This window comes from Trachinotus anak, unplaced genomic scaffold, assembly GCF_046630095.1.
Source record: "Trachinotus anak isolate AG129_WGS33_773 ecotype Australia unplaced genomic scaffold, CSIRO_AGI_Tana_v1 ptg000009l, whole genome shotgun sequence".
NCBI classification, from domain to species: domain Eukaryota; kingdom Metazoa; phylum Chordata; class Actinopteri; order Carangiformes; family Carangidae; genus Trachinotus; species Trachinotus anak.
The window spans coordinates 4259012-4312500 of record NW_027273860.1 but is presented as its reverse complement, the minus strand read 5'-3'; the positions used below and the strand labels follow the sequence as shown (position 1 = coordinate 4312500).

Sequence of the window (53489 nt, the reverse complement as noted above, 5' to 3'; positions counted from 1 at the left end):
TACAGTATATCCACATGTGAATGAGATCAAGGTGTAAGCACCCACACTAACAGAGCGTAGCTGTCACCTCAGCTAACTGCGATCCAAAGAGAGTGAAATAGTCACACACTATTCACATCGTAAATTTCAATCAACTGAGTCAAGAGGCCTGCGGGGGCTCACTCCTGGTTCGGATGTTCTCCGATTACAGGGACGCGTGGGTGCTCACACTCCAGCACACGTAAATGGACGTCCCGTCCAGTACTTGATGACATCGGCAGGGAGTCGCCCACTTGGTGTTTCTCTACTCATGTTCCATCACCTGGAATTTCAGTGTTTGACAAACAAAGCATCCAGTTTATCTGGTGGATTAAAACATCTTATCTGCAGCATTTTAACTTCCTGTTCCCCAGATTCCACATAACTGCTTCCTGGAGAGGGCAAAGCGGTCAACTTTTTGACTGTTCTGTCATTCTTTGTTTTAAATATGGCATTACATGTGGGACTCACAAATCTGTTAGCTCTTCTCCATCAGCAACATTTCCCTAGTTTTCCCCGGTCTGGACTGAACATTGAGAAGAAAAGAGGCCTTCAAGCTTCTCATATCGTCATGAAAATTGCATTTCATGGGAATAGTCAGCTGAAGATCTGCTCAAAGGCATATTGGAACATTGTTCCAGAGTTTTTTTGTTGGTTATTACAACCAGATATGAGGTGTGTAATTTTGCAAAATGTTTGATTTCAAGGTGGCTCAAAAAATAAAGCCAATGTTAAATAATGTTTGGTCTGCAAATCAGTGAGAAAATAGGGAGGAAATTTAAACAGAACAAAGATGATGTGATGATGTGGCGCATCATGTCCACTGAACTACAAACTCTCTAAAAACTCCTAATCTCTAATGGAGATCATAAACCACTGTGGGATCTGTTTTTTGAAGTACTGCAGCAACCCAACACTGTGCATGTGTGGTAGCTTGTCCCTGATGGCTGCTTCCTTTCAGAGGCCTGCTCTGCAGAAACGCTGGAGTAGACAAACCTCCCATTTTAAACGCCAAGATCCACAGAGAGAGGCCAGGCTGAGGAACATCCTCCCTGCCCTCCAGGCCAATATCCTGATATAGTAGTGCTTCCGCTAAATGTTGCTCTTGGGAGCTAGGGAGGCCTCTGGAATGATATTTAGACACTTATGACTGTGAAACCCTCCACTAAAATAAAATGAATAAATTAATTATACCTATGTCACATACTAAGGGAGAGTGTTTCAGCAGCACATCTGTGCTTAGTCAGTAAAAAAGTAACTTTAAAGGAGCTGTTTTGCTATTGCTACATAGCCATCATTAATATCAACAGCTGTTGGCTTAGTTTACCAAGAGCTTCGGCCATCGTTGTAATACAGCCTCTGAGCAGCACTACTTCAGAGAAGACCGGATGTTACAATGTTATCAGAAAGTGCAAAATTATGGGCCTGCATTAGCATTAGGTAACACAAAGACACTGTGAAAGAAAAGTGCTTTTGTCAATGTCTGTGTACAGATACAAAGCAGAAACAACTGCATAAACTGCAGCAGAAGTGAAGGTAAACTGCAATTAAAAGCAACAGCAGCACTCACAACATTATAAACATACAGTTCATTCATTTGAAAGCAATTTTCACTAAGTAAAAGGCTTAAATGTCACGTGTTATTCCTTTGCCCATGTCTGTATTATCTGTCCTATGTAACTGTATGCCATTAATAAATCAATTAAATGCCATAAGTGACAAATGAAAATGCGGAATGCAGGAAATGCATTACTCTTTTTCATTGACACACATTTTAAGGTTCTCTGTCCTGGGTCACAGGAATAAGCAATGTGAATTCTTAAAAAGGGCTGAATTCTTCTTTAAATGCATAACCCGTGATGATTATATAATGATTCCATCCTCAGAGCATCTGGTGCAGGAAAATAAGGCTAAAATTTGAAATGTTAAAGTCCTTATAGAAGCCTGTGATCATATAAACTTGATGGCATCTTCATTTTTCACAAACGTACGTGTTCTATGATTGTACTGGACATGAGACTTAATGAATATAAGTGAAGTAGTCAGCAGGTTCCATGTATAGTGTATAATCTTTTGCATGCAGTGAGGTGTGAGTGGTCACAGTTGAGTGGTTATATTTCTACAAATGAAAGGAAGCATGGACGCAGGTCACATTCTATCATATTATTTTGAATAAAGCAAAATCAGTACAACAACACATTCTCACTTTAAATAGATAATAATGGGAAAACAAAGGAGACTAGATTAACTACTTAATAACAAAATAAACATGACTTGTGGAAACGCAACAAAATAAATTACTCACTCAACACCCTCAGGAACAAAGGTGAAATGATGGAGGGAGGCAGCACAACTGAAGGGCAAACAGAGAATGAGCTCAGGACACAGAACAAAGGCACAAGGCACCTGTGTGAGCTGCCCAGTTCTACACACCTGTTCTTCATCCAAGCGGTCATGTGACCCCACTTCACACGGTATGTGATATTTGCGTAAAAAATAAAAATAAAATGCAGTAATCCAAGTTGCATTTTCATGCTCACATACTCATTTGGGTGTTCAATGATCATATCAAAATGAAACCTGAGAAGAACATAGGGCTGGGATCTAAGGACTTACTGACAAATGAGTGAGTAATGCACCATAAAATTACCCAATTAACAGTTAATTAAGTATTTCAGTGTCCCACTGGCTTTGGTGCACATGCTGTAATAAGCTAAGTCTTTCACCTCATTGCTTAATCTCAGTGAAAGTTCGAGTGAAGTTAAAGTAATTTCTCAGCATTTTGTAACAGTGAATGTGCGCCGCAGCCTTATAATTGCACCATGTGAACAGTGGATGATGCAAACTGTGAACATAACAAGACTAAACTATTTCAATGTGCAGCCTGAGCTTAATTACAGAAAGTGGCATCAAACAAGCTGTTCCGTGCTGCTTCATGCTCTCCCTTCCTGTCTCTCTTTCGCCTTCTCCTCGCCTCTTCCCTGCCTCTTCTCGAAGGGGAAAACAACAACTCTGATGTGAAGTTCTTCATTACATATCATCCTGTGCTCCAGCAGTGATTTCAAAACAGCCCCTGGTTTGAATTGGGTTATTTATCGCATCATCTGGCTTTCAGGAAAAAATAAAAACAACACCTTTTTGACCAAAAATGGTAGTTTCAACACATCTATGACCAAAAAAAAGGGGACATTTACCAGCATTGGTCACAGAGCTTTTCACATATGAATCACCCTGTTTTGAAACAATTCCTCCTCAATAATCTTAAGGACTCAGGACTGTTCTGCAGGGGGCAGAAAATGTAAGAGCAATGGAATTTAGATTGGATGACACAATCCTACCATGAAATGTACAATGAAAAGCCTGCATCCAGCAGAGCGCTGCCACGGCAACACAGACAACAATGCATTTGTGCCAGTAAGAGTGGAGGTTGGAGGGATTTCAATAGCAATGAATTAAAGTGAAAACCATTCTAAATATCGCATCATCACCATATTATAGAGTCTTTAGTGCATGAAATTTAAAATGAGTGCACTGTGTTCTTGTGCATTTCGTAGTTTTTTTTAAACCTGCATCACTTGACAGTTCTCATCTAACATGTTATAATCCCTGCATTAGGCACAATGTAATATCCCTGCACAGATGTGTAAAGTAAATGGTAAAATGGCTCAGTGTGCGTGTTATCCAGGAGCAGCTCACTGCTGGCAGGATGTGCATAGCCTTATCAGAGTGTAATGTTTAATGACATGGAGCAGGAGGCATTTAGTAAACTTGAAATGAACCCAGGCACCTCTTGAATTACTCACTTAATGGCCCCATAATATACTGTAGGCTGGCAAACAAACCCACGTTCCAGAGAATTAAAATGTGTTGTTAGTCAAAAACAAACTCCAGAAATTACAGGAGATAGAGCGGATGCCAATACCATAATAACTATGATTAGTTTTTATTGGTTAATAGCTTAAATAAGCTTGAATTTACTGATATTTTATAGGTAACTGAGTTTTGTAATGAATAGAAAGACAGGGAGCATCTACCCTGCTGGACAGTGCTTGAGTCTCCAGGGGAGCACTGCCCTGCACATTTTATATCTTTCTATTAACATTTTAAGGCCAAACCCAGCAAAAATAGAGTTTATGCTTAATGTATTTTCAACTTTTACATACATTTCAGTGTTTTGTTAATACCATGAATTAACGAAGCTTAAGACTATGAAGCAAAAACTAAATTTACAAATAGCTCCTTCAAGCGAAAGGTGGAATCAAGGAGCACTGAGAGGTCGTATGACAGTCCTGCATCTGTATGTCTTCTCTGTAAAACATTCACGTTTTATATACACCACGCACACACACACACAAACACTTACAACCTTCAAGTTTCTTTACACAGTAACTCCTCAGCATTTTACCATCAACATCAACATCAACATCACACTAATGCTTTTTTTTTTTTTTTTTTGTCAGGGTGGAGCATCAAAGCAACTGGCATTCACCAAGCATGAAAAAAAAGCCTCTCTAATGGCTAATTATGTGTCAGATAAGGTCAGCGGAAGATAACAGTCAACTCCATGCTGGTGGGAAAAAAAGCATCATGTTTGAGGAGTGTGAAGCAGAGCCACTTACAGGAAATCCACAGTCTTTGGTAAGGGGGCTTTCCAGTTGCTATGACTCTAATGACCACAAATATACTTTGACCCAAGAGAGGTGAGTGTGTGTTTGTGTGTGTGTGTGTGTGTGTGGTTGTGTGTGTGTTTGTGTGTGTGATGGAGGAAATTACACATCACATGTCCAAAGTGCTGACTGGCCAGAAGGAGCTCTTTGGGATTATAAAGTTTTATTCATATCTTATTGTTTTTGTATACACTCGTACATTTCTGTGTGTGTGTGTGTGTTTGTGTGTGTGTGTTTGCATGACTGACTTTGTCGCTGGCTTGCATGTATAGCTTTGTCCTCCCCACCCAGCTGAATCAGTGTTTATCCCCCGGCCGGGTGTGAAGTGAAGTAACAGTTTGGGGGTCTGCCCATGTGAAAATTATTTTTTCTGGTCTGCAGAGAAAACGTTAATGGGTTTTCAGGATGGTGACCAGTATGCCATAGAGAGGGTTTGTCCCTGTTGTGAGGTCAGAACAAATCTGACCCAAGATCTTTTTTAGGTCAATTAAAGCCTCATGAGAACATATTGCAATTTTATGTACAAGCACAACTTTCAATGAAAGAGAAGCATCATGTGTGGGAGATAATGGCAGTTTTTCTACGATGCAAAGATCAGAAATGGTCTTGGGAAAGTTTTTAACTTTTTAAACAAAAAGAAATCCCAAAGTTCATCAAAACCACAATGACACATACAAGCAGGAATTCCTGCAACATGTCTTTCCCACTTCTTTTATCCACACAATGTTCATGTGGCGATCACAAGTGATGCTAATGTGTTCATGTTTAAAGGAATCACCCACGGTCAAGGGATTTGGTCATAAAATGCTGGATGAACTAAAATTTAATGGCACTAGATTAAAAGCCAGGGGATCAATTAAAGTTATTGATAACATAACATAAATGTTGGTATGGCAATGTATCTAAGACTATAAATGTCTTCTTCATGGTGCCACTAGATGACAAGATCATTAGAATTCATCCTCCGGGGACCATGAATGTCTGCACATTTTCAAAAGGCAATACTTCATGTAGTTATTGATATATTTCAGTCTGGGCCAAATTGAATCCAGACCAACTGATCAACGTTGCCATCACCAAGACAAATGGTGGAAAAACAAAAAAAGTACAAAGCTACAGGATGAGAACATGCAAGTTCTGGCTTGAGGACACAGCACGGCAGCTTTTATTGAAGGCCACATGAATCCACTTATTAATCCAGGGCCTGATGTCATGCTGAGCCAGCTCCTTGCGCATGTTTTAGGAGCCATGCAGGGGACGTCAACCTCTCAGCATTTTTAATGGCAGCTGAAGAACGCCAAGCATGGAGACCATCTAGTTAGGAATCTGCTGAGTGAGGAGTTCAGGATGAAAATGAATATTGCGGAATAACGGATTCACAGAAAGGACCTCACAGCGTGCTGACGGAAGCTTATGAGTACACCCACTTCTTCTTCTGTTAAAATGATCTGGCATCGGTGCTGTTTGAATATAAGACATGTCACTTTCTGTGCACCAGAAGAAAAATACCTTTCCAACATTGAGTGTTTACCAAAGCAAATTTGAGAGCTTTACGGGAACTGGGTGTGGGTTGAATCATTTTTTTGTTGTTGTTGTTGTTAAATCTGTGATATAGAATGGCACAAGACATTCATGATTTGGAGAAGTACATAAAATCTCATATTCCTCCTGGAACCTCGTCCAAAAGAGCCCCTTCACGTGGAAGAAGGACGTTCTCGTACTCTTGAGTGTGATTGCAGATGAATGTCTACGTCTTTGCTGCAACAGTAAAATAGCCCAATTCAAGCAGGCAGTTTAAATAAAACCAGATAAAAGAGCTTGCTGGCAGAGAGGGAGGGGGTGGGGGTCACTATATTCTTGGGTGGCATGCAGTGCTCTGTGAACACTTAGCGCTACATTCAATACACTGACTGTCGGCAGACGACGCAGTACACTAAAACACTTCCAGATAGAGCAGAGGTAAGATAACTGTAATCAGAATCTCATGGGGTTGGAGACCAAGAGAAACAAGAGGACAGAATGAGAGAAAGGGATACAATACAAAGTAAAATGATTTCAGAATGTCCATTTATGACAGGGAGGTGGGCTGAACAAAGGAAAGGTGTGGTTTCAAACACTCAAATGTGCATTTTTGTCTTTTATACAAATAGAAATCTCCACAAAGATGAATAATAATGATTTTTTTATTTATTTAAAATGTATTAATTTTTGTGGTTGATACTCAGATGAGAATGAACTGGATATTACCCCCCATGCAGTTCTGCATAATCCACAATGATATTCAAGGAACTGATGTGAATAATTGACTGAATTTGCAGTTTGGAGCATTTTCACCAAGCAACTTGTGTTAGGTGTTTTACATGTCTGACACATTTGTGTGAAAATGTGGTTATATGTAGAATCATTTCAACACATATATGTAAAAAAATAATATATTTATTAGAATACACATGTCGCATATATAAATTTACACCAAACCCTAGTGTGTAAATGTGTTTTTTAGCACACAGGGACACTAAAGAGGAGAGTAGCAGTGTTGGAGTATAAAACGGACACACAACATTTATCAGACTTAGTACTGTGTCTCTTTTGTACCACTAGAGGGCACCACATTCCAGGATAAAGGTGATACAGATTGGGATGGGATACACATTTAAGATAATTCTGAGGTGTGAATTACCACGAGATGTTCAGTTTGCAGTTTTTGTACAATGTTTTGGCTCCACAAATCATTGCTTATTCTTCAGTGTTCTACCCATAATGCACAGACAGTTTTTTCCATTGTTAGGCATTAATCCTGAACCATCTGTAAATGTTGTGATTTCCTGGACACTGGTCTACTTCTGTTCACACGGTTATGAGATGAAGCATCTGGCTGATTTGCACAATATCCGCTATTCCCACGTCCTGCACATGTGCTAATAAATCCCACACCACCACCACAACCACCCAATGTTGATGCTGATGCATAGCGAAGGAAAATAACACGGGAGATTTGAGCATGGGTCACAGCCTGGAGAGAATGAGAGGAAGGTGAGGAGTGAGGAACAGCTTCTGTAGCGTTTGGAAGATAACAAACACAGACAGGGATATAAGGCGGAAAGGGGGAGAGAGATATGGAGAAACTGAGAGCACTTGCATCGATGAGTCAGATTCATTATCTCATGAAAAATGGAGGGGGTGAGGGGTATGTGGGGGGGGGGGGGGGGGGGGGGGGGATGAGTCAGAGTACTGGAGAGAGAGAAGGTATCAGAACAGGCCAAGAGTGAGTGTTAAAAAGGGAATGATAAAGGAGGAAAAGTGGGACAAATAAGTGAAAGGAAAAGTAGGATGCGAAAAGATGATTTCAGGCCGAGCATGGAAATGAAGAGTTAATGAATCTCATCTGAAATTAATACGCTAGAAGGGATGACTTTCTGTCTGCCGGGGAAGGCTGGCTGTCAAACAGCAAGACTGGGGGACAGAACGGGATTGAGAAGGGAGTGAGAGATGATATAAAGGCAAACATCTGTCCTGCTGCAGATGTTTTTGTTTAGGACAAATTTGTGTGTGTTTGCCTTTTGTATGTAGCTGAGGCCAGGAAGGAACTTGTCCTGGTTATGTTTAATTCAGAAAATACCAACATACAAATTTGAATGTAAACTTGCTGCACCTCATGAACAACTCTGCAGGGTAAGAACTCCATGGGACAAATTGTTCATGTTTCTAAATCTAAACTACACCTCCCTCTACTGGCTGCAAACTCCTGCCCCCACCGTGCATGTTGTCGCATAGCCGTGCAGCAAGCTAAACACACCTCCAGTAAAGGCTGGAGACAGCAGTTGGCCTTGTGACTGTAGCAGTGACCAGATTTAGAAAAGTTGACCCTGATTAGTTACAGTGTGTTGTCCTTCAAAGTATCGTGAGTGAAAGATCAACATAGGAAGTGCAACACAGTGATTAATCTAGTAAACACACACTCAGAGTCATGGACAAGTTATGAGATTCAAGGAGACATCTTTATTGTCGTCAACAGTCTCTTTATGGTTGTTTATAGTCTCTTTTTGGTTGTTCAGAGTCTATTTTTGTGCATTTAGAGTCTCTTTGTAGTCCTTTTGCATCTCTTTATGTTTGACTTCCCAATAAGAAATGTTAATGGTCACTTCAAACAGAGGCTCCCCTGATCCCTTCAGCCCCTGGGTCTGTGCCATGTAACCCTGGTCAGTAATCCATCTTTGGTATTGTGGGACAATTGGCTCCAGTCCTAAAAACAAGAGCCACAGATTCAAAGCTACATCTTTTGTCATTTTGTGTCTCTTTGTGTCCATTGTGTGTATCTTTTTGGTTGCTTTGCATCTCTTAGTGGTAGTTTGGTGTCTCTTTTCAGCTGTTCAGTAATCCGTTAATGCATAGAGTTCCCAATTTAACAGTTACTTACAATGTTGTTAGCAACACATTAGCCTCAGACACTAGTACTAGCTTGGTCAGTCTGAACTGATTTCAGATAAACACTTAACAAATAACAAATCAGTGATAACAACACAATCAGAAAAGTACTGGATGATAATGCTCCTACAAGTGCACATGGGGAGGAACTAAAGGATGTCTGTCACCATTTGCATTTATAGATCTGAGCCAGTTGCTACTAGCAACAGAGCATGCAACTGAAATTAATGTTATCTAACTTTAGATTGTACTGTGTAACTAATATGTCAGAGTCAGATTACTGACTATGACTGTCAGGCTTCAGTTATACTTGCTTTTTTAAATTCTGCATTAAGGGAACACATGCTTCAGCATTGTTACTATATGTGGAGGCTCAGATTTGTTGTCACATGGGCACTAGTGGCACAATGTAAGACGCCAGTGTGTACACAACACTGTTTTTGTCATGCCCTCTGAATATAACCCTTACATGAGGAACTTATTCAATCAGTTTCATTTGATTAGCAGACTTGGACATTTCATTGAAGTTACACTGTCATTTCATGGCTCTACTGCTGTAGTTACGTTTTGTTGTTTTGTTGACTTACTGTGGGACAATGTTTTGACATTGAAATGTCGAGTAGTTTCTGTGTAGCTCAGCAGATTGGTTGTTGGTTTTTATTTCTGTAAAAATTGTTTAGTTTAACCAAACAATTTATGAATAATGTGTAATGTGAAAACATTTAGGCCTTACTCAGTCATTTAGTATTTTTTGTGTAATGCAAACTTTCTCCACGTGGTGGGGCTACAAATCTGTGACATCGCAAGGCTGGTACTTGGTGAATGGAAATGAACACCACGGGATGGGAGTGTGTGAAAATGAACCAACTCACAGAGTTGTTGATAAGTGTGCATCCAAAACTGGGAGGTAATTTTTGATGGATTTAAATCTGTTCCCAGATAGCAAAATAAATCCAGTCCATATTGGGGCCACATGCTTGTTTTTTCTGGACCAATTCTGGCACACGGACAGAAAATCTTCCAGCTGTCAGTCAATACCAGAGGATAACAGCTGGAATCTGCCCAGATGTGTGAGTATATGGGCCAGACTCGGGCTGAGGACCCAGGCAAATGTAGGGCCAGAAGTGTAATTTTGCTATCTGGGTTTTATTCTAAGATAATCTTTTAAATCACAAAATTTTTGTTTAATTTAGAACTTTGCTTTTTAGATATTAGCTCACAAAAGGACATTACACTTGTGTTGTATTTGTGAAAGTGTTTATCACTGAAGAATAAGAGCGGGTTTATGACTGCTCAGTGTGCGCCTGTAACCCAGTAAGACATTTATTGTTTAACCTGGTGTGATATTAAGAGGTCACCATAGTTCATTCTCAATCTCTTTGCAGCCCTGCCATTGGTCAGTCCTGCCTGCAGTTTGTGCCAGCATACGATTAGCCTTTATGCTGAGACTGTCTTAGTGCAGTGGGCATAAGGTGGCCAAAGATTAGTGTTAAGTAGTTTGTAAAGACAGTGTTCTGATTGGAACAGACCGGAGTTTAACATTTGTAAGAGGCAGAGCTGCTGTCTCTGCAAAAATAATCTCATTGGTCAAGTTAAACTTCGGGAGGTGGAGCTAAATTAGACTGTCGCCCAGCGAAAAAAGGCAAGGGTTAAATGTGCCCGTACGCTCTATGTATATTTAATGCCAGATGAATGTGTTGAGTACATTTTCTACCTCATCAAACATTTACATATTTTTAATTGAGCATCATGTGCAGCCATGTTTGCTAGCTTGCATTCTTCCTTCAATGTTTCAGCTCATTGCCATGTTTCTGTGCTTGTTACCACCAGCAAATGTCAGCGAAATAGCAGGAAGCCACAATAGTGATGTCAATCACTCATATGTATGTGTACAATACAAACAAAACACGTTTTTAAAGCTAGTGAGCTTTAAAAATGCTGGTAGATAGATTTTGTCACTTTGCTCATTTTAGTGAATTGATGTATTTCACAAGCAGCAAATTATTCTGTCAATTAGTTATCAGTGACAAAAGTAGGTAATTGAAAAAACATTTTGATTTTACTTTTTAAAACTACTTAAGGCAAATAATATCTATCAAACTCAGTTCCAGTTTTGGTGATTGAATGACTTTTTTTTTTTTTGCAGTACAGGAAATACATTCAGCTGTATCGCATGTCACACTGACTGCGAGGCTCAAACTATTGAGATGTGGAACAAAGATGAGGGGCTGATGGAGACTCCACTGGAGAGGCTCTACAGCAGTGAATAGGAAGTTGGATGAATAGGATTTGGAGGGGTGACAAATTGAACGCAGGATTAGGTGTGTGTGTGTGTGTGTGTGTGAGCTACACCAGCTGGCTGAGTCCTCCTTCCCATTAACTGAGGGGGCGTGTGTGTGAACGTGTGTGTGTTTGTGCAGCATGTGCTTCATCTGCTTGTGCTGAGACACATAACCATGTATTGTATAAGCCCACCATGGATGATCCCCTGAAAATGTGTTACAGAAATCAGTCTATATTACTGACACCACAGCCTGTTGAAAGCTCAGGGCAGTAAAATATATGCATATTAAAAACTGAGTGATCTATGTGTCTAATGCCTGACTGCCAACCAAATTACCTCTGGGATAATAATAATAATAAGTAATAATTAGTAATAGTATTAAATTTGTAGTTGATATTGTCTATATTGTACCAATATAAGCCACTTTACTTAACTAAGTAATAACCAGCAAAATATGGCTGTCATTGTATGACTTTCTTCACAACAATCTTCATCAATATATATAATATAATATAATATAATATATATAATTTATGTTTGTATTCAGTTAAGATGATTTAAGTCACGAGTTACTTCAAACATCTTGAAATAAAGCATAATAATCTATTATTTAAAAATGAATCAGATTTTAAGACTCATTACAGGATCATATCGGTTTTGTAGAAGTTTCTTTGCCACTGTATAGAAATCGGCTGGTGGTTGCTGTTCCCTGAAGAAGCCTTAAAAATACAAAGAGTGGGTGCTGTCATGGTTGCAGGCTATGAAACATGCATGTTGTTTAGGCTCCAGTGCCAAATGATGTGGGCGCAAGTGGGCAAAGAGAATTTTCCGTCTCCACAAATAGATGTACATCCTTTAAATCATGTGGCGTTTTCAGAAACTGGGCTGTGAAACACATGAACAAAGGCCGTGTCTGCGATCGGCCTGTTGCTGTCAGATCCAAAAATTTTGCTTCATCACTGCATTTTCACAGCAGACGTTTTGACACGTCATGTTTAAATTTCAGAGAGAGGTAGACATAAACAGGCTATTTCAGGCACTCGTGAGCCAGCTAGCCGGCTGGTTATTGATGCTAATGTTAGCTGCATGCCAGTTGACTGGTTCTGAAATGAGAATCTTGGACGAGCAGTTTTAAATATGCACTTGGTGACTTGATGTGTTGCATATTAGCACCCTCACCAACCGATGATTCATATAGAAGATATAGAAATAAGAAGTGCTGTTTTTGTATTGCAGTCGTGAGCTAGTTAGTCTCAGTATTATAGGTATCCTAAAAAAAAAAATATTTTTTCATTCTAACATGACCCTGACTGCTTAGCATACATATTCATATTTTCAAAGAATATGTTCCCTTTAAAGGTGCTATTTGTATGTTTTGCTAATGCTACATAGCCAGTTGCTTTCCACCACAGGAGACAGCTGTTGGTTATCAAAGGAATCAAGTTTGATGCTGAACTCACATCGTTTCTTCGAGACCGGTGAGTAAACAGCTCCCAATGCTAACGTGGCTATGTAGCGATAGTGAAACATACAAATAGCTTAATTAATGTCCCAAGAGGAAATGCCTCAGTCATGAGGTAAAATCAACTAATGTGACACTATTATAACCTAATAATCCTAACTTAATTAAGGTTAGGGGAAATTTCTATTCATGTTGTGCCTTAACAAACCACTATTCATGCTGAGCTACCAGCTCTGTGGTCTGCAATGAATTCACAGGAACACTCATGCACATGTTTCCCAGAATCACTCCTCAAAAGGCACTTTTCTTTTTAGCTGCAGTTCAGATTAAAATACAGACAATGATTATAGTTATGTATTCTTGAGTAGGAGCTGCACTAATGCACCAGAATCAACACGCCAATTATCTCTGGTATAATTATCCCCAACAGGTGGCATAAAGACTCAGCTTGTCATTGACTGACCACTGACTGGCAGGATTCGCCCTTGTGGTAAATTGCTTTTCAAAAAATTCCTCTTCTTGCCTCCTCGCATTGATTTTGAAGGGACAATGGGGAAGTCAATAACAAATCTAAGGTTTTACCACCGCTGATTTAAACTGAGGCGGAGGCACAGAAAGAAGTGTTTCATTCTGACCTTGCAGGGACGAGCTTAAATCTCGCAAGGTCGGTTTTTGTTACAGAATATTAGTCTGGAAAACATCTGTTCAGAATTGACCGAGGCTGGCAGCTGAATGCCGGACCAATCAGCGGACTATGGTGGCATGAATGAGGACAACAAAAGTCAGAGCTGCATTTTAAAGACAGTGGGGTGAGCTTGAATAGGTTGGAATAAATGCTGCTGAATCAGGTTCAGTTAGGTCACCGGAGGTCTGAGAATGGTGTTTCTAGCCAAAAACACAAGAGAAAAGGTGCAATGAATGGATTAAATAGTGTGTTTATGTGCTCTGTTGTATTCTGCAATTATTAGCATGTCTAACTAGCTTACTGGCGACAGTAGTAACCAATCACCTCTTAGGCAACTGGGCAAATATAGCGATAGTTAATATAAAGTTACTATAGCAGGACTTAGTAAATGGCCACTGACACTATTCATAATGCATCATTGAACCAGTCACTCATTCATTTGGAGCAGTTTGTAGATAATTAGAAAAACGGGTATTTTGTGAATGAGATTTTGTATTAGTTTAGGTCCACTGGAGGATGAGTTGGGCAGAGAAGGAAGTACCTGGCAGAATTTCTCTATGTGGACACTAAAAGACCTTCTTTGTGACGTAACACTCACACATGCACACTCCTATGCATGTACACACACATACCCAAACAACCATCCCCCCACCCCTCCCTTTGAATTCCCCGTGTGCCGGCCTTGAGAGGAGTTCTGTTGCCGAGTAATAAAGAGGAGGGAGGCGGCGAGGCAGGTGCTGCTGCAGGGGAACAGTGGGCCACTTGTGGCTCCTTTTGAGTGTCTCTCCACACTCATCCACCCCCTCACCCCCAACGTTCACTCCATCTCATGCTGCTTCACCCCCACCATCATCACAAACAGGTGTGAGAGTGATTCCTTTCCTCCCTCCAGTCACAGCTCTTCATCAAGTTATCTTTTTTTAACCTCTCCCTCTTCCTACAGAGTCTATTTATGGCTGAACACATATAAATTCATTTGCATATGACACTGTATGAGCATCAAAAAGCCTCACAGCCACATTAGAGTCTAATTTCAATTCCTGGACTGTGTGGATATGTCAGATATTGAGGTTTGCCACCTATGTGCGACTCTGTGTTTGAATGCCAGCTGTATAGCTTATCCAGCCCACCACATGTCTGTGCCGGCTGCAGCTCGGCAATTTGCTTGGAAGATGAGACACAACAAAGGAAAGACAGCCAAAAAAAATCATTACAAGTCATACCTTTTTAGGTCTGGAAGTACACACAGAGGATTCTGCACAGACTAGAAATCAGCATCACAGCCATATGTGACTTCTTATGTTACATTTTTTTGAAGCCATTGCATCGTATTCTGTCACTGTCAGCATGGACGACACCTGCTCTGCAGATGAGTCCCCACCTCAAGGGTAATGGGCTCTGAAAGAGGCGATGAACTATTAAGAAGTGATCAAACTCCCATTTAGACTCATTTTTCTTTGCTTCTGTGTCTCGCCACAGACGGACGACTGCAAACACAAAACCCATGTAAACCTCAGAATTCAATGAGTAAATGAAAGCTCTTTGTTTTCTCAAAGGTGCAAATCAATATCACATCCATTTCTGTGTCCACTGACATTGCATTGTGAAATGTGAATTTCTGCCTGCCATCCAGGAATAGGCCTGTGTGAGGGATTTATTTGAATATGATTTATGTTTAATTTCTGACCTTCATTCAGTGAAAACAAGCAAGACCCATTTACAGTGATTTATCCACCACTTATACCATATCTGCTTATACATTCTTTTTCTGTTTTCTTTTTTTATGTCTTTTGTAATGCATAATGACAAACCACACGTGCTGATGGAAATGAGAGATCACTTTGAAATCTGTGCTAAAGTAAAGATTTCTAACTGAAGCAACCTTTACATATTTATAATAAAAAATACAAAATTTAGCATCAAACCTTTTATCTTGTTCTGCCCGTGGATTTTATATGAAAAGTTACTTCAATATGACCAGGCAACATCTGTATTGATGAGTTAAACCTATGAATTGTTGTTCATTGTGGGTATTTAAATAATAATAATAAAAATATATATATATATATATATATATATATATACAGAATGAATCCAGGTACAATAGATGACAGAGTATACAACTGAAACCGTAAATATGTGGTTTCTCCCTACCTTTAAAGCAGTCCAACACATGCTTAAAAAGGCCAGGTCTAAATTGATTCCAGTGGCCCAACAATCAAAAATTGTCAGTTGTTTCAGTTCGGAGGGACCACCCCAGCAGGGGGATGGGTGTTAGAGGGCGAAGTGGCCGAACGTCTGGAAACCCACAGACAGGGCTGCCTTACTGTAGTCATGATGTAACCCTTGAAAGTGAAGCCTTCTAATAATTCATCAATCATCTGACTTTAAAGCCCCTGACAACTTGGTTTCAAATCTATCATTTTTTTCTCAATAGCATTAAATATTGATCAGATTTGATTGACAATTCTGACAGCACCCCATGACATTTTTCTTTGCTTTTTTTTGTGTGACATCACCTCTTTCCAGCTGAGCCCTGCCCACCTCAAAGTGGTGAGAGGAGCTCAGACAAAAGCACAAACAGAAATCAGTTATACAAAACAACTGAAATTGTACAAGCTGTGGCAGATCATTTTATGTTTGTGTAAAAACTCATCGCTCATAGTAAGATGATTAGTTTTCACTGCATTATTACTACATTAATTACTGATTCACCAGCCATCCAGGATGCACAGCTCAGGTCCTAGCATCCTCCATCGGCCAGAGCAAACTTCATTGTATTTGCTGATTGTATTTCCGCATGGCCATCGCTTGAGATGACTCACACTAAAGTAATTTGTATGTTACAGGTTTTTCTGAAGCTTTCATTGACACAGAAAGAGCCAGAACCTTGAGCCCGGCTCATGTGAATGTGAATCAAATGCCCTCTCATCTCCAGCGTCCAGGCGCAATCTATTTCTCATTCTCTTCTCATTGTTGACACGCTGTCATTGCAGGGCCTTGCTGCCTAGCAACAAAAATCCAGGCAGACGTTTTTCCAATCTTCTGTCAGGAGGGAAGCCCCGCCCCTCTCCGTCCCTGGAGGAATGATTGAAAGGTCACTTCACTCCTCGCCTTGTCTGACAGTGTACAGATTGTCCTTTCTGGAAACTCTGAAGAGTGTGTGTGTGTGTGTGTGTGTGTTGGGGGGGGGGGGGGGGGGGGGGTACACTTCACTGTGGGTACAAAACACTCAGTGATGAGTGGGCAGAGTGGTGGGGAAGTGAAGAGGGGTGGGGGTGGGGGTTTGCTGCCAGATCGATGATGCCACACTTCCTTCATCACAGGCTGAATGTGACCCCCATCGCAGCGCTCCATTGTTGTTCTGGGAGAGGTCAGAGGCCCTGCAGAGTGGTATTAAAGGACAGATCTGTCTCTCTTTTTCTGCGACAGCCTGTGTCATAATATTGTGTTTCTGGGCCATCTTTCACATCAGTTATGGGAACGTTTTACTCACACACTTCATGTTGAGATGTCCACACAGGCTGACCACTTTTAAAACTGCTTCACAGTCATCTGAGCCCACGGCGCAGCCCACATGAGAGATCCGGCAGGGTGTGAGGGCAAAAACAGAATCTGTTTCATGCTCTCCAAAACGTTTTATTTTGTATTAACAGGCACGTCTCCAGCCACTTGTTTATAGGCACATTGTGCATAAAAAAAGAAGAATCTGAGTGGAAACAAATCTGACTTAAAATCTGTCTTGAATGTCCACGGAAGAGACAAAATTTTAAAGAAAAATGGTGGTGGACGTAACAACAGATCTGTGTGGAGTAACTGTAACGTTCAGATTAACCCAAGACAGAAAAATGTCATGTTTCCATCACACTTTGTTATTTATGGTTAGAGATTTACCCAGCGCTCTTTTGATCACGTCATTTTACTGAGCCCTGTTCTTCTGCAGTGCTTTAATGGCACTCAGCTACAATTTGCATAATTAATCTGCATTTCCTTTTGTTGATTGTCTCAAATCTGGTTAAATTATGCACTGTGTTTGATTGGAAACCTTAACTAGTGATGCTATTCATGTTTCGGACTTGGCATCTCATTAAACAGACATGGAAAGAGAGAGATAATAAGGCCCCGAGCCATGATCAGCACCATTGTTTTCCTGTGATGAGAGCAAAGACGAGCTGACCCCAGTTTCACCTTGGACCTCATGTTCCAATTATCTTTCAACAAGGTGATGAATAACAAAGAAAGAGCTCTTTCTCTGGAGTTTCCACACCTGGACAAATTTACCTCCATGTTAGCAGCAAGACTGTAACCTTTCAGATGGAGGTGAGCAGGTTTGTGAACAGAGAGGCGGTAAACGACGGGGCCTCGATGCTCCCTGGCACACGTCCGTGACATAAACAACCCATTATGCTCTTCAGCTCTGTTCTCCCCGGCAACATGTGTCCCCGCTTAAAAGCAACACAAGGCAATCGTGAACTCACTTTCAGAGGACAACGCCTGTGGCTAACGTCAGCTTCATCGACACTGGTTGGATAGATTTTAAATTCCAAACACAGAACCAGATCTTGTGAAGCAGTTATTTGGAGGTGAACATAAAGGTGACTGTTTTAATGTTGCAGAGAAAAATAAAGCAAAGCATCTTTGCATATTTGCTGCAGGGAACAAAGCATGAAATGTTTTCAGCCATCAGGCTTTCAGGAGGTTGAAATACACATTTATTCAGTTTAAAGCTGAATGATCAAGTGAGCAGCCACTGGCATTGATCAGGCTCCAGTGTAATAGAATCAATGTGCACATACATGAGCGACAGGCTAGGAATGAGTAGTCTGTATACATTTACATTACATCATAATATAACGGACGGACATAAGAGAGTCAAACCTGTGTGATTGACTGACAGCAGAGATTTTAAATGGCTGCAAAAGCAAAAACAAACAAAAACACGCACAATCCTTCCAAAATCTGCCAGACAAGGTTTAATGACACAGTCTCAATTTAGTATTTTTAGAACAAGACAAAAAAAAAAGGTGAAAATGATGAAGTGGAAATGAAAACAAAACAGGATGCTCTGGTTTAATCGGAGCCACTCCATTAACTGCAGCCTGTTTTCTCCAACACACACTGAGGTGGTGGATGGAGCAGTGAGGCTGAAGCTGAATGCAGAATGTGGACGGGTCAAAGGAGGAGGAGGAGGAAGAGGAGGAGGAGGCGGACTGAGGTGACGAGCTACAAGTAGATTCAACTGAAGATGTGATGTAACCAAATTCTCTCGACTTATTGACTGTGCGGTTACAACCACTCCACAAGTTGGTTGCCAGCCGCGCTGTGTGAGGTGGGTCTCGTGAAGTCTTCCGAGGCATGTAAGATTGTGCAATGAGGTGTCAGGTGAATCACGGAGCCACAACACAAATCGAAAGGAGAAAAACAAATGCAAGCGAAGACATGTCACTCAGCTCGTGTCATGTCAACCCTCTGCTTTGCCCTCGGTTTGAAAAGGCAGCTGAATAAAAAGCCTCAGAAGAGACTGTGAAGCCGAGCACAGCCTCTTCTCCCTGGCAGCAGCATTGTGCCTGCTTACCGCTGCATTCTGGGTCATTTCATGTCATATCCTGATTGACTGCTTTGTAAAAGAGGGTTGTGGGATTTTTGGGTCTTTGGTAGCAGAGCTCTGACTCAGAAAAGGACAGAAAGCAGGACATGAACGCAGATGTGGAATTAACTTTCCTGAAACTTCACATACAGCAAATAATATGATAAACTGGAATAACCACCTCGCTGTTGTTTGCCTCTGTCAACCTGCCAAATATGGTCACAACTTCCCCTTCTGTTCCTGAGTTACAGCAATGAATAATAGAGGTGTTTTAGCAGGATATCATGATGATACAGTGAAGTTGACCTTTGACCTTTTGGATATAAAATGCCTTCACTTCATTTTATCCTTATAGATACTTGAGTTAATCTGTGTCATAATTAGTGTATGAATTTGTGAGTTATGGCCAAAAACAGGTTTTGTGAGGTCACAGTGACTTTGACCTATGACTACTGAAATCTAATCAGTTCGTCCTCGTGTCCTAATGAATATTTGTGCCAAATTTGAAGAAGTTCTGTCCTGGCATTACTGAGATATCGTGTTCACAAGACTGGTATGGACGGACGGACGACCTGAGCACATCATGCCTCCAGCTCTGGCTGTTGTCGGAGCGGAGGCAGAGAAATGCAGAGGTTTTCATAAGATTTGAGACTCTTTGTGACACTCCACCTCTTCAAACCCATTCTTTTTTTAATCTATTCAGTAAGAGCAGCAAATGTTGCTTCTTCCCCTAACTGCAAATTTGTTGCACAGCTTCTTTTTTTTTAATGTCATAAATGTTAGATTCATTGAAAGCACTTGGTTTTATCAGCTCCATCATGAAAGCTCGGAGACCAGAAAGTTCAATCAGAAATGTAAAAGACGAGCATCTTGGCTTGTAGTTTTCTAAAGACGACTGCAACATGTCAGATGAAAGATGTGAGAGAGAAAATGTTTTTTCTAACATTTTCCTGATGTAAAAGTTATTGCACTACAGAGAAGGCATCAGTGTTGTGTGAAATTTTCCCTCCATCTCGAGATACTCTTTCCTACTTCTCTGACCAGATCAATAAAGTTTTACACTGTTATCAGAGCTACCTTCAGAGCCAAGTCCTGTGGCTGCGTAATGGAGGACTAAAGAGCACGTCTCTCATTAACATTCCCCACAGTCACCTTCAACAATGCGTCTGCCTTTACTGCGAGTGGCAGCTCTCAGCAGGGACGTGGATTTCTCCGCTCTCATGTCAGAATATTTTAATGTGTCATCAAAGTGGCAGCTGGTTCCTGGGCTCGGCGGAAAAACACTAAGCCCGAGCCAAACACTGGAACAGGGACGATATTAACATGCTGCCTCTGCTGTTTGATACGAGAACCAATTCAGACAAGACTTCACTGACTCGGAGGCTGAATGCTGCGCTGATTGTGGACCTTTGTGCCGCTGCCCTGAAACAGAGTGCAGTGGATGCATGTAGAGTGTGTGTGTGTGTGTGTGTGTGTGTGTGTGTGTGTTCCTCTCTCTGATTCAAGCAGATTGCTGTGACAAGTCTCTTAAATCCTACTTTTGTTCAAACGCACCTCGTCTTCTCAGGCTTGTTTTTCCCCACAGCATCCAGCCGCTTTCTCACATTTCAACCTGCGAAGTCTGAAAACATTCAGATGCAGACAAAGAGTGACACAGTTTGACATCACGTGTCAGATGTGCTGGGTCTCAGCGAGGCTTGGGGTGATATTTGACAATATGCAACACTTGATAATGTCAAATACTGCAATATTTCCCACCATATGCAATATTTTCCACTTCTTTTTTTTAAACACAGACCACGCTGCCGCTCCCATGATCTCAAGCAGCCAATCACGCCACACCATTCACCTCCAGTCTTCGTATCCAGTGGCAGGTCGGGCTCGTCAGAGTCAACTCCACATCACATCCAGATCTCCAGTGGGGGTGGGGGTTGTTATACTCTTGTACAGCATCACCCCCTTTTCAAATATGATGACATCATGATGGGGTCCAATCGCCAAAGACTCTCACATCTCTCACTTCTCCTTTCTCGTTTTGACTCGGGATGAGACAAAATAATGATGCTACAGCTCGGCCTGTGGACTGCAACGCAAAAATGGGAGACACGTGGGTAAACCAAGTGAAGGGCAACATTTTTCACAACAAAGTTTAAGTCGGTCAAGCAGGGAGTGAGTGATAATGTCCTGTATGGGTTTGTGCTGTGAAAACATAGAAACCACATAAAAAAAAAAAGAATTGTGTGTGGTGATGAGATCTGCTGCATCTGACTGCTGCTGCTCCTCTGGATAAATGCAGGGAGCCACATGGGCCCAGGTGTGTCCCACGCTGCTGACTGAACTCCTGCAGCCCTGGAGAGAACAGCAACAGAGCCACACAGGGGCCAAGCAGAGGGGCCCCCACTATTATATACTGTATGTGTGGAGTGTTGAAGACTGGGAGCATTTAAAAAGTTGCTTATATTCCGCCCAGCAACTCTTGATTTGTCTCAATCGCATGCTGTGTCTTGTTTAGTCAGAGCCTGACGCTCACGCTGCAATCAGAAGTCAGCACTAATTGAATTATTATTATCATAGGTGTTGAGAGCCTCCACGAGCAGCTCTTCACCCTCTAGTTCCTCTGAAGTGCTGGTGGAAAGGTGGCACTTGTGCTTGTGCTGCCTCTGCTGCTTTGCTGTCCGCAGCCTGCGTGACTCATTTCCTGTGCAGAGGCTCTGAGCGCTTCAGCCACAGTTCAAAGTCTGCAGAGAGAAGTAGCTCTGCAACCAGCGGCTCTGCCCCGGCTCCGGTGTTTGAACAGCCACGCATGAAAGAACAACACAACCTCAGCACGCCTGCCTGCTAAACCAACAACTCTAAATCCCGTCGTCCTTGCTCTGACTTGTAAGTGAAGCGTGTGCGTGGCGTTTCCTGCTCTTCATCACTTGAAGAGTGGAGTCATTTTACACAGAACCAGACTGTCAGTCACCACTGCCTAAACCGTCGCCTCCGGCCTCGCACCTGTTGTCTCAGACCACAGAGAGAAGTGTGAGGGGTGTGAACAGGCCCTGGCCCTCTGCATGCCCGATCGCCCCCCCCCCACCCCGACAGGGACATCCGATCCAGTGGTGGCCAACAGCTGCACTGTGTTTTTCAGCCCTGCCCCTGCACACCAGACACACACTTTTAGACCCCCCTGCCTGGACCTGAAGGCACCGTGGATGCAGAGGTATTTGTGAGCAGAAACCAAAAGACTTTAACAGGGTTCCCATTCTGCTCTAGAGATGATTCTCCAGGATGTTTCCAGGATGTTTTCTGTGACCATCTAGTTCGTATGACAGACAGGAATCACACCATCCATACAAAGCCCATAGCAGCCTATTGAAAATGCTGCCATCCGTAAGCTAGCTCCCATTCAACATGGTCCTGAAAAACACATTGCCCGGAAATAGGAGAACGTGCAAATAACATAATATTTTCCAGGAGACTTTACTTTTTCTCAGATTGTCCATGTGTTTTCCATGACTGGAAAACTGGTTTCCAGGTTTTCCAGGATGCTTGGGAATGCTGTTTAAGTAAAGATGCAAGTTTGAATAAAATGAATTATCTTTGTGGGAATAAGGCCTGAGAAGATGAATTACTCAACAGTAAAAAAAAAGCAAAACAAAACAATGCTCAGCTCCAGACTAGACTCTAGCTGAGAGACAGAAGTTACAGACTGTGCTTGCATGCACATAAGTCGTTTTCAGGAGCAAAAAAAAAAAAAAAAGCATAGTGAATTTAATGGAAGAATTCCAAGATATGCAGCTATCTTCCCCAGAAGACATTTAGTGATTTATTTCAGCCACAAAGCTGCGGTGAGAAGAAGCTGATGAGGAAAATAACTTTATTTCAGGTCTCGCTCGCTGCAGTAATGAGAGAGCATGCAGCGGGGTGACGCCCACCCTGCAGACTGCGAGGTGGGCCAGTTGTCTCACTGCTGACTGATCTCTCCTCTGCAACAGAAATAATCTGCGCTGAACACAGCTGGCAGCGCTCCAGCAGGGCTAAATTGAAAAACTTGGGGAGTGATTTGGCGGCTGATGAGAAAGTGATGTGCATGCAGCTGAGCTGCTGCAGGGGGAATCTGATTTGTTTTATTTCTGATGCAGTACAAACTGCGGAGTGTGTGAGGTGCACAGGCCCTGAGTCCACCTGAGGAGTCTAGTATCTTCTCTCCAGGCATTAGGATTAATTTAAGACAAGTATTCGTGTGGTGCTGACAAACAATGACAAACATTTCATTTGATGCTTCTTTGGTCTATAATCAGTATTTATTTCTTGGCTGTGACTTTCTGGACTCCTCAGAGTTTGCCTGGCTACCTCACAACGATGACTAGATTCCAGGAAGTAACTGCAGCCATCCAAGAATTAGTCCCACACCAAATTGTCACATTTTTACAATTTGTTTGTTATGGATTTAAAAAAACAAATATAACTTGTTTGTTAGTGAGCTTTAGAGGTGCTGGAGGCAGAGTTTGTTTGTTTACTGCTTCGCCTTCTTGCCAGGAATTAAAGAAGACCAATACACCATCCTCGTGTCCTTTTGCTAAATATGTAGCTGGAGGCAGCAGCTTAGCATAAAGACAGTTAGCCAAAGGTACCAGCAACTCTAAAGCTCACTAATTAACACATCGTGTTCAGCTTTTTTTTATATGCATAAAGTAAAATGTTTTTTAACTTTCTTTTTTTGTGAGCTGACCTGTGATGGAACAAGAGAACAAAACAACCAGGAGGCCTTCAGTCACCACGGTTTGAATAGCGACTCAACAGGCAGCTGTGTTGAAAGGACCTGGTCCCTATTCTCTATGTAAAAAGACTTGAAATGTTACATTTTAATGGTCAACAGAAGGGCTGCACAACTTATCGAAATCGAAACACAGCCAAGTGCAACTTCATTTTCTGATAAAGGTACAGAGACGCGTAAAAAAATCTTAATTTCCTGACGTAGAGCATGTTTGTTTGACACAATCCTCAACAAAAACCACATTTTTTCCCAGGGAGAACGAAATGCAAAAATCATTCCAGCTGAAATTGCGATTGATATCACAATCTCTGCCAAAATAATCGCAGTATGATTTTATTTCTTTTTGTGTATTGTGCAGCTCTAGTCTCGGTCCTCAGAGACCTCAGAGACTCATATTTCAACATGAAGTTTGCTCATGAGACTTGACTTTAGGTTTGTTGTGACTTGATGCTTGAACTTGGCCCAAAAACTCAACAGCTGTGGTGCAGGGAAGGTGAAGTTTTCTTGTGGAATGTAAATGTAAAATCAAACTAACTTCAACTTCCTCAATCTGTTTTTTTTCAGGCCCTTTTGAGGACACACACACACACACACACACACACACACACACACGTATAGATGTATATAAGAAGACACCAGAGTCCAAACAATTCACATTTAATGCCCTGGGCTTTATTGTCTTATTTTAGTGAGAATTCTGTCACATTTTTTTTTTTTAGTCTTTTCAGCCTCCAGGTGGGACAAGTAAACCTCAAGGATATATCCTGCCATTGGACTGGGCATTCAGATTCTGACAAAGACGAGAAGCACTACTAAGTAATGCTGCCTTTGTGCCTAACTCTTCACAGAAGAGAGAACATTAAATTCCCCAAAGGAAGGCACCCAATACTTGTGGTTTTTGGCCTTGCAGCCGTCTGGAGATTCTTTTTTCAAAGAAAAAAAGAACAAAAAAAAGGAGAAGTGAGGGGAGAAAACTGTAGTTCTCTCTCGACCCCCTCCGTCCCCTCATTAGCATTTTTTTGTTATTAAAAACTGGAATGATGAAACACGTACAGCGATTACTGCCCATTCGCCTCCCTTATTATCACCTATGCATGAACAAGTAACAAATGAACAAAAGAATGAAGTCTTTCAGTTAACGAAAAGCTTACAATCAAGTTTACCACAAGAAAACAAATTATACAAAAATAACTCACTTTTTGTTTTACAAAAATGTTGGTGGGATAAAACAAATATAAAGGGGGACTCCGCTTGCATGAAAATGAAGGACAACCCCCTTTGAAAACAAAATACAAAAGCAGCATCAGGATATTTATCAAAACCATAAATGAAAAAAAACAAAAAAAAAAAAAACAACACAAAAAGAAATAGTGCTTTAATCAGAAGCAGCAAAGGCTTCCGGGAAGAGACTTCATCCCTGTTTTGTTACTTGTGTTTGGGACAATGCTGATGGACGCTCCCTCTCTTCGAGGGAACCACGGTCACCCGCCGACACACCACCACCTCCTCTTCATCCTCCTTCTCCTGGCCTCCTGGTCTGTATGTATGTCACCATTGATTTTCACATGATCGACAGAGAGAAGCACAGGGACCCAAAATAAATGTGTTCAGGTGGGGGGGGGGGGGGGGGGCAAGGGCTGGGGGGACCTGCTTTGTGTTCACAATATACAAAAATACCCAGGAGTCCGTAGCTACCTAACATTTACTACAGCACATGAACCAACAAAGGTACAGTGTACAAATAAAAAACAAAACAAACCAAAAAACAAAAACAAAAAAAACTGTAAACACAGCACAATAAATAGATAAAAACAGCAGGCTCCGCACCATGCACATGATGTGATAAAACTCTTCTCTATACAACTCCCACATCTCTCACACTCGCCACAAGTTACTTGGCTTTACTTTTTTTTCCTTTAAGTTTGACTCCCAAGTGCAAAACATCACAAATGGACAGTTCTGTATTCAAGTAATATATACAAGGGGGATATTACAAATATGTAGTTACTGTACAGATACTAATTTTGCCATATTCATAATTTACAGATGTCAATCTTTTACTTTTAACAGTAACAAAAAAAACAAAAACAAAACAAAAAAATAAAACAGTTTAAAAAGTATGAGAGATGAGAATTGCAAGCGAGCGGCGGCGGCGGCCTCTCGTCGTCGTTGTGTCAGTCTGCGTCAGAGTCCTGCTGTCCCTTTTGCATTCCCGATGCTACGATGCACAGCACCTAAAGAGCGGACTCCTCGCTGCACCGCTACTACGTCACCTCCATGGCCACTGTGTTGTCTGCTATACTGTTCAGTGCTGGCTTGTCTTCGTCGTGATTATCCCTGCGGGGAGGACAGGAAATGGAGAGATTAGGTTTTCTGTTACCTTTCACGTTTTATCTCCTCTGTGGCCAGTTGTTCTGTCAAAATTAAATCTTTCACTGTCCTAGATCTCAGTCAGCGGAGGAGCTCTGATGTCACCTTGTTTCTGTCTCTCTCTCGGGCTGATTTATGTGGATTCTCGCTTCTGCATCATCTCTGGCAGACGCTGCGCTGGCAGCTTTAGCCATGAGCCCGGTCCAACTCAACGCTTAAAGCAGGGATTTGATTATTAATGCAAAGGCTTTACTGCTGATCATCCTCACACACATTTTTCATAAAAGGTTATACTGCTGCAACAATAGCGAGCCACTATTTATATTATACAGCAGGGGTCTGTTTTAGAGCGGCTCACCCAAAGGTTCAGGGAATATAAACTGCACAAACCACAGATGCATCATACAAACTTTAAGCAACACAAGCAACACTCAGTAAATCGATCACAAATGCAACCAAATCAAACCCCCCCACCTCTTCAACAGCAAATCATCATCTGTCTGTTGTCAGTCGGATGAGTTTTTTTTTTTTTAGCCCATGTTTCTTTGCGTTTAGGAAAACAAAGTGGACTGACTCAGCTATTCTATGTCACTGTTATGTACCAATGGATGTAAGATATGTAAGATATGGTCAGTGAAATGTTCAGCGCAGCAGAGGCTTTGGAGCTTATTGTTCAAGGAGATGAAAAAAGAAACGGCCACAAATGAGCACAACTAAGAAACAGATAAAGATAGAAACTTCAGATCACCTCAAGCACAACTCAAACAAGTGGTTTTTGTTATTATGGTGCTTTTATCTATTAAACTGGGAGAAATTCAAGGTCAGTTTTTTTTTTTAGGTGGTAGGGGGCACTGTCCTGTGGAGAGACGTCTTTATTGAGTGACATATGTAATAAGCTGAGGCTGTGTAGCATCTGTGATCCCTTTAAAAATGACAACTTCATAACACAAACGTATGGAAATAAAAGGAAAAGTCTTAATGTGCATTTTCTGTTGTGACCGAAACGTGGAGGCGTTGTCTGAGACGCTGCCATAAGGAATCAAACTGCCGTCTGATCGCCCACACCTGCGGAGGTCTGGTGGAAATTAACGCTTGTGGTGGAACGTCTGTTTATTCAGCATCAGTATGAAGTCGATAAAAAGAAATGTCTGTTATTTTGTCATGTTTGATGGGAGAAATCTTTTGAGTGATGCTGTACGTCTGAGAAACAAATGAACAGAAACTTATGTAATGAGCTTAGGAGCCAGACTAGCGGGTTCCCAATGTTTGTAGTCTTTAGGCTAAGCTAAGCTAAGCTAATGGATGGTGGGAGTGGTATCAGTTACGTTTCCCACCATGTTGAATATTCCTTTCAAGCTGCCCTGGTGGAGCAGAGCTCACCTTGAGCCCATGTCCATGGGCGATGCTCCGGAGACTTTGGGCATCTGCAGGTTGGTGGTGGTGGACAGCTTTAAGGCAGAGGGTGGCACGTTGCCGAGGGTCCGGGGGATGTGGCGTCCGGTCAGGCTGGTGGCCGACGGCACGCTCAGACAGATGTTGTTCCCGATGAGGACCTGAGTGGTGGCGGGGGTGGCGCTGGTGGCGCTGCACCCCAGAAGCCCCAGCGCCGCTGCCGCGTGGGCGCTGGGCGTGGAGGTGAGGGAGGTGGGGATGGCGTTAGCGGGTGAGGGCGTGGCCGAGTTGGAAGAGGGCTGGAGGAAGGTCGGGGCTGCCGAGGTGGTCGTGTGCGTCGACTGGTTGGTCTGGTGGAGGGCTGCAGTCGTGCTGGAGAGGTGCAGCCCTTTGAAAACACCTGTTTGAACAAAGAAAAGCTCCGCGATAAAAGAATCTGAATGTAGGAAAACACAACGCACGAGACACCGCTGCACAATCTAATGCAATCTAACACAACAGCGCTGCAATAAATCCTGTGCTGGGGCTGATAAAGTTCAGTTTTGGTTGACACTCAGATGTTGATGCAACTCTGTGGTAATGTTAGAAGCCCTTGGTGGTGATGTTGCTCTAATGGACTGTGTTAAATTGTTGAGTGCTTTCAATGTTTTTACACAAGGGGAAGAGGGGAAGGGCAGATGACTGTGGGTCTACAGCTGCTTCAAATATGAAGTTATGTCATTTTAAGTCAAGTTTTTCTAAACATTAACCCTTTAAAATACAGTTTTCTCCTATTATCTCCTCCTCAGTGTCTTTAAGATTGTTATAATTAGCACTTCTCAACCTTTTTGATCTGGAAAATGAAGCAGTGAGTGTGTAATGAGCTGTGAGCAGTTTTTTTCTTCATGAGTTGATTCGTTGGGAGGATTTTTTTTGAGGCTTCAAGTAAAATAAGCTGATGACATAAGAAATGACACTCACCTGCACCTGCCAGGACCCCGTTGACTCCACTCGCCAGCACCAGGTCCTCTTTGGACTTGAAGGCCAGCAGCTGGTCCGTGGTGACGAGGGCCGAGGCAGCAAACTGGGCGCTGGCCTCGTCCAACGTCTTGGACACGAGCGCCTGGATGGAAACAAGAGAGAAAACGTGTGGGTCTGCGCCAAAGCCTTGACCGCGCTGTTACAGTGTAATCAAAGTGCTGAGCTCAGCGCTTCTGCTGGCAAACAGGAACTGAGCCAGTGGCATTAATACTGCTCGTGGGAATAAGGATGTCTTCTGTTTCCTAAGGATGGGTGAACTGACCTTCAACCATTAATGATTTCCATATTGGGAGAACTCTGGCTCATTTGCCTCCATTTGGGACCCGAATAGCAGAAACTGACCCCGTTTGTTCAACAAATCCAGGTGCACCTGATTCTGGCTGGTTGTCAAACCCTCCCTCCTCTGACTACACTTTAAACCCCCCCCCCCCAAATAATATCTGATACCCATCTGCTTTTTTGTGTTAAAAAAAGTTTGCCCACAAGCAGAGGCGCAGGACGTGCCTCGAGTTGTGTGTCTGTCCTCACTGACCTGTGTGTTGGTAGTTGTTGCGGGGATGTTGGCTTGTTGCTGCTGTTGGCTCTGCTCCAGCTGCTGTTTCTGCATGAGGGCCAGCTGCTCCCGGTGCTGCTGGTACTGCTCCGCTGTGAACACTGTGGACAGGAAGGAGGAGATGCAACAGTCAGAAGCAAAGTTGTCTGTGTGGGGGAGTTAGTTTTGCGGCTTGTGGCTGAAACTTTTTTTCAATTTTTTGCAGACACACAAAGAGTGACCAAGTCTGGTTTGACTGGCATGTTTCTGAAGGCCAGTGCAAGAGATCTTTTTGTACTGAAGCTGCCCTTAGGTGATATTCATCACAGTTAATTTCACATCAAAATGAAGGTTTTGTGTTTCTGTCAATTTTTTCCTCTGGTCAGGTCAGAAAATCAAGACTGTATTAAAATATTGGCTGAACCAATAAAAACAAGTTATTTCAAACCAAGAAGTGTGGAAAGTTGGGGAGAATCAATCCTTTAAAACTTAAAGTAACTGATACAAACAGCATAACATCTTCCAAGAATGCTTTTCAATGGAAATAACAGCTGTCGTCAGTGTGTACTACAGCAATGCCTCTGGGAGCTTTCAGAAAACAGGAGCACTATAAAACAACACCACATTGGTCCAGTAAAGTGTAGGTGTGTTGCTACAGGGTTCAAGGTAAAGGAAATAAATAACAAACTGGAAGTCCAGCTTGAAGTTTTATCAAACACAAAGCCACAGCTCTCACTCAGAGTTGTACACAGCCAGTGCTACCTGGTATTCTACCTTCGCTACGAGCTTGCACAGACACTATATTTGTCTGCTTATTTGATATGTATTGTGATTTTGAAGGAGTCTATATTTACATTCATTGTGATTTTTGTTCACTTTTTTAACACTAGACCATGGGAAAAAGTTTAATCACTTCTGGACACTATGAATATTATGAGTCACATTTTTTCACGTCAGTCAGTGTTTGTTTTATTTCAGCAGCATCATTATTACAACACCCTCGGCTCTGTCTAAAACGCCCTGCTAACAAGATCAGTGAGAAACTGGCCAATATTCAAGTTTCTACCTGTTAGTTTAATAAAGTACTGTAATAATAAAGTTAAATAAAGTACTGTTATAATAAAATGAATCAAGCAGAACCACTTTATTCTGAAGCCCAAGCTCATCTCAGGGCAGAAGTGTTGATGTAGCTGCGGTGAACTTGAAGCTTCCAGTCAACATTAGTTAGCAGTTAACTGCTAGCTGTCTGCAGTTAGCAGCTACCTGTCTGTTACCAGTCAGCTGCTCCATTAACCACGAGGATTTACTCACTGTGAGCAGCAAACCGAACATTACAGCTCTTTGGTTCAGGCGCCGATGGTAACATCTGAATCGATGTTTCCCTTCACCCGTTCATTAAGTGGTCAAAGGAGTTCATTCAAATAATACTAATAGTGTCAAATCAGAACCAAACACGTGGAGCTAAAATGTTCATATTTGCACAATATGTGAAGTCAAGGACTCGGGCTGAGTATCAAACCTCTATGTTTTTTTTTTCAGTTGCAATTAAAATGTGTCCCTAGTGGAGAGTATTTAAAACTGTACAGTACAGAGAGGTGGCGTTCCAATTTCTGCTCAGATTCACAGCTGTTGTAATTATTATTCTCTGATGACACATTTTCTGTTTTAAATCATAACTTAGCCAACTTTGGTCTAAAGGCAACATTCCTCCACAGCTTACGCGTTCTTAAAGTGTTTTTGTAAAACAAAACAAAGAAAAGTACTTCATTCCTAAATCTGGATGTACTGAGATAAACTACGCCCACTCACGACTCCATGCTGTGGGAATACTCTACAACAAATTATATATATGTATATTTTCAACCTCATTTCACTTTAATTAGTGAAGGAAACCTCAGGCGGAAAAATATTTAGAATTTTTCCCTTATAACTGCATCAATCACAGACCTACACAAATATCTTCTCCATTCCACACACACTAATCTCAAAACCACGCATCTTCAGCTGGGCACACTTTTATAACTACTTTTTAAGATATTTGCCAGTCTTCAGTTGTCAGTTGTGTGTGCCATCATGTCGCTAACAAAGTCTTTGCACAGCAATTACCACAAAGTACAACAAAAAATACCACAGACAGAAATCAATCTGTATCATACTCCACAATTGTTATAGAAATTTCATTCTTGCAAGATGTGAAGTTGACCAGATTCATTTTGACACCTCAGATTTGTGTACAACATCCAAAGAAACAAAACCTAAATAGGCTGTCAATATATCAACAGATTATTAAGTTTAGACAAAGTTTATGACCAAACTTTCATCCCATGTAATTTGCTTGACATTCTGCCATCTTCCTTCACCAGCTCAGTGTGGTTCAAATATTCACCAACTTCTCTGCTCTCCAGCCACCAGCCCAGACACACCCCAGCACATCTCATGAATCTATTTATACAGCAGCATTTCTAATTGACTCTCCCAAGCCAGGGGGAGCAAGAATTAATTTAATATAATATGGAACGAGGGTCTGAAAGCAGAAAGTTCATGTGATTTACCAGCAGCATGGGAGCTCTGGGGCTGCAGCGGAGCAATCTACCTTGCAGGCACCTCATCAAAAAGTGTTACACAAGAGCAGAAGCAAACCACGACCAAACACCACTGAGCTGGCTTTGAAGCCCAACTTTTTTTTGCCTCCTTCCTCCTCATCACTCCAGATTCACGTGCACAAAATGATTAAAACAACAGCACCTCACATAATTTTATGCATGGAGAAATTTTTCAATTACATCCCTCCCCATGCACACAGCAAAGGCAATTCTCTTGTTCATCTTTTTGTACTTACTACCCTTTGTACTGAGAGATAAAGAGCTGGAGTCTGACAGAGAGGATCATCTAATGGTCAATGCAAACAGCTCCTGACAGGCCACCAACCTGAGCTCTACACAAACTATATGAAGTTAGGTTTGAGCGATATAACCATGAGACTACAGACATTTGTCACCCATCAACAGATTTTGCTCTGCTGTTTATTCAGAGGTTGTTACATTTCTCTGGTTCTATAAGGCCACAGCAGAAAACGATGCAAATCGAGCGTGTTAATGGCAATGTTAGATTCAAGTCTTATATTATCATCTTATTTAGATGTTAATTAACTGCATTAGCTAAAAACAGACATTCTAATCTACTTACACAACCGATAAAGATTCTTTCAGATTTCTCGTCATTTTTACTATATTTCTCCTAGAGCTGCACAATTAATCAAAATAATATTTAAATTGCAAAATGGCCAAGTGCACTGTCCAAATTGCAGGAGCTGCAAATTTTTTTTTTTGATAAGAGGTAAAATGTGTCACAACATTGTTGTGCAATGTTAGCACCATAAGCACTGTGGTGCTACAGGGACGCCCCCGTCCTTGGGGCTTGTATTTGATACAAGCCACAACAAAAATCACAACATCATCATTTTCATTTTTTTTCTGTGAAAATGACAGAATGACATTTGACAAATATCGTGATGTGAATCATGATCTAACCCTAACCCTTCCTATCGCGATATTTGTCAAAAAATAATCACAATGTGATTGCAGCCCTAATACAGAGGCTGTAAAATGTCTATGGTTGTGTTAGGCCACAGCAGAAAACTGCATTAAGCAACAACGGGCTTTTAAATCTACTTACAAACACTTATACAACTGTAAACACTCAGTTGATTTCTAGTCATATTTTTAGGAACAGTGATGAAGGAACATAATATCAAATATACTATGAAATTAGTCAGGACTGTTTTTCAAGAGTGTTGGGACCAGTACAGGCAGCAATAATGGGTTATGCACTACCCACATAAAACAGGTGATACAAAATACAGTATGTCACAAGAGCAGAATGTGAAAAATGTCTACAGTCGTAAATAAAGTTGCCAGTAAAAATAATGAAATATTGTAGAAACTGCCTCCAAGGCAACCTAAGAGCAGTCTAACACCACCAATACAAATATATACGAGCGATCTAAAACTGTCAGACCATAAATTAATAACAGTAAGAGATTCCAGAGCCATGCAGGGAGCCTGAAGATTTCAGGCTCCACTTCTTGGAGGATGGAAGTTGACACCTGATAACAACACTTTCAAAATGAGTTGAAGGAAAAGTGTTTCCATGCTCAGTCTGAATTCAGCACCTTCTTTAATTACAGCACAGAGTGCACAAAGGACCACTGGGCTTTGCTAAATTTACTCCCAGAAATTACAGCCAGAATCACTAACCCTGAAGAATGACACTTTATCAGAGCTGTATTAAATGAGCTGCTTGTGATGCCAAGAAACCTTTGCACACAACACAATAAGGCAAGAAAATGAACTGTTCCACTGGCTTCAGACAAATACTAATATTCAGCTGTACAGATTTTTACACATCCAGCGCCAAAGATGCAAAAGAAAACACTGAGCAGCATGGAGGAGGAAACAATTGACTCACCATGGACAGGGGTGGGGGCCAAGCCGGTGCGGTTCTGGGTGCTGGATCCTCCAGACAGGGTCCGGGTTAGTCCTGACGCTGTCCGGCTACAATCCCTAAATCCTCTGCGTGACAAGTCTCCTCCACCCAAGGGGTGATGGGATAGCGTCCGTGGTCTGAAGTGCCTCCAGCGGCAAGATTTAATGTTCAAAAGAATCTGGCTGAGGTCCATAGGTGTTGGCGATGACGACGACAGGGGTGATGAAGAGGTGGGAAGGTGGGAGGAGCTGGTTGGGTCCGAGGTATTGGTTTCTGAGGTACTGGCGTTAGAGTTGCGGAGTGGAGAGCTTGGAAGTGGTGAGGCGAGTGGTTCGGGCTCCGGGTCAGAGTCCAGGCTCTGCCAGATGTTGTCGAGATCCGTGTGCGCTCTGTCCAACAAGACCCTGAAAACACAAATCGAGAATCCTCATAACAAATCCTCATCCGTGACCACAGGTTATTTGAGGTCTGATGAAATGAGAAACATGCTGTAGTCATTATCAGTACATTACAACATCAACACCCTTTGGTTATGACCGCACTGTTGCACAACTGTGGCTGCTTCTTGCATACCAGTCTTGTAATTATAATGTCCAGTGGACCAGCACCAAATATAGTGTGGTACTGCACAAAAAGCAGGGTGAAAACATGCAGCTCTATCATGAGTACAGAGCAGAACACCTTTGTAATGGAACATAAGGTCACCACACAGCCACATGAGGCTGAGGAGAGAGATGACATTGCTGGTTTTTGTTATTCCAGAGCCTTAGCGTTAGTAGGGCAACATTTTTTTTAGTTTGGCCCTAGGCTGGTGCTAGTGGAAAGGCCATTCTGTTACTTAAATCAGAACAGTACAGTGGCATTTTTAGATGCCCAACTGAAAACTGTGCAGCGCTGGCTGAAATGTCAGGGAAGCACCACAGTCTCAAGGAAACATTTGTGCATGTCTGTATTAGATTTCATAGAAATCCATGTTGAGACATTTAACTGTGGAGCCAAGTGTTGGAAAGAACAACAAATCAAACGACCCACACTGCAGTCCCTGTGGGCATGCTGCTAGTGTAGCAAAACACACAGACTAAGCTCCGTGTTCTCTCACACGATTGAGTGTCGCTATCACAAGTACACATCATACTGAAGAAGGCATTTTAATTCATGAGATAAACCGATCCTCCAGCCTCCCTCGGGGCAGGCGATAAGGTCGACTGCAGACACTAACAACAACATCGCTAATCTCATGTGCGTCTGTGAAAGATGCTGCCTGGCCCAGTTGCTCTCCTCAACGACACCTTGCGCTGTGTTAGCTGTTGGCTAACTCCTCCAGCCGCTGTGCGTCATTCCCTCGTCTGTGTGATGACTGAGGAGACATCAGAGGAAGCTGCAGGGTGCGATTCTGTTTAAGACTCAGCTTTCTGATTCATCGACAGGCCACAACGGCAGGTGAATCCCAAAATGGGATCGTCGTGTTCATCATTTTACCGGCCAGGTTGACATTTATAATAGAATGTGCCCGCCAAATGATCGCTGGGAACCTGCCAAGGACCTGGTATGGTAAACAACCTCAGCCTAGAGCCAGCACTTGGCTGAATCTCCCCCTGCTCAGTGTTGGTACTGGCACCATTCCTACACACACTTCATTTCATATTTCTACATTTTCTCAGACTTTTCTTCACTGAATTTGTGTATTTTGGTAGAAAATGAGGATGATGAATGCAAATAGCACCTGGGCAACATGTTGATCATATCACAGTACTTGGATACATCAAAATTTATCTCTTTTCAAGACCTAGAAACAATCCATGTCCATTTTGCCTGTGTGAGGAAACCAGAACAGCACGACTGAACTCACCTGCCCCCTCTGCCCATGCGGCGCCGCGCCAAACCTATACAGCGCCGCGGCATGTTCAGCGAGGTCAGACAGTAGCGGAAACGTGGGTCGCCGAGCCCGCCCTCTGATGGGCTTACCCAGGGCCAGTTGCCACTCTGGTCTGGATGAGACTGAGGAGATACAGAGAGAGAGGAAAAAAAACAGGAGGGGAGAGGACATAAGATATTAGAATTAACATCAAATGAAGAAATCAGAAAAAAGAACGTCTTCGTGATTGCATTGTTCCCTCCAGCAGTGTGTGGAAGACTAGCAGCCAGGGGAGCCAGACTGGTCAGCCTGCTGTTGGCACTATAAATAGAAGCACGGGAGTCACAGGAGGGCACTCACAGCGTAGTACTGACAGCCGGCCTTCCTCCTGAACGCATAGCAGCCATCTGGGTCATTCTCTTCTTCTGCCTCTGAGGAACCTGAATGGATCTGCACAATAAAAACAACGTCAGTGAATGAAGAGCTTAGGAGTGGAAACCAATTTTCACTGTATCGTTAGCCAAGCGTGACTTTTAGAGTTGCTGAGGGATATTGGCTGTGTCAGCAGCTTTCATGCTCTTGTTCCTTTGTTAATTTTTAATGTTAATATCGATATGAAAACTGAACTGGTGTCACAACAGAAGATGATTCATTCACATTCGTCTGAATCATGTTACCTGTGAGAAGGGTTCTTCGTCTGAGCTGGGGAAATCGTACTGGTTGAGGTCCTTGGGATTGAACACCGAGGGCCCTGAATGTGGAGGCGCTGACAGAGGAGGGATCTTGGGTTTCTTTTCGTATTTCCTTTTGGTTCGTACGGCCTCCGTCTTCTCCGGCTGTGGAGACGGGAGGGAAATGGTGATGAAATGTTTATACTGCAGCCGGCGGGACTGAAAAGGCGCAAAGCATTGCTGGTATTGGTAGTTTAGTGTTGGTGGTCTATGCACGGGTGCCTAGAAACAACAGTGAGTAAACGAGGCATTGATATGCAGATGGCAGCACGTGCCAGATGCCGCTGCCTAGCCAGATGGCTGCCCCCCCCTCAATCCACCCCGTGCCACCGTGCGCCCCCAGCTTCCCCAGTGGGACGACCCCTCCCTGTCTGAACAGACTCCAACTCCACTAGGATTAGTCAGATCCTATTCAGTCCTTAGACGTGGGGGACAAAGCAAACAGAGAGGCAAGGACTCAATGGAAGAAATGAGGGTTAGAGTGATGGGGGGGGGGGTAAAAGCAAAAATGAGCATCTGTAAACAAAAGGGAGAAGTCAACCAGCTGGTAGAGGAAGAAAAGGGGGGGAAATAGTTACTTCCCTGCAGGGGAGGGGGAGGGTTGTTGGACACTAGAGCTAATGAAGTTATAATGGGAAGAGGTGACACAGAGTTCACTATAGTGTTATAATGAAGTACGACAGTATCAAAGCAGCTCAGCCTTAGTCTGTGTTTCTGCATTTATAGGAGTCAGCACATAAACTAAGTTAAGTTCTTTTTTTAACATGGCCATTAAATTGTTTTCTAGAAAAAAAAAGTCAGATTTTCTAAAGAAAGTTAGAAAGTTGTACTTTCATAAGAAAACCTTTTAAAATGTATTTTTCCATTTTAAAAAATCGAGTAATGTTCTCCCAGTAGGGCAATGATTTTCAGAAGTCAGACCAAGTTGCCATTATAAATGGTGCACCTTTCCAACAATGAAATGCCAAGCTCTCATTTGAGTCAGTGTTGAATGTGAGGTACAGTGCGTCTCTTCATCTCAGTCATCACCAGTGTGTGAACTGACTGGGGGTGGAGGACAAATACAAAGTCAGTAACATTCCCCGAACTTCTGCAGACGTTTTGTTCCAACACCCACACTCATTGAGAAGGATGGAAATCATTTTCCACCTTGTTCCTGGCTTTCCCAGCAGGAGGCCGGTGTGTTGGCCTTACCTTCTTGTAGTCCTTCATGTCCAAGTGGTCCTGGTGTCTGTACTGGTTACTGCTGGACAGGGGAATGATGGGGATGGTGTAGACGGGCTTGACGAGAGCCCGTTGTGCCAGAGCCTCTGCCATCACCTCGCTGCCAAAGTCTGGCATTGCGTTCCTGACGGGCACAGAGACAAGTGTGGAGGAGCTGGTGAGTGGAAAAGGAGGCGCATTTCCACAATTTATTAACATGTACTGCAAAGAATGAAACCTGGAGAAAGCTGTGCATTGTGTATTGTAATTCATATTTTATTTTCCAGCAACAAGATGGCTAAGTAATGCTCAAATGTGAACACCTAAAGCCAAAAACAGACTACCGTGACACTACACACACCCTGCAGTCCACCTGGGTCACTCCACGCTAGTGTAATATTATGTAGTGGGCTGGAGAAGCTATCTACTGAGGATAGAGTGGTCCAATCTGGGACTGAACACTGGCAGTGATGTGGCGGCAGAAACCAGGCCGGGATAACAAGAGGAAATTGAAATGTCACTATAAATCAAAAGCACTTCAAGGAGAAGGGTCCAATTTAAGCTCGCACTGACAGCTACTTTCAGAGGAAATTCATTCCATTCGGATGTCATGTTTAGATGGATCGCAAAGGCTCCACTGAGGGCGGGGGGGACGAAACAATTCAAAGTAGAAGCTCGGAAGATAAAAAATAAATTAATAAAATACACAATAAGAAACATATAGTCTAGTGTACTGAAGAACTGTAGGTAAAAAAAACTCCAGCTGCCACAGGGAAGTCAATGAGCTAATTTGCTCCCGACACCACTGAATAAACAGGGTGAACTCTGAATTGATAATTCATGCAAAACAGTGTACGTAACCGTGCCCTCAATTAACACGAGCAGCGAAGCCTGACTTTACAGAAAATATGTGGTTGATTGTTTGATACTATCAATCTCTCCACTGTCCTAATGGCCTCTACTTGGGATTTTCAACTAAACAAAAGCCTAATCAAACTTGTAGGTTAACCACATCAGGCATCCAAAACACCTTGTGGAGTAAAGGCCTGACATCATAAACATCTCAGCTTGAAGAGGATAAACGTGTAGTGGTTTTAAACCCGATCTGAAACTGTTCCCCAACGACTCCTGAAAATACAGAACCAGGGCACAGCTGCAAAACAGGATATTATCCAAATAAATCTGTATCAACGCCTGTTGTCCAAATGTCTATTTCCTCATACTGCTGCCTCCTACAGCCTCCTGATAGCAGCTACTTGCTCTAACAAGGTAGCTGATGCGGTGCAGACAACCAGAGAAACCGCTGCCAAACCCTTTCCAGCCGCTGCTCTTTCTTACCTCTTCTCCACGATCTCCAGTGTGAGGTGCAGCAGTTCCCTCTTGCTCTTCTCCCGCCTCTTGATCATCTCCAGGATGGTGACGGCTCGGCTCAGGTCCCTGCGTAGCTTCAGCATCTTCTCGTATGAAGCCTCGTCGTTCTTGCGGTTCTGAAAATTGAGCGGGATGATTCAGACGTACACCAACACAAGCCTTTCCATTTATACTGAAACTTTTTCAGACATTAAGTTCCTGAAACTTTCAATGTTTTTTTTTTTTTTTTTACCTTCGATAATAGGGTAATAGGGTCAACCTACACATCAATGCTGGCTTTAGAGCTATGTCCATAGCAGAAGGATATCTGAAGAAAAGTGTTATAGCCATATGAGATCTGCACTGACTGTCTCACAAATAGTTAAAAAAAAAACACCTCTGCCCTTTAAGATAACGGCCAAGTTTCCAACGACTAGACAGAGAAACCAGTTATAACGGCACAGATTCTTCCATTTGCCTTGTCATCTGACTCCTACCTTTCTGGTCTGCATCTTCTCCGTCCGTCGGCGGAAGGCCACGTAGGGGTCGCTGGTGCTGGAGCCGTCCCTCTTCTCCTGCTTGACGCTGGGGATGAGGGAGCCGCCCTTGCAGGTTTTCCTCTTGTGGCTCCAGTAGTCGAACACCTCCTTGATCAGCTCGTCGTCCTCTTTCAGCAGCAGTTTGGCTTCCTGCAGGCTTACGAGCTGCAGAGCAACACAGGAGTGAAGCCAAGTCAGTGCGATGATAAGTGTCACAGCACACTGACAATAAATTTATGTAATCACATCTACCATGTATAATAAAGAAATAATAAACAAAACAAAGCATAAACAAGCTGCACTTCTTTTTAGTACTGCAAAACAAAGCTTAATGGTTTGCAGCAGTGTGGTGGTGGAGTCGTGTTGCCTTCAGACACATTTCATAAATTCATACTTCTAGGTTTGTATGAATTTAAGTAGCCTCTGTATTAGTCAAGAGATTACAAAAACTCCTGAAAATGCAGTAGCTTTCTGTATCTATTAAAGAATCCGAGAACCGAGGCAATGACCCTCCTCTCCAATTACTAAAATACAGGGTGAAAACCACGACTTTATTCAGTGCAGAGTCAAACACAATCTGACTTAATGGGCATGTTTATTCTGTGTAAATGTGTTTGTGCAAATACCATGAAAATTTCAGTCATTTCCCCACACCGGTTGACAAATACCTGCTGCCCGCTGCCTTTCTCCAGCCGGTCTATCATTTCTTCAAACTGCAGGGCGGTGATTTCCATTTTCTTCTTCAGCCTATTCACAAACGTCTCATCCTCTGAATCGAGGTCGTAGTCTGGCTGCTCTGTATCCAAACTGAAAGCTGTGAGATGGAGAACGGTTGGTTACTGGAGACACCGGAGAAACTAAACCAAACTTCCCTTCTGTAAACACTATTGGACGCAGATCATTAGATGATTTTATAATGCAGATTCATTTGTATGTAGCAGCAGTGCATTTCAAGCAAAATCAATAAACATTAGCCGTGGGGTATGCAACGTTCAAGTCAGACAACTGCTGCCAAATGTTGGACAAAAAATAAACACACCATTTTATCATAACAAAGCACTTGTGCTTGTCTTTGGTTCTGTGCCTTCACCAACTCAATAAGGCAGCGCTTCAGGACAAACACCAGCACCCAGGCTGGGAATGTAACCACTTGCTCATAAATATTGCCTATGGCTTGTTGTTTTTTCGCCCTACCACTCAGTCTGGGCACAATCTCCAGAAATGGCCTGGGGATTCTGCAGACAATAACATATTAGTCTGCTAAAATGAGGAAAGTGGCTGTCTGTTGTAATCCATCAGCTACTGTGACCCCTGCATGAGAAAAAAGTGGGTTTAGTGCACTGTTGCTGTCAGAGAGCCACTATAATCAACACATTAACCTGTCAAAACCCCCAGTGTGTGGGAAGGTGTGCAGTATTCCCTCTCACTGCCCCGTATTTAAACGGTTAGGCGGCAGAAAAATAGAGCTGCAAAGTATCTGCTACAGTGATCCCTCAAGTTTCCCTGTTGCTGGTTCAAACAGCATCTAATGGCTGCAGCATACACCACACACATGGAGTTTGTTCTAATCTTTCTTTATTGTGACTTCAGGTTTGTGTCTTTAATGCCATTATCTCCAGATGAAGGAGCTTATACATCCAGTGTTTACCAGGCATTCATCTATTTGTGGCAGCCAGTAGCACCATCAACACTGCCACATATTCATTTTCTATTTTAGATGAAACGCTTTCACGCTAAATCACAATTAAAACGCCGGACAGTTAGTATTACCATTTAAATTTTAATTATCGCCTTAACTGCGATCGATTACTGTGGTTAATTTAACTCGCGTTAGGTACTGTACGGCATCAACCAGCAACAGTCTCCCAAACACATGCGAGGCAAGAGGGTGGGTTGAAACACACTGGAACATGGAATCAACTGAGATTTTTCAGCCTTCTAATACTGTTTTACACCAACATTAGCGAATATATAAGCTGTTTTTTTTAACCACTAAAAAAAGTGACTGTCTTCTTTTACACTGCCCAACTAGTTTGCCTCTCTGTTCAGAGAGGACACACACAATTGTAGTGACAGAGTGCACACAGATGGAAAAAAAAGCATATTTTAACAATATCATGATAATACTGACCAATTAGGTCACAATAATTGTATTCTGAAGTTTTTATACCGTTTAATCTCTGGGTAAAATCTTATTTCATTGTAGAGATGTGTATAGGACGCTGAATCAAAAGGGCTTGTCCTGAGGAGGCGCAGACACAGTCTGGACCAGAGGCATCAGCGAAACCCAAACTTAAGTAAACATATGTGGGAAAGCTGAATAGCCTGACCAGTGTGATTAGATATCCAATTAATTTGTTTTGAATATTTCCAGGCTTGAACCAGTGCAGCTGTGGCAGCTGAAGCAGCAAGAGAGGGTCAGGAAGGGATAGCTGCAGCTAATGAAGAGAGATGTAGGAGAGGAGAGGAGGAGGAGGAGGAGAGCAGCCAACATGCTGCTGTGGAGGAGCCAGCCGGGGCAGAGGCAGGAGGTAAGATTGACAGCAAACACAGAGATAGAGCTGTATAACTTAGTTATTTGTTGACAAAGTAATTGGCAATTAAAACTATTTGCAGTGGAACACCTTATATTTGGTTTTATTATTGTAATTAATTTGGTCAACTACCAACACAACTACACAAACAGAATCCAACTGCGTGGGAAATACTTCAGACCGCAGCTGATACAGTTGACCAGATGTTGGCAAGAGTGGATTTCTGTGTGTGTAGAATATTTGCAAAGAGCGAAGCGTGATATTTTATAACAATAAATAATACACGTGATGGAAGGCAGACACAGCACTTCTTTATCATTTCACCTGCGCAAACAGAGCACACTCCTCCAGTAACCCACCCCCCATTTATGTCACTCATGCTCATCTCTTTCAGACAGGGTATCTTTGATGTCACACTCCTGCTACAACAGCCTCTGAGGTCAACAACCACAATGTTACACAATGTGTCAACACACACATGTCCCTTTCACATGTGAACCTGCAACACTGCTGGGTTCAGGTCTCAAAAACACAGAAATCTTAAGCACTTCCTTGTACATAGTTAGCTTGATGAGAAGCCACTTGTGCTCTGTTTTAATGAACCAACTTCCGCAAACCCTCAAACACACAAATCCCTCAATCAGCAGCCTAACCCCCACCCCCCCCCCATCAGACACGCCCAGTACATCCAACAGCAACAACATCCCCACGTGCTCACGGACCACTAACACAGCTAAGAGGATAATCCTGTTGCAAGCGGCCCTGCTACTCACGCTGTATGTGAATAAGCTGCTTTGGCATCTTGAACTCCCCGGGGTAGAGGGACTCGTAGTGCGTGATGTTGCACTCTGCCTCGGGGACGGGGATAACCATGTTGTCCCGCTTCTCGCCGTACACCTGCTGCGCCGAGATGGCCCGCTGGAGATGGTGCTCCTGCAGGAGAGAGAGAAAGAGAAAACAGCTGTTCAAAATAGACTGTCTGCAGTTTGAGGAGCTCTGCAGATTTTCCTCAGAAATTCCTTTCTTGATTTATTTGTTTACCAATCTTTTTTTTGCCCCCCCCAAGAGACAGGCTCACACAAATATCACGACTTATCTGTAGACAGAAACTCTTTTTCATAAATATCACTTCATTACATGGGCATGCACTGATGAATAAAAATGCTGGTGTGCAATGGGGAATACAGATGAGCGAGGCTAATTGAGTTGGTAGAAAAATACCACTGTTTAGTCAACTGTTCATTATTTTCCACATATACAGGGAGCCAGACAACAAACAATCACAACCCAAACAAGCAGCATGAAAGTACAGGACCTAGCTGTGCTCATGGGTCACAGTGTGGGATTTGTAGAGCAGGATCCTGAGGTCATTTCACACACGTCTCACCACAATCACAGGAAAACAACATCTCATGTTGGGAGAGATTCCAATCCAGACTCACTGGACTAGCAGTGTAGTTTGTTTGAACAGTATGTTGCAGAAACTGTGGGGAAATGTTTTTTTTTTTACAAAACTGAAAACTAAACAGATGGAAATGAGTTTCCTTGTTTTGTTTTCTTCAATCTCAGTATTAGTCCTGCACTGTGTAAGGGAGGGGGTTGTAGCCAGCCCATTAAAATGAATGCAAGACATGATGGCAAAAAGACAAAGCATTTTAAATCAGGATAGGGTTGCCACCATCACAGATCCTCCCAAATTCTTTTTAATTCCTTTTACTGATTATCTTTCAGTGTTTTCTTTTCCTTTTTTTTTAGTTCCTCTTTTCAAACTCTTTCACTTTTTATCACAGTATGTTATGTCTATATATACCATCACAGTCCTCATTGCGGTATCTCCGAGAAATGAGTCACTGTTGGAGGGGTGGTATAGGATTATAGGGTGCCGAACACTGCGTGCCAATGAGACACACAGTACTGTCAAGTGTAGTGTCGTGTCAATCAGGGCACACAGGAATGAGCTTCAGAGTGGGAGTAGTTGCACTTTGAAGCATGCGCTTTCTTAGCAAAGACGTCACTTGGAGCCGTGTGCAGGTAACCCTACTATCACCACACTGACTCACTGTTTTCATTTGCTGCATCTCTCTGCTGGGGCGAGGTAATTGGTGAGAAACATCTGTCCTCAAAAGTTTACAGAAACGTGGGATTGTAGATTAAATACTTGCAAGTTTCTCCTGCAACAAATCAGCCGCTGAAACCTGCACTGACTTGGCAGAGGAAGCCAAAGATGTTGGCAAATGAGTCAGACAGTTTGACTCTTGAACTCTGCTGGCACAGAATGCTTTCTCATTATGTAATCCAATAAAGTCACCTCAAATGTTATATCTTAAGCTCTCCTTTTCTTATGCATACTCCATGAATCACAACACCTTCAGTGTTGGCTGACAGATGAGAATAAGCACAGACCTACTTTCAGCCCCTGTAATGCAGCCTGTACGCTCACAGTCCTTACAGGCCTACTCTCTGTGGTTGATGCAACAGACGGCCAATCCAGTCAAACTGACTGAGACCAATCTTTTTCCAACAACTACTCTAACAGGGCTCCTACTCATTTTACACATTTGGTCCCCACAACAACAACAGCAGCTTATTGGGTGGATTGTGAGACATGTCTCTGTGTTTAATGACATATCAATTGTAGAAGGCAAATACGTCGATGGACGAAACCATATCTGAGCACGGCTAATCTTTCATTACCCGGAAAACATTCAATTTTAGACACCTCGGCATTTGTGTGGGAGTTTTAAGTGGCTGGGGCGTAAGTATAATCCAAAGCCATGAGGAGCTCTGCGTGCAGTAACAGGAGAACCGTATCAGTGCTGTGAGCTGGCATGAAAGGACACAGCATGTGTCCAGAGCTGAACCATCTGCCCCTGGTAAGCTCATCAACGAGCCCGGTGTTGTACTTTCTCGACAACCAATGCACAAAGACATCAACTTATTGTGTCAACTGTACCATTGTGAGTTTAACTTTCTTGTGACTGAAGTGTTCAAGCCCAACCTGGTTGTTGGTGGCTCTAAACGAACTGGGGATGTAAACACACCCATACAACAAACTGCCATCTACTCACAAATCACTCATAATTTGTTAGCAACTTAAGCTGGCATGACTGACTCTGGCATGTTCACACGAGCAAATCACAGGTTTTGGACAAAAAAAAAAAAATAAAGTGCCGTTATTTGGCTTTGATTGTTGCAGCGTGTGCAGACTGCCCAGCCAAATTTGTCGAGATTTCAGCACAGCGTGGTTCGCTGCCCACAACTACACAACCGCCTGCAATCAGCCACCCGTTTTCTTGTGATCGTGCATTTGACTGCCTCTTGGTTAGCCAGTCTAAAACTACAGAGGCTCTGGTTCTCCATCCCCAGGTCTTGCAACTTTAATTGTTTAAAAAAAAAAAAAAAAAAAAAGAAAAAAAAGAAAAAAAGAGTAAACTTTGCACACAAGCATACTTGGAACTCCCTCAGCTCTCTGTTTAATAGCAGTTTGACAGCTGAGAACACAGCCAGAGCAATTTTATTTTGAGCAATGATTACATGCAGACTGGAAGAGAAGCAGTTTAATAAAATGGCTTTACTATGATAAGTGTTTGACAGAAAGATGCTGTATAAAGTTCCTAGTCAGCACCAATGGGCATGTGTACACCCACATATTGACCACACTGGCTCAGCTTAATATCACTGCACAATCTTAAAACAACCATTCACTCTCAGAACTACAGGCAATTTACAGTTTACCCAGCCTGCATCTCTTCAGTCTGTGTTTGGAAACCAGAGGAAACCAACCCCTCAACCCGAGCCACTGCAAGTCTAACTTTAAGATGCGTTTCTTCCAAACATCCACACAACCACCTGTCGTGGTTGTGTGACCATTAGTTACAACAGTGATGACAAACAGAGGCTGGCAAACACAAGGACGGACCGCTGCCTCATTGAGGAGCTGTCTGCCTATACGACGTGACCTTATCTAAACTCTACCAACCACTGGTTAACCGACTCAGTACAGGGGTTTGCTCTCTAGTGTAACTTGTCAAACTCGTCTTCAAAAGAAACGCCCTCTGTGAACCCCACTGTCTGACATGCTGATGAACCCTGAGCATAAGAGAGTGATGGAACCTGCAGAAAGAGTGGTGCATAAGGAACCAATTAAACCTGAGCCCGGGCCAGACATGCCTTTGCTCACTTTTGTAGAGGATATCAGCTTGGCAGATTGCAGCAGGCCTCCCTGAGCTGCCTCCGACCTAAAGATATCCTGATCTTTCGCAGCTGTGATCCTCACAACTCCGATTCACAGCCTGGGATTTCCTCTGCTCAGGAATTGGGGGATAAAGAGCTTTTATGAATGGCACATGGGAATAAGTAGGTTAAAATAGGTTATTCTAGGACCTACTGCAACTATCTGTTTTAATGCATGCTCAAACACTTCACTCTCATTCTTCCCAAACAAGAAATGACAGCGGGAAGTGTTGAAGGACATTTCATGGATGCACAGGGGGCACAAATGCTGAAACCCCTTGATTTCAGGGTAGTTCCAAACTACTCACGCCCAAATATCGAACCTCCAATTCTCTTGTCCTTTCTCCACAAAGTGCTCTGGGATTGTCTTCACTTCACAGCAGTAGTGCTGCTTTCAGTCATGGCCACAGATGCAGATCAAGGAGAGACAAATGAAAATCTATTTTTCACACCAACACACGTCCCTTCCATTAAATGTTCCCGAGAAAAATAGATGACTCCAATAAGAGTTGCCATGGCAACTGAAGTGTGGCCTTCAGCAGGTGTTTTCAGCTCATGCCGACCAGAGGAAGTCTTGAGGACGGCGATCTGCTCAGTGAGTCAAGGCGCACACACACACAATCTTAAAATCCACATATTGCTGCAATACACGCAATCAAACTAACAAGCAGCCAAAACAACACGACAAGCTACACACTGCATTCCTTCACATCCAACACAACTCACAGAGGATGTGATTCGTGCTTTTGCAACATCAAGGAGAATCGCTGCTGCCTTTAATAAACTACCGGAAAATACAAAAATGACATCATCCAAGCGGCAAAACATGCAACACTGCTGCTGGTCCATATAAACCATGAAGCTGTAGTGAGGGTGTGTTCCTTTAATCCAAAGCTCCTGTGGTCACTGTGTTAAGTTCTTTACTTTGAGTACTAACCTGGATTTCGAATGTAAGGCTCCAAGGGTACAAATGCAATTCTACTTCATTTGCAAAATAAAAATACTTTTACAAATCTGAGAGAATCTGTGTCTGAGGGGAAACATACTTCTTTATTTATGTGGACACTGTTTTTAATGATGCAAACAACGCACAAACTTCAAGACATTTTGTTTATCTCTTCTTGTGCTCTTCCTACATTGTGATTCCTCACAAGCTAAACCTGCTCCTCTGAACCAGAGTTCACCAATCTCAATATAACTGCGCAAAAAGCCTCCCTGAGTAGATGATAGGACAAAATGTTCCGACTACTCGCCGTCGTGTGAACTTATTCTACGGCTTCTCGATTCTACAAACTGCGATATGGCACTGAAATCCAGAGTCTTACAGCAGAGCCATGTGAAGCCACAGCAGGTGATTTGTTTTACGCTTTGTGCAACATTGTGCAAACAGATTATCAGTGAATGAAGCACCACATTTCCAGTTCACAACTAGCGATGGCATACAAATCGTGCTTTTAGAGGTTATTTTTTTTTCAGTCGGGCGTCACACTGTGAATGCTGATGAGGCAGACACACAAAGGCACTTACTCCACGATTTAAATAAGCCCCAAAATAATAGGTCCGTCGGCTATAGACTCGGCTTATTCCCAACACAAGATGTAGCAATCCTATAGTCAAACCCTACACCCTGCCAGCAGAAATGGTGGACTTAAAAAACGAGAGCATCCTTATGTATGAATGTAAATGAGATCAATATGAGCGCCTCACAAAGTGCGCTCACTCCCTTCTTTAAATCGACATAATTCTCAGCGCAGCGATGCTCCATTGTTGCTGGACAGGATGTGGGTCAGGGAGCTAAGCCACGCACAGCCTTGTAGTAAAACTGTCCTCTTTATCTCTTCTGTCACTCTGTTATGTAATGCCGTTGTATGCATGTGTACAGTAGGTGGGGTGGGGGGGGGTGGGGGGGCTGGGGTTAGGATTTCTGCTGACTTCGCTGGCCCCTGTCTGTGCTTCCCTTGTGTTTGTGTCTGCTGAGGCAACTCGGCGTCATAGAGGTGGGGGTGGGGGTCCTCCTGCTGATGAGGTGACGGAGAGCAATTCAGCAGAGCGTGGTCCAGGAGAGGTAATAAACACCAGATAATACACGGGTCATTAATGCATTGTCTACAACCAGCAATCAGCTGACAACAACAACAACAACAACATGCATATCATTAATAATCAGACATTAAAGCAGTTCAGGTAAAACCTCTAAATGAGCAGGGTTAGTTAGAAATCCTGATCTACAGTCTGAATGGCAGAGATCTGAATGACCCTATTTGACTTATGCTGAGATTTCAAACGCAATATATGATTTTAACCTAATCTGTCAAGCTGTTGGTCAAGCACAATGCGAATCACTTCTATATTCAGATGTGATTTTAATGTGAATAGAATATAATATCAGCCTATGCAAAAACAAAACAAACAAACAAAAAAAAAAACTTGAATGGGTTAGTACAGATTATGCCCCCAGCTCCAATAAATGTCTACACCTTACTAAATAAATTAACTAAACTCACAACTATTTACAAACCACACACTTTAAGCAGCAGCCACTGCTCTGTCACAACATGCACTGTTCTGCAGACACCGTTATTAAAGTTTACTGACCCCTATCAGTTTCCATCAAGAAATAAAAAACACTTTAAATATGGCTACAGCAATCTGGAGTCCAAACCAGATGTCTTACTGAAGCATGAATGAAGCCGTCCTCTGAAACAACACTATCATCATGCATGTCATAACACATCATGCTCCCATGCCGCCGTGCAGCCCTGCAGATCTGTTATGATTAAACACTGGATCTGAGAGAGGTTTCTTTTCCCTCCTCTGCCAAACAGGAGACGCCAAGTGCAGCACACATGGCGGAGCTGGAGCTGTCAACACGCAACACCTAGCTGTCAAACCGGGCTGGGGAGGGAGGGAGAGAGAGGGGGCTCAGTGTCTCCCCCTGGCATTTGTTCACGGAAAGTACACCACGTCCAAGGCCTATCCCCGCTCGCCTTTACCAGAGAGAAAGTCAACAAAATGGTGGCGCTGATAAAAATCACGTGACTCCTTTGTGCTTTCGGGCGCGATTTCGTGTGAAACAAACGGACACAACACGGCTCCCGAATAAAATATCACACCGCCGCGGCCTCATGGTGCAACCCGCGGTGAAACGGGGCCGTAATATTTCGTATTCGTCGAGAGCCGTCGTGTGCACTAAAAAAGCAGATATGGCGGCCATTTTGCACAAGCTTGCGCAGGCAACATAGCGGCGCCCCTCGATATGAAAACACCTCCAAAGTGATCCAACACCAGTCGGCCAGCAATAAAAAACATACCGATTCCTCCTCTTTTTCCATCCCAGTCGGCATCTGCGGCACTGCCCGGTTGATTGAGGCATATTCGTGCAGGTCAGGCAAATCCTCGCAGCGGAAGACGGGTAGAGGCTTACTAGCATCCAGCGCCCGTGCCCGAAACGACAATTTACTCATTTTTATATTAAAAGATGCAGCATAAATCTATACGATCTGCTAGGAATAACAGCAGGTCTGCCTCGAGTTCTCATGGATGAATCTGTGACGGTCTCTGGGAGTCAGCCGGTCGATTGAGGGCAGGCTCGGGTCCGTAGCAGCGCGAACAGAGCCGGGCGGGCCCGGGTCTCGGTCGCTCTCTGTCGGTCTCTTTTTTTCCTAGGCTCCGCTGTTCCTCCCCGGTTCAATACGCCATGGCCAACATGGCGGACATTACAAACTCATGCAGCTCTCAGCTCGCTCCTAGCGGCCCAACCCCCTCGATCACACAAACAGCCATTCCCACGCAGTTTCGCACGCCTGCGCGGTCGCCAGACCCTTGGGGTACGGGGGGAGGAGGAGGAGGAGAGGTGGGGGTGGGAGGGGGGTATATATACCGACGGTGGGGGCTGGATGCTGGATTCAGATGAAGGGACGTAAACTTCCAGGCTCGGGATGTTCTCATCCTGTAATACGCCAGGCGGATGCTGACGTAAGAAAACCTATTTATTCTCTATGAAAAATAATAAAATAAATAAAAATAAAATAAATGAAAAGTGAACGCCTGTGTGCAGCACCACAGCATTTATTCGGTTAGATTTTTTTTAGGGTGAAACACGATCACCACTCACAGGCAAGGCTGTCTGGGATTGTTTTCTAAACCTTGCAAGGTCACACAACAATTCAAACTTCAGTCCTGTGTTAAAAAATTAATGTGCAACTTCAAAAAAAAAAAAGAAAAGAAAAACATGTTCTACCAATTAGATTCAATTGTTTTGCAAATATCGCCACCCTGTGGTATAAACACCAACACACGGCAATTCTACACGACTGTTTCTGCTCCACTTTCATTTTCCCTCTTCACATTTATGAAAAGATTGTGTTCACTCACCAAAAAATATTACATAACAATAAAATGTGTGTAAATATCTATAATGCCGTTCAGTACAAGTACATCACAGTACAGTACATTTGAGCTAATGTCTCTTAGTTATTCCAGCAGCACAGGAGAGCAGTGCATCCAGCAAAACTGAAAACATAACAAGTTTATAGTGAGGAAATTGATTTTAAAAATGATGGGCTAAACAACTACAAAGTCAAGCAGCGTTGAAGAAAATTACTGATGACCTTTTGCAATTTGTGACATTCTTATGCATTATCTTTTTGTTCATCTGAAAAAAACTGTACCTGGCCATTAACAATAACTAGTATGCTGTGGCGTTATAATTGCCCTTGTATGAAGTTATGAACACAGTGATGGGAGTATAGATCAATGGACTCACACCTTTCCAAAAGAAATCAAGATACACTGAAACAGATAACATTGTTTAATTTGTTCACTGTCACTTTTTGTGATCAAATGTAGTTTCATCCCAGTGTTGCCTCATCTTCTTGTTCATTACTGTCAGATGTGGAACGCAGCACAGTCGTCTTCTGCTGTAGCCCAAAAGCTTCAGTAATGAGCAAACAGTGAATCCTTCTGTACATTACTGATGTACCACAAGGTTTATTATATTTGACAACATGTCTGGATGATGACACGTCTTGCCTTTCTCTGTTGATGACTTCTGACTATTTTATTTATTTATTTATTTTTAAACCACAAAGCTGGAACTGTCTGGATGGACAGTTTATTTAAATAAAACCACTCTTGGTTACTTCACACCAATCACAACAGTCACCACCTTCCAGAGCTGGTCATTTCTGAAAAGCTGAAGGCAATGTGTTTGGCACAAGTGATCAGATGACATTTTAAGTCACGTAAATATAATAGCTTGTCCATTCTTAATATTTCAGCCAACAACTGCTGGACATTTTACTTGTACTTGTTTTGTGTTTGATTTAAATGGAACAACTAAGTATCTTGCAAAAAGAGAGATCCATGGCTCATACTTTGGTTTCTCAAAATACTGTCCATGCAGTAACCTCGACATTAACTGTATACACAAACACATCAAGCTACTTTTAATATTACGCCTCCATGCTTGTTGCTTTGGAAAAATGTATATCCAATAAGAATCAAAATGGAAATTATGCAAACTTCCTTCATGCCAGGAGTTGAGAGTAAGATATTTCTAACTATAATGTCTACCTTCTCAGGCTTACCTATTATCTTATTCTTTGCCCTCTATTTAGATAATGTTTTGAGCACATGATGAGAGAGAACCCAGGCATTTAAGTCTGAACAGATGCTACAACCTCTTAGGATTCCCTTATTATTTAAACAAATCTGTGGGTATGTCTGGCACTGCAATAACATTAAATACCAATTATCAGTATATGCAATGTAGAGGGAAAAAAAAGATGGCTGTGTAGGCATTTATAGGGAAGGTAGCCCCACTGTGCATTACAGCACTTTGACATATGTAAATAATACATATTTAAATGTCATTTATAAGTAGAATAACAAATGCAAATAACCTGTAGGGGCAGGCGAGGATTCCTGTGGGCATGAGTGAATGATCCAGATGTAGTGAGCTGACACGATAATCATCATCCATTTGGGAGCAATAGGCTCACATCTGAAGCCCATAATGGAGGCCTGCGAAACACAGAGTGGCAAGAAAGACAGACTAATATAAAGAAAACATCATTAATCTGTTCAAAATACATGGTTAATATGATTTATGAACCCCAGAGATAAGCCATATCTAAGCATCTATTGTCACCGCCTGTATTTTCTTCTCTTTTGGGCATTAATTAGTCATAAACTGAAATATGAGTGATCATCGGGGAGTAAATCAGGAGCAAGACTTGACAATAACCGAGTACACACACCCACAGTCGCATTATCAAGTTCACGTTTGCTGTTTTTGGGCTTCAAATGACATGATGATTTATGTTAGACGAGATCGCCTTCGGATTGTTTAATAAGGTGGAGCAAGTTTTGTTGCTACAACATCTCAGAGTGCACATTAGTGCAAACCCATACATGGGAGAGTAGGGGGTAAATAGAGCAGGACACGGCAGAAAAAGACAATCAAAAATCGCCTTAGCAAATGTGGACGACAAGCTTGCATCTCTACGAAGCCGATTACACAGCAGCTTTTAACAGGGCTGTAATTCGTTCCGAGCTCAAAGATCAGACACAGCTGTTAGTGTCAAAGAACAGCGACACTGAGGCTAGCTGACAGACTGCTAACGCTAGCTTAGCCCAGTTACCCTGACCCTGCGCCATTTACCAGCAAGCTAACAGTTTGCGGACACACTGCCAACAGTTTAATTTCAACTCGCAACTAACTTATCCGCGATTGAAAACCCCCACTTTCGATTCCAACAAAGACAACACGGGGGGGAAACTAGCTTGAGCTCCAGTTGCAACTTACCTGCTGCTAGCAAAGCCACTGGGGAGGATGATGATGATGGCAGTTCTTCTCCTGGTTGTCATGCTAGCGCAAAGCTAACGCTGGTTAGCTCCCTTTAGGACGCCCCAGAGGAAAACGATTTCCAATTTTTTTTTTTTTTTTTTCAGTTTTTGAAAGAGCGGCTAACTCGCAGTGAGAGGTCGCAGGGAACAAAAGCCGGGATTGAGAAAGTGATATCCTGTCGCTGTCGGTAAACTTGAATAGTTCGCTAAGGTTACTTCGACAAAAAGATCCAAACTGACCACCAAGCCACTTTGCAGGCGAATTGTGATTGGAGGGTGAATGCCACCAATCACCTGTGGAGAGCTTGGGGAGGATGATCTCACTGGTCCCCCCACCCACCCATAATAATAATAATAATAATAATAATAATAATAATAATAATAATAATAATAATAATAATAAAAATAAATACAATTTGTAGCAGTTCAAATCGTTGTTGTTCAAATCATGCATTTAAAAGGAGAAGAGTACACATTACACATTACACATTAAAGTGCATTTAAAT

General features: G+C 42.5%; 1 protein-coding gene across 3 annotated transcripts; it reads right to left on the bottom strand.

The window, feature by feature from the left end:
* Window positions 1-24540: 24540 nt before the first annotated feature.
* Window positions 24541-53242, bottom strand: LOC139625053 (enhancer of polycomb homolog 1-like). Of its 3 annotated transcripts, XM_071484639.1 has the most exons (15): window positions 52943-53242; window positions 52038-52158; window positions 42675-42834; window positions 40036-40181; window positions 39326-39532; window positions 38817-38965; window positions 37470-37653; window positions 36222-36380; window positions 35905-35994; window positions 35539-35687; window positions 33672-34093; window positions 29205-29326; window positions 28613-28754; window positions 27641-28052; window positions 24541-26227 (listed from the first exon to the last, which is right to left on the bottom strand). In XM_071484639.1, the coding sequence occupies exons 3-15, from the start codon at window positions 42772-42774 to the stop codon at window positions 26155-26157; spliced, it is 2355 nt and encodes a 784-aa protein (XP_071340740.1). In that variant the 5' UTR covers window positions 42775-42834; window positions 52038-52158; window positions 52943-53242; the 3' UTR covers window positions 24541-26154. The 3 variants fall into 3 exon arrangements, with proteins under 3 accessions (XP_071340740.1, XP_071340738.1, XP_071340739.1); XM_071484637.1 differs by lacking the exons at window positions 52038-52158; window positions 52943-53242 and adding an exon at window positions 49446-49972; XM_071484638.1 differs by lacking the exons at window positions 52038-52158; window positions 52943-53242 and adding an exon at window positions 49446-49970 and having other exon boundaries at window positions 37470-37623.
* Between the last annotated feature and the right edge of the window lie 247 nt (window positions 53243-53489).

Excerpts from the sequence above, each read along its gene's own strand:
- LOC139625053 (XM_071484637.1), bottom strand. The coding sequence starts at position 49,598 with ATGAGTAAATTGTCGTTTCGGGCACGGGCGCTGGATGCTAGTAAGCCT. Across the intron at positions 39,533-40,035 it reads AGAAAGGCAGCGGGCAGCAG|CTCGTAAGCCTGCAGGAAGC; the intron begins GTATTTGTCAAC and ends GTTGCTCTGCAG. Across the intron at positions 35,995-36,221 it reads ACGAAGAACCCTTCTCACAG|ATCCATTCAGGTTCCTCAGA; the intron begins GTAACATGATTC and ends TTTATTGTGCAG.